This window comes from Pelodiscus sinensis, chromosome 9 (genome assembly GCF_049634645.1).
Source record: "Pelodiscus sinensis isolate JC-2024 chromosome 9, ASM4963464v1, whole genome shotgun sequence".
NCBI classification, from domain to species: Eukaryota; Metazoa; Chordata; order Testudines; family Trionychidae; genus Pelodiscus; species Pelodiscus sinensis.
Window position 1 is genome coordinate 15076614 of NC_134719.1, and position 72089 is coordinate 15148702.

General features: G+C 43.2%; 1 protein-coding gene across 5 annotated transcripts; it reads right to left on the minus strand.

Moving 5' to 3' along the window:
* Positions 1–8130: 8130 nt before the first annotated feature.
* On the minus strand, positions 8131–57799 carry C9H1orf87 (chromosome 9 C1orf87 homolog). Of its 5 annotated transcripts, XR_003091085.2 has the most exons (13): positions 56231–56993; positions 54114–54271; positions 51895–52114; positions 45231–45359; positions 44361–44624; positions 39482–39603; positions 36595–36733; positions 34916–35013; positions 32609–32679; positions 25902–25945; positions 21587–21785; positions 18350–19736; positions 8131–9745 (listed from the first exon to the last, which is right to left on the minus strand). XR_003091085.2 is itself a non-coding variant. In XM_006132335.4 (12 exons), the coding sequence occupies exons 2-12, from the start codon at positions 54227–54229 to the stop codon at positions 19576–19578; spliced, it is 1563 nt and encodes a 520-aa protein (XP_006132397.2). In that variant the 5' UTR covers positions 54230–54271; positions 57668–57799; the 3' UTR covers positions 18040–19575. The 5 variants fall into 5 exon arrangements, 4 of the variants coding, with proteins under 4 accessions (XP_006132397.2, XP_006132398.2, XP_014433693.2 ...); XM_006132335.4 differs by lacking the exons at positions 8131–9745; positions 56231–56993 and adding an exon at positions 57668–57799 and having other exon boundaries at positions 18040–19736; XM_006132336.4 differs by lacking the exon at positions 8131–9745 and having other exon boundaries at positions 18040–19736; positions 44361–44621; positions 56231–56999.
* Between the last annotated feature and the right edge of the window lie 14290 nt (positions 57800–72089).

Sequence of the window (72089 nt, forward strand, 5' to 3'; positions counted from 1 at the left end):
TTCTGTGACGTTCCATTTTGTAGTTTGTACTTAAGTTTCTTCTAGCACTGTCCTATGTGGTGAGTTGGCCCAGTCCTTCCTCCATCTGTGCAAGAAGTATAGAATGGGGTCCTTAATCCAGAAGTCATAGCTATAACTCTGTTGGCAAAGGTGCTCACCTACCTTGTTACATTGTCTTAAAAGAGAATGTGATAAGTCACCAATTTCCATTGTTATGCTGGAAGCCACATTTCTCTCCTCTGTTGTTGGACAGATGATATGACTGATCAGCATGGAACAGAATACCAACCACAGCAGCACTAGAGTCCATGCGGCACATATTCTGTAGTATGGGTGGGTGAGCCATGTCCCACGAGAAATGTTATTTTCTGCATCATGAGTACATTTGCTTGCACTTATCTGTGCCCTGGCAGTCAGAGATGTTACATCTCTTGTTTTGTTTGTCCAAATGTGTCGCTCCCTCTGGGGGTTATTTAGCTTGTCATAATTTTACCTGCTATAGATGTTGAGGGAGTGTTACATTGTGGTATGATGAGAACGGTGTTTCTGATACCAACACAAGGGCCTCTCTGGTCTAGAGTCACAGATGTTGCTGGACCAGAGAAGTTCAAACTATATTATCTCCATTTTACAGCTGTGGAACTGAGATGCAGAGGGATTACGTGATTCACCATAGGCACACAGAACACCTGTAGCAGAGCAGGGAATTAACTCCAGCTCTCCCACCAGTACCCTAAACACTAGGCCTACCTTTCTTTATGTAATGATCTATCATATGCAACTTTTTCACTATGCTATCCGGGCTTGCAGGTATGCCTGTAGAGGGACCACAAAAAATAAGAGTATTGAATGGACAAACACAGCTGCTTATACACTAAAGCATCTTGAACAGCCAACAGACAGTAATTGCCCCATATGCTTTCTACCTTCTTCCCTGGCTAGATGTCTAACTGTTTGCAGAAGGTTTTAAAACATTCTGTTAAAAATTTAATTGCCATTTGTTTTTTTGAGCTCTAATATCCAAATATCTTTTCCAGGGAACGAAATTCAATAAGGTAATAACAGAATGTAGTTCAACTGTTACCGTATTTTAAGAACATTATTTAAGTGACAGAATTTCTTAATGATTAGAAACATATGTAAGGAAATAACTTGATATTGAAAATAAGTAGATACTGTTTTTGTTCCAAACTATTTTTACTGAATCAAATAGCAACGTATTAACCATTGCAATTCCCCCTTCAAGCCTTTGCAAATCAGTGACGTTGCATACAGTAAGAGTCATATTTCCACACGTCCATGGGGCTAGCTTTTTAGATGATGTAAATGGCCATAGTTCTAGTGAACCGAACAGAATCACACTCTGATTTACACCTGGTGAGCACCCCACTCTTATTTTCTTTGTGCACCTTCAGCAGCAACCAGCTAGAAAACAATATTTATGGGATTTCAGACTTATTGTTATGATCTCCAGCATAGGCCCACATTCTGAAATGTGTTTTATACCTTTTAGAGCCAGTACTCTACTGCAGCCAGTTAGATACTGATTGCATTGAACCTCTGGGGCCTTGAAAGGAGCACCTGCAACTGCTGCTAATGCCCTTTTGAGATTTGGTACAGGGAGCATCAGCCAGTGCCCCTAAAAGTCAATGGGAGGCTTTTCATTCACATTGATGGGTATTTGATGAAGCTCTTTATGAGCTTTGCCTCCCTGGGCAAACTCAGGAAACACAGATTTTAATCCTGACTTTGGGAAAATGTTCAAACGCACCTACATGACTTCGGAAGCTCTTAAATCACTTAGGTACTTTTTGGAAATTTTATTGCTTGTAACTGGGTGGATGATACTTTCACACTCCTTCCCCATTTGAGTTTTCCCTCTCTCACCAATCTAATACACCCTATGACTTTTATCTTTTTGGGACTCGAGAGTTTTTCCAACATTAACTAGCCTTGTGAGCAAGGTACATGTTATTACAGATGAGTAAACTGAGGCACTCTGAGAAGTCAGGTGTTTTGCCTGGGCTTACACAGGTAGTCTGTGGCTGAGCAGTGTAGATGCCAGCAGGTCTGACTCTTGTATTAGCAAACAATCTCTCCCTATAGAAACAGCTGACTGTGAAGTGATTTTTGTATAAATTTATAAGCCAGATACTTAATGATAGACAGAAACAAGACTTGTACTGAATACCATTGTTTGCAAAGTTATAAGGCTTGATTCAAAGCTGGGCATGCAGGGGCTGCAAATGGAACCTTAGACTTTGGCCAAGGCTCCAGTGTTCTAGGAAAAAGTCCCTGAAACCCATTAAAGACACTCATTGGCTTTGGATTAGGCCCCACAGCACCTGACTCAAAAGCCTTGGGTGATATATTGAATCAAAATATCTCCTGGCACCAGTCCCTCTTTTTTCTCTGAGGGCGTCTACAGTGGGGAGTTATTTCAGAATAACTCCCCTTATTTCAAAACAACAAGGTGAGCGTCCACACTACCAAGCCTGTTATTTCAAAATAAAGGGCTTGTTATTTCGAAATAACAACTCCTCCTAGGGAAGAGGAATAAACTTATTTTGAAATAGTTATTCCGGGAGTTATTATTTCAAAATAGCTCATTTTGAAATAACTTGGTCGTGTGGACATAGTCTAAGAGACCAGGGTCCCCTTGTTGTTTGCCCCCAGACATATATGGCCACACCCATGTCACTCCAACCCCTCCCCACATAGATTTTCTGCTGCCTTGTGCCAGTGGCAGTGGCAGGACATTTCTTAGTAATAGTAGGTGTTGATATGGCAATCTTTGTACTAAAATCTCTTATAGTTGCTCAGTGGTAAACACTGTCCATTGTAAATGTGCACCTTCTCAGTATTCACAGAGAAGAGTACAGTCACACATTTCTTTCAATGCCACGAGGACTTAACTGGAGATAAAATGTCATTTATGTACATATCACAAGCAGTTTTCTAGGCACAGATGTCTCTCTGGTGCCAATATGCTGTTTATGTACTTCTCTGTCACAAGCACATGTCTATGTACATATGCCCTGCTGGCACAGGCACAGTGCATTTAGAAACTCTTATTAGACTGCTAATACATAATATACATACAAAGGAACAAACAGAAGGTGGAATATGTCCATAACTGCATCTTTCTTAACTACCTTTTAATTATAGGAGAGGGAGAAAAAGATGAGTTGATACACAGGCATCTGTGCCAGCCTGGATGGAAGTGTCAAATGCAATCATTTTACAACTGGATTTTCACAGGTTTGAGGGTGTTTGGGGGTTTTTTTGTTTTTTTTTATGACACCAAGATTATTACAAATCGTGGTGCTGATGATGTATTGGAGTGTGATTGTCACCAAGGAATTCTGAAAAGCCAGAGCAGATGTTTGGCATATTTACAGCATGAATTTTGAATATTCAAAATGTAAATTAGAATATTCAGCTGATCAGTGTGGAGCTACCTTTTCCTTGGCTGGACTCAGGGAAAAAAAACAGTTGGAAAATTCATATGTAATAGGAATAGTATTCCCTGTCTAGGCAGTTGTCTCTATATTCAGAGGTCAAAATGATGTCCCTCTAGGCAGAGCTACACTACAGTGGAAATGGAGATACACTGCCCTTGGCACTGGAGGGGGCAGAGTTAGCATCAACTCCACTGGGGTCCTGAGCAATGGTTTATTTTCTCACTCTTTCCTACCCTTTTCTATTTTCTGTCCAATCATTCCCTAAGTTTGGCTGGCATTCGGTCTGACTCATCTCCATTATGCCCTTGCTGTAATGTGCACAGCAGGTGGAAATCAGGGTGAACAACCATGTCCTGGTATAAGTAAGAACAAGTGGGAGGAGAGCAGATCCTATCAGCCAGATGCAATACTAGACCAGGAAGCAAACTGGGATTCATCAGCTAAGGCAACCCGTGTGAGACGAGGATGCCATGCACCAGGTCTGATGTGACGTGCTGAGGAAGGAAGCAAGCATCAGGCAGGCATTTCTTGGTCCTTTTTCTCCCTGTGTGTTATGGCTAAATGAATTACTAAGCCAAAATCCAATGTTTGACCAGCTCCTTCTGCCAAAAAAGATGGTTAGTGATGGAAGGAATAACTGCACACCCTAAGCAAGAGGCTTTATGCAACTGCCAAAGAAAGGAAGAGGAAACCTTTCCAAAATGTTTGGCAATGCCAGTCAAGATTGTCAAAAGTGACTTACCTCTGTGGGTGTCCGAGTCTTTGGGTGCCCATCTTGAGACTCTTAAAGCAGCTTGAAACTCAGAAAGTGCTGAGAAGTTGCCCCCTTCAAAATCAGGTGTTTCAAGCAAGGAACCAAAAAACTGAGACATCCGCAATCCCTAGTCATCTATGAAAATCTTGATCAGAAGCTTTAATTTTTAGCCAAGACTTTAAAAACAGCCAAAGATGGGGCTCTTATATCCATAGCTAGGCCCCCAAAAATGTGGTCTTTTCATAAGTGATGCAAGCCCCAGAGTTCTTACAGCAGTCAATGTGTGAAGTTGGAGTCATGGCTATTTGACAAAATGGCTTCACAAAAGCCCATGCATCATAGATTGTGAAATCCTAGATTGGGCAGGTGCTGATCTTCTTTACACTGAGATAGTACCTGATTATCTTTGGTTAATGGGGCTAAGTCTAGATTTACATAAATGTAAATGCCAACAACCAATACTATCTAACGGTTTTCTCATGTTTATCTTCACCTTGTTTTGTTCTTAGAAAGCTGCCTTTTTGGGTCAAGGACCATCTTTTTGTTCTCTGCCTGAATATTGCCTAGCTCAATGGGATCTTGAGGAACCGGAAAGGGGCTTGTAGGAGCTACCACACTACACATAATAATGTCACTGAGGCTAACTGGCAAATGATGCTATTGGGATGCTTGCTTTAGGGCTTGTATTTTGTTCCCAGATCATCTAGTTAGCACATAAAGTTAGGGTTTTGTCCAACAACTTGCTGACATATCTGAAATGTCCAAATGTGGGAGATATAGCTCTGATATTCAAATGCGAGACCCTAATGATTTTACTTATTAGAACAATTTACTCTACCAGGATGAAAAAGAGAAGGGTTGCATGCAAATAGAATGACAAACACTGTGTCCAATATCATGGTCTTATTGCAAACCTTCCCAGTAGGTTTCACATTTTTTTTAGGTTTTAGTATCATTGCAGCTTGGGGAGCTCTTCTTGGGCAAGTCTGAACATATGGTCTTCATGAATATGGGGGAAAAGCCACCTTCCCCTCTCCTAAAGCTCAATTGAACATCCTTGGGTGATTTGCATGGGAATCTCTGAAAAAAGGCTTTGAAGAAAAGAAACAGCTTCATTTTTGCCTCTTGCTATCCAGGATGAATGTGTTTTACATTGAAAACAGACACACTAGGAAGCACTTGGCTGATTGAAAGAAAAGTATTGTTACAAATTGTTTCTAACAGTTGATTTGATGGGGAGGGGAGAGCATGGCAAGGCCTTGTCTGGTGTGTACTAGCTACTGATGATTGCTTTGTAATGGATATTAAAGAATATATAATCATTCAAATGGTTCATTAGAAAAGATTTTTCTTGAATCAGCCACATGGAAATTCATCAGTGAGGATATTAATATTGCACTGAAGCATTTTTTCACTGTCGATGGAAGCTAACTTCTAAAACTAACAAATGGATGAACAAATAAAATATCATGTACAATGTAACATGGGAGAATGTGTTGAATTATTGCCTAGAGGGAGTGGATGTTCCCATTTATCAGGCTAATTAAAAAAATATTATATGTTTATGGGGACTAACTGGCTCATGGAATTAGCAGTGGGATAAGATGCCTTTTAATTCTAGCTCATTGGGCCAAACCTTATGCAGGTTGGTAGTGACTGATACTCATTACCAGACAATGCAATTATTATTTTAAGGCCCTAATCCTTGCAATGAGATCCACATGGGCAGAGCCTTCTGCCTGTGTGGAATCCCAGTGATCCAACTGCAGAAGTTAATGGTTAAATGTGTGGTTAGTTTGAGTCCAATTGTCAATGGACAGGTGGTTGCATTTAAAAAAAAAAAGACTATTGACACTTTTGGTGCAGGTTCCAGAGAAGCCACCCACTGACTGAGTCAAATTCAGGTTATCACAGAAATACAAGGAGTTGCTTCCATTGACACCAATTTGGAATTTGACTTTCCAGCCTTTTCACCGCCAGATGCATGCTGGCAGTATAGTGTGGAAAAACGTGCTGTAGGGCAGCTAGCCTTTGGGTGTGCCATCTTTGGAGAAATAAAAGGTGTTGCTCTCCAGTGTAATCAACCTGCATACATTCACTCTCATAAATAAACTGTGCCTTAAAAGCACATTTGACTTCAGCAAGATTAACTACAATAAGAATTGCAGGAGACCTCCTGGGCCCACAGAAGTCAATGGAAGTTTGGCCTTTGACTTCAAAGAGGCTAGAATTGTATTGGCTGTAAAATGCACTGCAGAATTTTTGATCTCAGTGTAATCTCAGCCATTACAGTCAAACAACACTGTCTATATTACAATAAAATGAGGTAATAGAGCAGCAAATACCCTATGGCTACGTCTACACTGGCATGATCTTGCGCAAGAACTCTTTTGCGGAAGAGTTCTTGTGCAAAAACTCTTCCAGAAGAGAGCATCTACATTGGCATGTGCATTTGCACAAGAGATGTGCTTTTGCGCAAGAGCATCCATGCTAGTGTAGATGCTCTCTTGAGCAAGAAAGCTCTGTTGGCCATTTTAACCATAGGGCTTTCTTGCACAAGAAATTCATGTTGCCCGTCTACATTGGCCTCTTGCGCAAGAATGGTTGCGCAAGAGGGCTTATTCCTGAGCGGGAGCATCAGACTTCTTGTGCAAGAAGCACTGATTTCATATATTAGAACGTCAGTGTACTTGCGCAAGAACTCGTGGCCAGTGTAGGCATGTAGCAAGTTTTTGCGCAAGATCATCCGCTTTTGCACAAGATCGTGCCAATGTAGACACAGCTTATCAGTCTATAATAGCAGCATGTACAAGGGCAAAAGTCTAAGACACAGGGGCTCAGTAACTCCAATATCCTGCTGACTTTCACTTAAAAACAATAGCTCAAAGAAAGAGCTCTTGATCCTGCAGCCTCTTATTTCTTAGTGGATTCCACTGCATGAGACCTTAGAAATGGCATTGGGAAAAAGAAGAAAGAGGCAAGAGTAAAGAGATCTCTCTATGATATATGTAATTTGATCTGGCAAGCTCAGGGACAGAACAGTTCAAATTTGCTTACTATCTATCTGAATTATCATTTTTTTAAGGCACTGTGGTATATAAGCACCTTAAGGTAGCACTGACTGCAAACTATAGAGAATGCTCCTCCCACCTCTCTTATTCCTGCCATGCACATTTACCCCCCAGGCCTGTAAAGGCATCCACATAAGTGGATGCTCAAGCCTGTGCAGAACACCTTCCCCCTCCCCCCTCCCACACCAGAAGTCAATGCCCACATAGTGCAGGATCAGAGCTTCACAGGGGGGTCCTTTTTCTTGCCTCATCTTCTTTTCTTCTTCCCTATTTTTTAGCACTTCTAATCACTCCTGGAAAGATGCATTTGCTAGGGGAAGGCCTTGTTAAAGAGATGGATTGTGCTTTTATACATACCAGACTGAACTTGATCTGATCTCATCTGGGAAAGTAGCTCTGAGCTGTGGTCTTGCAACTGAAAATGCTCCTCTTCTGGCACCACAGAGCATTAGTGTGTGCTATTTTAGTTGAAAAGTGGTGCACAGCTGCTTTGGCACTTTGTGAATGGATGTTTTTAACCTTGCACTGAATAACAGGAAACGTTATCTACTAATAGCTGTTTCTCTAGTTACATCTAGAAAAAAAGGCACTTGACATCCTTAAAATAAAACTCCTTTCCTCTCCTTAGCTAACTGAAGGCTTCATTCACAACCCAGGGAGAAGGAAAGGCTAACAATAAAAGTGCACTTAGAATTCTTATTTGAAACTATCGCAACAACAGAATTCCTTAGACCGTGCCCCTGTTGGCAGTCTTTAGAAGGCAATGATTGCAGGCAGTCACATACAGGAATACAAAAAATGACATGTGAGTAGGTGGCAAATCATTCTCTCAAGTCCATGGTTTGCAAGCCTTTATTTGCTCTCTCCATTACAGAAAAAGGGAAATTTAAAAATCATAGATCAATGCAGTACTTAAGTATTTTCCAAACTCACAATACTTCTCCAGAAAACAAAAAACAGAACTATGTAGCACTTTAAAGACTAACAAGACGGTTTATTAGGTGATGAGCTTTCGTGGGCCAGACCCACTTCCTCAGATCAAATAGTGGAAGAAAATTGGCATGACCATATATACCAAAGGATACAATCAAAAAAATGAACACGTATGAAAAGGACAAATCAAATTTCAGAACAGAGGGGAGATGATGGGGGGAGGAAAATATTTGTGAGCTAATGATATTAGAGGTGATAATTGGGGAAGCTATCTTTGTAATGGGTAAGATAATTAGTGTCCTTGTTAAGACCTAGGTATAAAGTGTAAAATGTAAGCATGAATGACAGTTCAGAGGATTCTCTTTCAAGTCTGGTGCTAAAATGTCTTTGAAGCAGGATGCAGGTAGTTAAGTCCTTGAGACAATGCCCTTTCTGGTTGAAATGGCAAGAAACTATTTTTTCTTTGTGATCCCATCTAATATCTGTTTTGTGTGCATTGATTCTTTGGCGAAGTGTCTGAGACGTTTGTCCAATGTACATAGCAGACGGACACTTTCGGCACACGATAGCATAAATTATATTTCTGGATGAGCAGGAATATGTGTTCTTGATCTTGTAACTCAATTGGTTAGGTCCAATAATGGTATCAGCACAGTGAATATGTGGACAAAGCTGGCAATGGGGTTTGTTGCAAGGGAAAGTTCCAGGGTTGATATTAATGTGGTATGTCCTGTGGTTGTTGGTAAGAATCATCTTGAGGTTAGGTGGTTGTCTATAGGAGACTATGGGTCTGTCTCCCAGAGCCTCTTGGAGTTTAGTGTCCTGATCCAGTATAAGTTGTAGTTTATTGATAATGTGTTGGACGGGTTTAAGTTGGGGGCTGTAGGTGATGACAAGTGGTGTTCTACTGTTGGTTTTCTTGGGTCTGTCTTGAAGTAGATGGTTTCTGGGTATTTGTCTGGTTCTTTCAATTTGTTTTTTTTTATTTCTCCGGGTGGATAGTTGAGGTTTATAAATGCTTGGTAGAGATCCTGAAGTTTCTGGTCTCTGTCAGTGGGATTAGAGCAGATGTGGTTGTATTGAAGGGCTTGGCTATAGACAATGGATTGTCTGGTGCGTTTTGGATGGGAGCTGGAGGCATGCAAGTAACTGTATGAGTCGGTGGATTTTCTGTAGAGAGTGGTGTCTAATTTGCCACTGGTGATTTGTACTGTGGTGTCCAGGAAATGGATCTCTCGTGTAGAATGGTCCAGGCTGAGATTGATGGTGGGGTGTAGGTTGTTGAAATCTCGGTGAAATGTCTCCAGTGTTTCTTGACCATGGGTCCAGATCATAAAGATGTCATCGATGTAGCGTAAGTAGAGAAGGAGTAAGAGGGGACGGGATCTGAGGAAATGTTGTTCAGACAGTATTTCCACAAATCATAGAGCCATTTGGGCCTGGCAAGATGCAAAGAGACTCAATGCTTTGTTTTCTTTCTGTAGTAAAAATGACGTAGTCCTCAGAAGAGCTCTTCCTTGTATCTGCAGGCCAATTATACAGGGATGAATCAAATCCAAATTCTGACCTGCTCTGTAAAAAGTTAGTCTAAAGGATTTTTCCTAGTTGATCAGATATGGGCTAGAGCTTTAACTAAAAAGCACATACAAGCTATGCTTTCCTCAGTAAGGGTATGTCTACACTACAGCGCTAATTCGAACTAACTTAGTTCGAATTAGTTAATTTGAACTAAGCTAATTCGAATTAGCGCAGCTAGACTTAAAAACTAGTTCGAATTAGCGAGTAAGTTCGAACTAGGCTTAGTCCTCGTAAAATGAGGTTTACCTAGTTCGAACTAAGCGCTCTGCTAGTTCGAATTAAGTTCGAACTAGCGGAGCGCTAGTGTAGCGCCTATGAAAGTTAATTCGAACTAACGTCCGTTAGTTCGAATTAACTTTGTAGTGTAGACATACCCTAACTGCTGGAGTGAAGTCTTGAAAGGTGGCTCAGTGCAGTTTTCTTCAGGGAAGGAGTCATTGCCTTGACGGTAATTTATTTTAAAATGTAAAATGATCTATTCCAGCTTGCCCTGAACTACTACACTCACTGAGTAGACTGGCAAGATCATTGTGTAACTACATGTAGGCAATTAAAAACACACTGGGTTATGAGGAGGTCACATCACAGGCACAAAATTACCCAGAACTGGCCAAGAGGGGTTCCTCTGGTGGATGCAGAACACTGGTGTAGCTGGGAGGAGAAGGAACAAGGCTATCATATATCTACATCCTCCTCTGATTCCCAATGGCGCTATTGGGCACTTAGGGTGCGTCTACACTGTGCCATTATTTCGAGATAATGAGTGTTATTTTGAAATAACAATGCGAGCATCTACACAGCCATGCCATTATTTTGAAATAACGGATGGATGATTCTGAAATCTGTGAACCTCATTCTACGAAGAATAACACCTATCCTGAAATAGCTATTTCGAAATAAGGTGTGTGTATTTTGAAATTGCCCCTCACGAGGGCCATTCTAAGTTATTCCTCCCTAGTGCCTCCTGGGGCTCTAAGTTGAGATAGCGCATCTACATTAGGGAAGCCTGCCTCGGATTAATTTTAAGGCTTCCCAGCAGTGTAGATGTGGTATTTCAAAATACGCTGTTTCAGAATAACTATTCCAGAATAGCTTATTTCGAAATAAGCGTGGAGTGTAGACGTACCTTTAGAGCAGGCATTTCAAACTGGCATTTGGAGGGCCGCATACAGCCTGATCAAAATGTTTTGCAGCCTGCCAGAACATTTTTATAAAGAATGAAGTGCAGCCCACTGGCCTCTCGGAGCACATGGCCAGGGGCTCTGCAGCAGGCGCTGTCAGCCAGCCAGGCTGCTCTGCGCACACGCTCACGGCTGGCTGGGTGCTCTGCGCTGGGTGCACCAGCAGGCGCTCACAGCTGGCTGCTGTGCTCACGCCGCCCCAGTGCCTCACGCAGCAAGGACAACTTCGGAACCCAGGTGTTAGGTTGGAGGGGCTGGGAGAGCCTGAGTCTAGCGCAGGGGAGAGGCATTAGGTTGGGGGGCCTGGTTCTGGGGGAGAGGAGGAGGATTGGGTTAGAATGGGAGTATGGGAGTACCTGGCTCTCGGGGAGAGGAAAGGATTATTTTGTTAATGTTTTTTTTTTATGTATTTATTCCCAAATAAAATCACAGATTGTATATTAATTTTATATCAATAAATATGTCAATTTTTTGCAATTGCATGAATAATTATCTTTATGCCAAATCTCAAACTTATCAAGTTTCTGACAGTTTCACAAAAGCCTGTTCTATTTTATTAACCATGGTCTATACTTATTTTTATTTCAACAAAACAAGTTATGTACCATGTACAAAATGTAAAAGTACCTTCAATTTATATTTAAATTAAACATTATGTAAAATTAATTTTAATTTTTTTAATATGAGCAAATAACACTTTTACACATCAAATTATTGTAATATTATAAAATATACCTAAAACATAATCTAAAATAATAAATAACTACGACTTTCCAACAAAGTACATTTTCTTTGGTGGCCCTGGGATTGCCAGGTGTCCAGGAGTATTGGTGCCTTCTGCGTGGCACCTAAAATGCTTTTTTTTTTTTTTGCTTGACAACAAATTTTTTCTTTTTTGGTCAAGCCATCTGGGAACCCTAGGTGGCCCTGAAAGCTATCAGTTTTCATTTGTGCGGCCCTCAGTAGGCTTCGAGTTTGACATGCCTGCTTTAGAGCCTGGGGATCGCAGGGCAAGAACAACCTTCAGGCTCTGCCAAACTAGCACATTGCACTGCTGGCCCAAAAGTGGTGGAATGGTGACACACCATCCAATACTCCCCATGACATGCTCCTCAGTCAGAACCAGGAGGTGGCCAGACCCACTGTAAAATAAGAAATAGTTGGTTAGTTGGCCTAATCTTCATGCTTTCTCATGGTCTGTGTAACAAAAGGTATTGAAAGATGCTCTTTTAAATTAAGTTAGTTCAGTTGAACTAGGGTAACATGATTGAAACCTCTGACCATTGTCGACACAGGAGTACACATGTGGACACACCCTAACATCGCTAGAGGTACATTAGCTGTGTGTGGTGTATCCAAGACTTCCAGCAGCTACCTAGCCATACAGGGAGGACACCTTATGGTGTTCCTTTCTGTGCTCCCCAATAGGCAGGCAGAATGTCACCAGTGCTCCTCGGGGCACTAACCAGCATTGCCCCTAACTCCAAGCAGTAGCCAGATCTCACCCCCTGATGGGAAGAGTTATTTAACTGTGACAGAAGACATGAGGGGAAGGGGAAAATTAAGCCAGCATTCCAGGCCCATTCCTGGCCTAGACAAAACTCTCATTCACTTTAATTAATCAGGCGCTATATGTGCATTTAAGAGGTAGATAAACATCTTGGGTCAGAACAGAAACAGAAAACATGTCCCAATGGGATTTTTTTAAACGAGCTGCTTTGTTCCATACAATAGTCCATGGGAGGGGAGGAAGGGGGAGATTCCTTTTCAGTCACCCCTTATCGACAAGCTGAACCAGACCCTGAGACTGCAGGAACAGATGGGGAAATAGGACAAACAGATGGAAAAACGGTTTCAGGGGGGAATAAAAAGAGGGAAAAGGTCTCTTTTTAAACTGGAGCTGCTTTGAATGACTGTTTCAAAATTAGGGAGTTGAAGCATCATAAAATTTATAAGAGGCATCTTAGACTGCTAGAATGGCAAATTTTTTTAGGCAGGTTAATAAAGTGTTTTTCAAATAGCCTATTTGCATTATTCATGCATATTCACGTATTTATTCACACAGTGCCTTTGCAGTGCTTGCAGTCTATGTCTTATTTACTTCCTGGAGAGCTCTCAGCCTTTTTATATTTTCATTATATATAAAACAATAAGAAAAAATGAACCTCCATCAAACTAGATCCTCAGCTCCACAGCCCAGACCTCTATTATTTGAACTAGTCAAATAGTAGCTGTAGTAGACTCTATTTGGACAAGATTTGGGAGGGAAAGGGGATGAGACACATACTTTGTCAGTAGGTTTCACAGCTATTTGCTGACAGCAGAGGAATGTAGAAGTTGAGGACTCTTTAGTTTAGTTCCAGGTTCTACAAGGGTGTGTTTTTTACTGGTTATAGATGCTCCCGCCCCTGTGATCCCAGTCTGTGCCCCGCACTGTCTTTTGCCTTCCCCCTCTTGCCCCAAATCCAACTCCCTTTCCTGGCTCCTGATACACTCACTCTTATCCAGCCTCTGACACCGCCCTGCACCTGAGCAAGTTTCCACAGGTACAGCAAAAGGCACATCCAGGGCAATCCCTCAGCTACATTTCATATCTCTGCTCTAAATTAATCTGTGTATGTGTGTGCTACCAATATACACGTGTGTGTGCATGCGTATGTATTGGTAGCATCACCTATATATAAATATTCTTCCATTAATTTAGATATGCCAGTCTACATGTGTCTTCCTTTTCTTCGATATTTTCTAAGTAAAACACTGACAAAACAACCAGGCAAGGTTCTCAGATAAGCTAGTGTTAGATGGTGTTACCTTCTGTTGCTAAGAGGAGGGGGGAAGATGAAATAGATTTTACTTCTGGAGATATAATTCTACTAATTAGGATTAAGACCCAGTCATAATCTGACTTTAAGAGATAAAAAAACCAAATTGTACTCTTGGTTACCGTCTGTGTAATTCTATTAAGTTCAGTGTAATTACTCAGGAGTTATACTGGGCTAACTGAGAACCCATATGGAGCATCTGAAAGTCCAGCTCATCTGGTCATAGCCTCCAGATCCCCTCTTCTTGGGTGGATAATGAAAGGAATGAGTTGACATGAGGACATATGAGTTAAGTATGCAAAAGCTAGTTATGTGTCAGATGGATTTCAGAGTGACTGAGCAGTAGCTTAAAAACCATTGTGCGTGCTAGATACAGGTAAAAGAGTTACTAGTGTTAAAAGGTGAAGCCCATAGCCTGATTAAACTCCCTCCTTCCCCCGCCTCCCAACAAAACATTTTTTCTGTTGCTGTTTGGTGTGTCTGTCACTTATTTTGTGTCACTTCTTTACAGGTAATGCGGGGCTTTTAAGGACTGTGTCCCATATCTGGGTCTTAGCCGATTGGCCTGCATGGGCCTCCTTGACTTTAAATCATCCTTAGCGCATATGTTCCACATCAAAGGGTTTGAATGCCAAAGACTTGTCTGCTAATGACAGAAAGAATTTACTGCAGAGCTGCATTTTTATTCTTGGGCATCTATACTTTAGCAGCAAAGGTCGGGGCTAAGTCTAACTCTGATGGCCTGAGTAGTGCCAGGTTTTTAGCTCAGCGGTTTTTGTTCAAAAACCTCTCTAGTTTTGGGAAATCCAGATGAGGCTTATAAATGAAAACCCCCCAGAAATCTCTTCTTACACATGCACATTTGAAATAGGAGCTTAGAATGAAGGTGAAATCTTGCCATCACTTTTTGTATAGCCATGCACAACATGCACATTTCTGCCCATTTAACTTCTCCCTTCAGTTTCAACTGACTATAGGATTCTACACTCCCCATGTAGCAAGAAAAAATGTCCATAATGAATCAGACTAGTGGTCCATCTAGGCCAGGGCTACTGAACACACGGCCTGCGGGCTATATGAGGCCCGCAGCCTGTTTGTTTGTGGCACGCGATGTGGTTTGGGTTTTCATGGGGCTCAATATGCGGGTGAGAGCCAAAACAAAAAAGTAGTCAATATAATGCGTTTTAGTAGTTAAATTCTTGGACTGTCATTGCTCATTAAAAATGCTGTCATATTGATGGAAATCGGGTAAATATTGCATTTTATTAATATCAGTAGAACTGACTTAAATAGGTCCTGTGTGTTGTGTAGTCGTGTCTTAATTTTTGTATTTATGCCCATCAGTGTGAAAGAAGCTATTTGCATATATATATTTGCATGTATATGCAACTGCATTTAAGTTGTGGCCCTCGGCATGTGCTATGAGTATCATTGTGGCCCCCAGGGCTTCCAAAGTTGAGTATCCCTGATCGAGGCAGTATCTTGTCTCTGGACAGTGGCCAAGACCAGCTGCTTCAGAAGAAAACTGGAGAATGTGGTGACAGAATGACCTGCTCACAAAGGAAGTCTTTTCCTAACCCTCAAAGTTTGTCTTCTATCCTGAAGCACAGGAGTTGTTGACAATGGATACCAGAAAAACCAGTTTGATGGATTTCCAGTTATGGCGATTCCTACCAGTCAACAGCAATATCATTGTCAAACCTTGCTAGCGCAGACATAGCCTTAGTTTATAAGATGTTCTGTAGTGCTCCTAATCAGCTACTATCTTTTGCCCCAGTACTGGCTGCATTATAGTGGTAGGTAAAAGTAACTCCTGCCAAATGCTTTGGAGGGTAAGGACTGCCCTTAAAAAATACTGGAGACGGGAGAGAAAGAACATGTAACAAAATGAAAGGAACAGAAAATATTAACATTAAACATGGGCATCAAAAAGGACTTTTTGTCTGTCAAGATGTGTGTGGGTGTCTGCAATCAAATCCTTACTGAACAAAATTTGTGATTTCAATTTGAAAACCCACTTTTTGAAACATTGAGTATTTCTTACAATGTGATCTAAACACCATCAATGGAGCCACTGGTATAAAGAGAGGCCTCCTGCAGAGTTACATGTGCTGCAGTCAATGACTTCCGTGGGAGTTGGATTGGGCTCAGTGATGATAGGCAAAAAGTAATTCTTGTTTTGTGGCCACGTGACATACCCACAAGTCAAGAGTTGTGAGGCCAATGCCTGTGCAACGCATCAAAGAATAGGGGTAAATGTGCAAAAAAAAAAAGCAGGAAAAGGCGGCATGCAGCATGGGTCATAGACCAGGTAGGAAGGGAGAAGGGAAAGTGGGGTTAAGAATCTGACTGGGAAGAAGGAAGGAAAGGAGGTGGACCTGGGAAACGGCATGAAGACCGATGAGGAGAGGGCATTTCTGGAGTCAGTAGGTGGAGTCATGAAAGGGGGGGAGAGGAAGAATGTAGGTGGTCATCCAGAGAAGAGATGAAGCGGCCAGCCAGCTCCCCTCAACTCTGTCCCCGCCCCCACACCAGTTGCAGCTGGGGTAAGAACCACTGCAATGCAACTGGTGAATACAGCATAAAGCCCGCTGGATAGTAAAAGCTGCAGAGACGCTAGCCCCGATGTGTGAAAAGTGGAGGACGTAAATCTATGGGAGCTTTAGACTCATTATTCCTATGTTCTGTTGTCTTAATTGCCACATGGCAGCTGCCTGTTAGAAGAAATGATGCAACTGTGGCCTCTGAACTGGGAATTCACAGCAATTAAGGGTCCTAGAGGGATGGACTAATGAGGAAACATTAGAAGCAGTACAAGTATATGAAAGATACAAACACCATGCAAAGAAGGGAATTCTTTAGGCTGGCCCACATGCCTGACAGTCACAGGAGTGTGCGCTAAGCAAGGGAAATGTAGGTTGTATATCAAGGAAAGTTGTTGAATGAGGAGATCTATAAGCCACAGCAATAATTTCCCAACAATTGAGACCCATCATCCAACCCACTTGAAACAAGAACAAGACAAAGACTGGAAATCAAAGTGTACAGGCCAAAGGGAGGCTCACATGACAATGGGCTTTATCAGGGCGGTTCCAGTCTCACGTCTGGCTTACACTGGTGTTACCTTCAGTGGCGCTACTCTTGACTGACAGCATTAGGCCTGGGACCCAGATTTTGAAGGGATTATGGCATTGCGCCATTCAGCATTGCAAGGCCCACGTGATGTAAATGGTTAAACGCTTCAGTCACTTTTGGAAAATGGGACTCTGCCATTCAAGTCCCACATGCCTTGCAATGCAGAGCAGAACAGTGCATACATTACTTTAGAAGAACTGGGATGTAAGTCTTTTCCACCTCTTATTTCTACAGTTCAATTTGTGAACCACTCCCTTGTGGGAGCGCAGTATCCACATGGGTCAGTGGAGAGGCTAAGACCGAGTGATAGACATAGACATGGGAATCAAGGGTGGGGAGGTGCTGCAGAACTCTCAGCTCTTACCTGGGGCTCTGCTGCTGGCCCAGTGCCGAGTCCCAGCTGCTGAACTACTCCTGCCCCAGGTCCTGGCTGACACATGGTCTGGTTTCCCTCCAGGATCTTGGCTGCCATGTGGCTCAGTGCTTGGGGTCCCTACCATGGGTGGCAGGTGAAGGCCCAGCTCGAGAAGGCAAGACCAATCCCCGTCTCTTCTGCCCAAAGCCATACCTCTCCTTGAGACCATGCCCCTTCAACAATCTCCTCCAATCCTGCCTCTTCTGCCCAAAGCTGCAACTCTTTCCGAGACCACACTCCTTCAACAACCTCCCCCTCCCAAGCCAAGCCCTGCCCAACCCCAACCCTCAAGCCCATTCCTTCCTGGTCATCCAGATGGCCAGGGCTGCTGTACCATTGGCCTAGCCCTCCCCGGCTGCTGGGCAGTGTAGATTCAGTTGTATCTGTTGGGCAGCTGTAGGGCAGTTTTAGGAAGGCAATGCTTTCCATACCTACTTTACCTGCTTCCCCTGGTCCCTGCACCTGCCCCTAGCTGAGAGGGGGACAGACAGGAGCAAGGGGGCTGGCTTTTAGTACCCTCACTAGTAAAAGTGTTCCCATTCCACCGGCGAAAGCCCTACTCCAAGCCCACAATGAGTGCTCAGTACTCATACCTATCCCAAATCTGTACACTCTAAAGCCAAAAAAATGAAACCTTGTTTTCAAAGTACCTAGCAGAGAAACACAGGTAGACAACCACTCAAGCATAAGGTTTAAAGGACTATTTCTTAGATAAGAACGTCACATAGCTGCATAACAGAACAGGTACATTTTCATACAAGTTAGAGGTATTCACTCTGGGACAAGAACATCTGTGTTTTATAAAGAGGCAGCAGGGAAAGCATAGTTATAATCATAATTTCTGGGTCTAAAACAATTTTAAAATGCCAAATATAGAACTCTCCAATACATTGTGCAACCACGTAATTTAAGTATCAGTAACATCATTTCTTTCAGTCAACACAAGTCTTTAGGCTGAGAATTCCAACTGGAATTTAATGAGAGTTGGGCACCTACCTCCCCTAAACTGCTTTGAAAACCCCAATCTTGAATCTTAAATGTTCACGACCTAACAATGACACACATGAAACTTTATGCAGATAAAGAATATGACTACTAGAGCTTGCCCAAGAAAACATCACACAATTCACCAACATGTTATAAATTAAGCAAAACAGGCACCTCTGTCACCTATTATTATAGCTACATTGCACAGTTGATATGTATGAAGCTCTGAAGATTCCCCCCTCCAAAAAATTTAGTCTATGAGCATGATGCTGCAGCCACTCACTACCACATATAATACACATTCCCAGAAGTACAGTATCCCAGTGGCTACTCATGGAATATGCAATGACCTGATCCCATAAAACATCCCTACCTGGGGTGGACACTTATACATATGCTTAACTTTTAGCATGTGTTTAAGTCCAATTGAGGCTCATGCTAAGGGTTTCAGAATTTGTCTCTATAGACAAGAACAGGAACGAGCATCAGGGAGAGGGGTTGGGTGACAGACAATGGCACTAAGATGAAGTTAAGGAAAATTAAATCATTAAGGCACTTGGGTGAGTCTTCCTTGCTTATTCCTGCAATGTTAGTATATGAAGACTATAGTTTATAGCCCTGATTGAATGACCTACAGTGGATGTGCATAAAAAGTTACACTGGTTTGAAAGAATCAACTGGTTCTAGACAGAGGCTTTGTTTTTAATATGGGGAATTCCTTTAGAACTAGTAGAATCTTTCAAACAGGTGGATGTTCTTAAATGTGACCTCCCTACTCCCATTTCCTTGATTTAAAATTTCATTGAAATCATTTAACAATCAATTTATTACCATAGTCAACAGCGATGGGACCCAGATTTGAACACCTGTGTGGTGTTCAAAATCTTTATAATGGGTGGAAGCTAGAATTCCAATCCAGATATTTTCAGACTTTGGAGTTACAAATCCAGAAATACATCTATCTCTGAATTCTGAAGCCTGAACTCATCACTGAGAATCAGAGACAAAGCCCTGACTCTATATGGCCATTTAGTTTTATTTCAAACCCTGCAACTCTATTAAAATGTCACTGATATGTAAGATGAAGCTGTTTCTATTTTTGCTTCCTCCTTTTTAGAGTATGGAGAAGTTTATTAATTTGCTGTAGTAATTATGACATCACCAACATTCAGTTCTCAAGAAATTTGTCATTGGGTGAAAAACAGAACTCATGAGAAAGGTTTAGTAAGTACTTGTTACAACTCTTTTAAATACTGCAGTACTGGCTGCAATGGCATGTTTTCACCAGAACGGAAATTTCGGAAGGCTTGATCAATTTTCAGAGGACTCAGAGCTAGATCGTAGATGAGGTTGTAGTTGTGGATGAGGCGCTTTGCTTTATCCTTTTCCAGCATGCCTACATTTGAAAAAAAAAGACTTTAAATGGTTATTTTATGTACAGATTGTCAACTCATTTCCGTTAGTAAAAATCAAACCCTTTAATGACTCTGGTTCCTTATTAGAATATGGTTCCCAAATACCATAAAGATCCTATATTCCCCATTTATAAGAAGATCAGAGAGGCATGAAAGAAGCCCTCATAGTAAATTGTTACATTTAGTAAATTCACATGTACTAAAAGCATATTCTTCATTTTGCCAAAAATCTGAAGCCCAGCAAACCAAAGAGGACATTGATAAAATCTGCAGAGTTCAGATACTCTGGTGATGGGAGCCAGGTGAAATCTGTTCCATCAGACTGAACAGGTACATTGCTTAAGTGTCAGTATGTTTGATTCAAGCTCATCTTTGAGCACTGTGGAGTGTGATTCGTATGAAGCTGGGGTAGCTACAGAAAAGTGTCATAGCAGACCCAGATCATATATTTAGCAAAAGACTACGTGAGACAGAGAGACCTACTGAGTCACAGTACATAGGCTATATCTAAACTACATCCTTCTTCGAAAGAGGGATGTAAATTAGGCAGATTGAAAGTGCAAATGAAGTGGGGATTTAAATATCCAGCACTTCATTTGCATAATCGTATAACAACATTCTTTCAAAAAAAGGGTATTTCGAAAGTGAAACTGCTGTCTAGACACGGTTCTTTCAAAAAAAAAAGTACAGGATCAAGAACCGTGTCTAAACAGCAGTTTCACTTTCAAAATACCCTTTTTTCAAAAGAATGCTGTTATGCGTTTATGCAAATGAAGCATGGGATATTTAAATCCCTGCTTCATTTGTGCTTTCGATCTGCCTAATTTACATCCTCTTTCGAAAGAGGGATGTAGTTTAGACATGCCCATAGTTCCTGGATGGGAAATTACTGGACAGTCAGAGCCAGAGAATAGCCAACAAACCATTGAAGACTAACCCCCAAAAGGAAATAATTGTGTCCTCTCCTTTCCCTGCCCTACCTAACTGTGCTGGTGAAATTCTTTCTTGACTGGGTGTGTGTTTGTGTGACCAAAGGCAAATGGGAGGTATGTTGTTATGTACAGTCTCTGTTATGGTACACTTGTTGCCTGGCAAATATCTATTCATTCATGCTGAAGACACTGGCTAAATATCAGGGATTTAACAGCTTGGAGACTGGCCAGTTCTTAGACGTTAAGGCTGAGCCAGGAGAGGAGGCTGTTAGGAGGCGGCCAGCTATTTGGGCACAGGGCAGTGGGGATGGGATAGGTTTTTTTTACTGGAACAAAACCCCTCTAGCCTTTCAGCAACAACTCTTATCCCCAGACGGCTGTTGTGCCCACTTCACCATAGTGTCACTTCTTCAGCCCTTCCTGAAGCTGCAAGCTAGCTGGGAAGAAAGAGGATCTATCAGGATGTCAGGGAGGAACTGCAATGGAGATGACAACAAGTAGCTTGTGAAGCCAGAGAAGCCACATACATCCAAGAGCAAAGTATGGCCCACCTGACTAAGACCCTTTCTTCAGGCTTCAGTAGTAACTGATATTTTTCTTTAAGATGTATTTATTCACAGGCATCCCTATGGCACTCATTGGTAGACTATCCCCTGACCAACGGGAGGAGTATTAGCTCTACTGTACATACCAGGAAAATAAGTCCCAGAGATTTTAAGTGATGAGAGCCCTCTGTCATGCAATAATTTCATAGTGACGCTGGGAATAGATCCCAGAATAACACCCATCTGACCTCAGGTGCATTAGAAAGTGAATTACTTTCAAATAATAGGTCTGATCCCTTACTCATATGAGTGGCCCATTGAGTAAGGTCTACGTGCTGGCTTTTAAAACAGTACCTGTGTTTTTTACATCACACAAATAAAGAGCTCTCTCTAGTTTTCTGAACCGGTCTATCCAAGCTTCCTGTTCTTCAGAGTCACTGGAGTCAGTCTGATTGAGGAGAGCCTGGATTGCTGGTCTTTCTTTTCCTTCCATGGCAGGATAGTTTTGAGCCAAAGTGTTGGAAGCAAGAATTTCATGATCTTTGGTATTTTCCTGCAAAGGGAATGACTGAATGAAAAACTAACCACTAATCGTTTTCTACAGAGGGAAGACAGATTTGATTCCAGAGAGAGGAGAATGGCGGTACAATAGATCCCCCTGGGCTGGTGTGACTCCACCACAAGGCATTGCCCCACACAGCACACCCTTCCTTCTCAGTCTGACCATCCTTACTTGGAAGGAAAAATGTAACAAGATCCATTGTTGCCCAGAATTCACTTAATGGGCTTTCTGATAACCAACCTCCTCACTTCACTGGGACAATTGCCAGACTAGGTTTCCATTGCATTGTATTTCAATGCCTAGCTACAGTGAATAATTGGCACAACAGGTTTTATTTTCAAGCCTACTCCCCGTAGTTTAGAGCTGTGACTTGAAGACAGCCAGCATACATGTTCCAACTCTGATCCTTCCCCTCATTACCAGCCTCTTCCCTGCACTGAACAAATGAGTTACATTCACCTTTTTCTTGGACTAACCTCACCTCCCACTTTAACAGCTCAGACACTGACGATTTTTAAAGTTATCTGTGAAGTTCCTCTCTTTTTCTTCAGCAAGCATTCCTCTGAATGGTGGAGTCTCATGCTAAATGGCTAATTAGCATTCTGTTTCCACTAGAATGCTATGCCAGGACGATCCACACCCACTGTAATCTCTCGCATGGTGCCAAGTGAAAGAATGAGGCCTACCCAGTGACCGCTAGCACTGTATGTTGTGTAAAGTGGTAGTTTCCTCCACACTAGAATGCTTTTCACTCAATGGCAATTGCAAAGAAAATTAAATCCCTGCTGTTCAATCACAAGTCGCTACTAAAAAAATCAAATTAAAACATACAGTTAAAACTATTAGCGATAGCATCGTGCTGGGTAAATGGCAACAATAGAATACTTTTGTATTTAGGGCAGCTATGAACGCCATAGTTGTGGGCTTGATCTACCACTAGAAAGAGCCACAAATCAGTCACTGGTGAAGCTGTATTTCTGAGGAGTCCCACATATAGATTAGGGCAAACATCGGACTCACTGAGCTAGACTTCTGCCCAGTCAGTAGCCCTTGTTTATGTTTACAGAGTAGGCACTGGTGCACTGCACTGATTGCTGACCACCAAAGGCCAAGGCAAGGCAAGTTCTAGGTCTGGATGCCCTTAAGACACTCCCACCAACTGGTGGAGGCTTCAGCAGAAACACAGCCTAGCAAATGTCTGCCCTCAAAGAATAATGGGTCAAATGTTCAAATCTGGGAGTCTAAAGTTAGGCTCTTAAATCCACAGTGAGGTTGTTAAATATGGATTATGGGGCCCAGATTCTTTAAATTATAGAGGTGCCTAAATCAAGGGCACCGTTTCAGAAGAGCGGGTGGGGCAGCAGCTATGTGTACCAGGATGCGGCTTACTTTTCTTCTCATTCCCCTGACAATAAGGGAGCAAGGGGGAAGTACTTGGGCTCCGTGAATTACTCCTCTGCCCCCTCCCTTCACCAGGTATGCATAGACCCCCAAATACTTTCTCCTTGCTCCCTTATCAGTGGAATGGGAAGAAAAGCAAGTCATGTTTCACTATGCATGGCTGCTGTCCCCTCCTCCCCCCGGCTCTCCCAAAACAGCGCCCTTGGCCTAAATCACACTGAAATGGTGTTGATGATCAAATATCAAAAGAAGTCACAAAGAAATTAAAAACAAAGCAACAAACTTTTTTCCCCCAGCCTGGGATGAAACCCAATGACCCTGGTTGGAGCTCTACCTTCCCACAGGCATTCTCCCCACTGTCAATTGATGGTCACTAAGGGATGGATGGGAGAAAATGAGCTGTAGTTAATCCCTTGCATACCAAGGAGTAAGTATTTTTTTCATAGATTCCAAGGCCACAAGGGACCATTGTGATAGTCTAGCATGACCTCTGGACAACACAGGCCATAGGACTGCCCCAAAATGATTCCATAAGCATTTTTCTTAGAAAACAAATCTCATGCTGATTTAACAATCATCAGCGATAGAGAATCCACCACGATGCTCCGTAAGTTGTTCCGATGGTTAATTACTCTGCCTCTTAAAAATGTAAGCTTTATTTCCTCTTTGAATTTGTCTAGCTTTGGATACCAGCCATTGAACCGTGTAGCATCATTGCACTTTTCCACAACTTATTGCCAACAGTAATCAGAGGACAGATCTCAACCCACAACTGACAGACTTTTGTAATTACTTCTTTTTAGATGGGCTGCCAACTCTGATATTATTTTCTGAAGTGCTTTGCATCATGAGGCAAGTACAGAGGCCAAGTCACTTTTAATAATTATAGATACTAACAAAAATAGCTAGCTCTTACGTAACACATTTTCATCAGCAGATCTCAATTGTGCTAAACTCCTTAACTGTAAACAAATATTTTCTTTTCTGATGGAACCTTAAGGCAAAATATTGGAAAAAATTAATAAAGGTTGCACCTCCATAAACCATGGCTCTCAGGTCTTGCAACCAGACCATGGATGTTCCAGGGTCGGAGAACATTGGCACACTGCAGTGGAAGGGTAATGGGATGGGCATCTGCTCCCCTGGTCCAGCAAAATCCCTCATCCAGGACCAGTCAGGTCCTGAGGATGCCAGACCAGAGAGGTCCAACCTGTAGTTTCTTCTAAATGGCTACTGGAAACAAAGGCTCTTCTCAGTCCATTATATTTACATTTCTAATTCTGTCATCTGTGAGTGAAGGTCACTATTCTCTAACATACAATGGGCTTGAGATGCTGACACTAACCTTTTGACCGGCCTTCCTGTAATAAGAGCCAGCAGAGCCCAACAGCAGCATGACAAAATTCCAGTGGGATAGTTAATGATTTCAAATGACGGTGTGACAGGCCCCAGAAAGTAAGTGTAATATCAGCATTAAAGGAGAAGAAAAGGGGGAGACTGGATACTTCCTTTCTCCTTCCCCAGTTCACTAACTTGTGCACCTTTAAGCATGGAAGTCATTCCATTGAAGCCAATGGGGACTACTCTTATGCTAAAGTTACACATGCACTTTGCTGGACTGAGTTGTTGGGCATCAAGGCAAAGGGAAAACCATTAACGACATCAGTTGCTGACTGCATATTAATATTAGGTTTATTAATTAAGAAATAAACAAGTTATGGACTTGCCTTCTCTATTGTGGAAACAGTTATTAAAAAGATCATCTGTAACATACTGTACAAGGGCGTCCCTGCCGGCCCCGTTTCGGGGTCCTCTGACCATGCCCCGCGTGGGCTTGGTTCCCACTCAGTGGTTAGTCTTCCCGCTTCCAAGGGGGTGGATTCGGGCGGCCGGTCGTGCCTTATGTCGCCGCACGGCCGGCCCCTAGCTCAAACGTTTCTCCCCCCTAGGGAGGGGGAGGGAAAGGGGGGCCCGGGCCCGCCCTCACTCACGGGCCCCAGCCCAGGGCCCTAAGGACACGGAGATATTTAGCTCCGGTCCGGCTGACGGGGCTCCATGCCGAAACGCGTCAGCCCGCCAGCTCCAATGAGCTCTGCCCTGGGCCGCTTCCTTTCCCTCCTCAGCTGCCCTTCCGCCCCCTCCTCGGGGCGGTCACCTTGGGCTCGTCCGTCAGGCTGGCGGTCGGACGTCCGTACGCCCGCACCTTGCGCTGGGCTGGCTCCCCAACCTAGAGGACTGTCGTGGCCGGGCTCAAAGGGGGGTGGTTTCTCCCGACCTCCGCCTCTTGGGCAACAAGCCTGCTCGCGGCTGCCGCCCGACTCCTCTCTCTCCCCTCCCCCCGTGAACGGAAGGGAGTCCATTTTAAATTCCCCGCCGGGCGTGCGCCTCCACCTACGTCACCGGGCGGGTGTTTCCCCTACCGCCCGTCCGGTTTCCCCATTGGCCGGCTCTCCTGTCCCTCAAGGCGGGGAAATGCCGCCCCCACTATCTCTGCGCCGTCTGCCACGGCGCTACCGCTTCGGGGGGGGGCGGTCAGCTTTCCCTGCCCCGGCGCGGCTCGCGTGCACGCCACGCAGCCTCGGCAGGGCCCCCTCCTTACCGCCAGGAATGCCTGCTCGGCGGCACCCCAGGGACGGGCGGGGGACGCCTCGTCACACATACCAACCAAAGACTTCTTATCAGCTATATCCGTTCTATGGATCATACCAGACGGGCAGCCACAGCATTGCCGATTTCCTCTTGGAATTCCCCTAAAATGGAAACATTTGTAAGAATTTCTTGCATCTAGGTGCTCCATAAACACAATCACAAAGACAAGTTCTGGAAACGTCAAACCTGATGCAATACTCATTGAAGTCAATGGAAATACCCTCACTAGGGCACTGGATCAGGGCCTGAATGTTTAATACTGAGGCAGGCCTTTGCTCCCCCTTTCTCCACTAGGAATGAGATATGTGTCACCAAAGCTTAGTGCAATGTACACATTCAAGTACACTTGTGTTCAAATTACAAACCAGTTATTGATTATCTCGATACTCAATCTACACCTCCCTACAGAGGGAACAAAGGTGCTACTTCACTTCTCTCCTGGACCAAATGGTCACCACCATTGAGAGCTAGTGTTGTTCTGCTGTGGAAGTGAAGTGGTGGTGTAAGCGCCTTCATAAATTTAATGTATATCTCAGGGTACTGGGGGGACTCCCTGCATGGCAAAGGTCTTTGCCCCATTCCTGTTGCTGGAGAATCCTTCAGTCTCCACTGAGCAGCCCTGATATTCCTTCGCACCCTCAGTGTACAATGAAAAATCTCTCAAAATCCCACCCTCTAATCACAAGTGGGTTGCATCGGAATCCAACCCAGCTGCACCCAAGCACAGAAGAAAGGCAACTTCTCAGTTGCATGGTACCTTTCATGCACAACAACCACAAAATGCTTTGCAGGCAATGTAAAGTAGATGTAAAGTACGTAGGTATTGCTCAAGATGAGTGAATTTCAGCAAGGAAGTAGTCAGATACTTTGTTCTGTTTTAGCCTATGTCTTTGTGCCCTCCTCTCCCTTTCTGCCCAAAGCAAATCAGTAAGTGCAGCCAGTCAAAAATTTTCACACAAAAATATTCCTATCTGAAAATGCTGTTTAATCAACATTTTGGGTGAAAACACAGCAATTTGGACAATATTGTTTTATTTTTTTCAATCAAGAAAATTAAAACAAAACATGTCACTGTGTTTAAGATTTGATCATTTTTTCATATTAAGATTTCTGATATGAAATATTTTGTCATTTTTTGTTCAGTGAAGGTTTTTGACATTTCAACTTTATGTAGATTCAAAATGGAACCTCACTTAGAAATGTCAACATTTCCTGTCGGAGAAACGTTCCATTTCCTAGCCAGAATGATGGATGGCAGAACCATCTGAAGGTAATTTTATGATTTGGCAGAAAGGGAGAGGAGGGCACAAAGACATAGGCCAAAACAGAACAAAGTATCGCCAGGATGCTGCAGGAAGAGTATATTGACAAAGCACCCACAAAGGTTGCCATTAATGAAACAGCAACATTTGCCAAAAATTATTATACAGTGATAGCTAAGACGCTGCCACCATTTCCTGTTCTAAATACAGGGAATTAGTGGAAGTGTGTCAGTTACCATTGTGTCCTAGCTGTTGGCAAACAATGACCTTTTAATGAAAACACCTGTACATAATTTTCTACAGCCCTGCATCTGTTTCCATGGAAATGGGACCAGGCATAGCAGCTGAGTCTGAAGATTCTGATTATTCAAATTTCAGCTGTGGCTACCAGCTGGGGCTCTGTGAGTACCATTTTCCAAACAGCACCTGCTACACATTCAGATCCTACTGGCACCTAAAGTCTGCAGAGCCAAGTTCTGCTACCAGTTACACATATTTAAATCCATACTGACTCCATCTAGCTCCATGGAATCATTCTGGATTTACACTAGTGTAACTGAGTGAAGGGTCGGAAAGATGGCATTTTAATATTCATTAAAAAAAAAGATCTGAAAGGATTTCCCCCCTGCATTTACCAAATACAAACTCTTCTCTGTGGGGTGAACTGGTTGAGTCCCTCACCTTGTTATGCAGGTTCCCCAAGGGCACAGAATACAAAGGCACTGAATACCAGAGCACTGGGCAGTCTTATAATATAACCCTCATCTATCTCAGTATTTCACACCACGTAGGTTAGAGGGAACACTGCTGAAGTTGCATATGAGTTCTATGCCGTAATTCATTTCCTTTGTTATAGCTTTATGGGGACTTTTTAAAATCCAAGATTATAGACAGTCATACAGTGCAGTGAAGAGTGGTGTTAAAAATCCTCTACCTCCCCCCCACTTTTAACTGACCCTTTTGGGGTATGCTTTCCACTTCCCTGGGGTCAAATTCTGTAATGACCATGAAACAGGACTATGTAGCACTTTAAAGACTAACAAGATGGTTTATTAGGTGATGAGCTTTCATGGGCCAGACCCACTTCCTCAGATCAAATAGTGGAAGAAAATTGGCATGACCATATATACTCCAAAGGATACAATCAAAAAAATGAACACATATGAAAAGGACAAATCAAATTTCAGAACAGAAGAGGGATGAGGGGGGGAGGTAAATGTTTGTGAGCTAATGATATTAGAGGTGATAATTGGGGAAACTATCTGAAATTTGATTTGTCCTTTTCATGTGTGTTCATTTTTTTTAAATTGTATCCTTTGGTATATATAGTTGTGCCGATTTTCTTCCACTATTTGATCTGAGGAAGTGGGTCTGGCCCATGAAAGCTCATCACCTAATAAACCATCTTGTTAGTCTTTAAAGTGCTACATAGTCCTGTTTCATGGTCATTACAGAATTTGACCCAGGGGAAGTGGAAAGCATACCCCAAAAGGCTCAGTTAAGGGGGGGGGGGAGGTAGAGGATTTTTAACACCACTCTTCACTGCACTGTATGACTGTCTATAATCTTGGATTTTAAAAAGTCCCCATAAAGCTATAACAAAGGAAATGAATTACGGCATAGAACTCATATGCAACTTCAGCAGTGTTCCCTCTAACCTACGTGGTAGCATGGCCCTGCAGCTGCTTAATCGGCCCTGCACAGCCAGGAGCTCAGGGCTCCACACACGGAGCTGCCTGGTGGGGAGAAGGGCACTTCTCCCTCTGTAACAGCAGCAGCTCCCTGCTGAGGACAGAGCAGAGAGTCTCTCCCAGCTGGTAAGGAGGGGACATATCCCTAACAGCTGGGAAAGACTGGCTGCTCTGTGCTCTGCAGCAAGCTGCTGATGTTGCTTGAGGGAGAAGTGCTTATCCTCCAGCCAGGCAGCTCCATGCATGAGTCCTGAGCCCCTGGCTGGGCAGGGCTGATAAAACAGCTCAAGGGCTGTGCACCCACAAAGCTTAGAGGGAACACTGCACTCCAGTGATAAACACACTTCTGAGGACAGAATTTGGCTCAGCCTCGTGAATCTAGCTATGTTTGAATGTCCCCCTCATTATTATGGCACCTGGCTTTCTATCAGTTTGTTCCTAGTGGTTCTTTTCCCAGTTTCTAATCTTTGCCATCATCTTTTATTTTATTGCTTTATGTGTGCTATTCACTGCCACCATTTCCTGTACTAAACACAGGGAATTAACAGAGGCATGCCAGTTACCATTGTGCCACAGCTGTTGGCAAACAATAAACTTTTAATGAAAACACCTGTACAAAATTTCCTACAGCCCTGAATCTGCTTCCATGTGCAAGGGTTTGTGTGGCCAGTTGTTCTTCAGTTTTAGTTCATAGGTGTTCACTTTCCAGAGATGACCAGCTAGAAAAGGCTGCACATACCATACTTCATAAAATGATTATGTGGCAGGCATCCTCTCTTCTCTCCGTCCACCACACTAACACACACCAGTAAGCTTTCCCCTATGCAAGGGATCCCAGCCTAACTGGCACAAGCCCTCCCTGTGTTTTCACAATTACCTTATTACAGCTTAAAATTCAAACCCTGTACATGATTCTCTGACTAAGTACTGTAAATCAGTTCTCTTCCAATACCTGTTTAATAGTCATCTATTTGGAGATTACACTAATTTATGCACCGCAAGATAGATTGCAGTATAAAATGTCAGTAGTTGGAAAGATGAATTGTCACAATGAATGAAGGGTGTTTGTAGTTCAACAGACAGCTGGTTCATCTCCAAACAGATGGTCATAGGTTCATGTCCAAACTTAGAACCCTGAATATGCTCCGATGTTATGATTACGATGGGTTGAACACAGGCTTTGGCCATCCTATGAATATTAAACACCCCTTCCATACCCTTTCTAAAGATTATTAGATTAGTGTTGAGTACATGTCAATAGCTCATAATCCAGCCTACATTTCAGCTTCAGAAAACCTGAAGCAATGCTAAAAAACCAGCTGTTTCTAGATAAGCAAACATTCATTATTAAAGTTGGGCCCTAGTCAAAATGGTGGATCCTACCTAACACATTAGGGTCCTTGAGGACATTCAAAATTTAAACATAAAGCTGGATCTAAATTTTGCAAATGGCCATTAGCTGAATTTTTTGTTTCACATCTCAGTTTGGAAATAGCTTTTTCAAACAGGGCAAACTATGAAGAGATATTTACATCTCCTAGAAAATTTTGAAAAAAGGGCATTCCCCTTTTTTTAAAATTTCTGTTTTCATTCCCTGATTTGTCTCTTTAAAAGAATCTGAAATTTCAAAGGAAAACATCCTAAAACAATCTCTTTTTTGCCTATTTTGGATCAAAACCATCAATTTTCATATCATTACCACACAAAACTGCGGTCTTGAAATACAGCACAAGTTCACCTGATATATTGCTTCTCCAAAGATTTGTGACTACAGCAAGTCAAAAATTCAGTAACTCCAAAGAGGACTGAGGAGTTTGCAGGCAATCTACTTGTTTCTCAACCAAGTTAGAATGGAGAAGTAGAAGAAAATATTAAGACAAATGAAAGAGAAAAAGCAAGCTACAGCAATTATTAGGGCCAAGTGACATTTGGAAACTATCATGATTATCTATGCATATAAATGTTTGGATGATTATCTATGTGCATAAAACATGTGTCTATCAGGAATGGACAGTCCCGCTACTGACAGCCAAAAATGTGCTAATTAGCAATCTGAAATAAGCTCTGGGCAAGGAAAGGAAGGTCAAAATTTAGAAGTGAGTGTATGCCTATAGAAGAATCGAAAGGAGAATCTAAGCTGGTGTGATTTACATTTGCTTCTAGCTCCCTCACGTTGCAAGTTACTCTGACTTGTATTCACATACTCTCTCCAAAGGAAGCACATTACCCAGGTGAAACTTACACCTATTTGCACATCCTCTTAGGCCACAGCTCCACTTGCTGTACCGGAGATAGATCTTCTGGCGTTGAATTTAGTAGGTCTAGTAAGGACCCGCTAAATTGAATGCTGAGGGTGCCACTGGTCAGTGCCAATACTCCTTCAAGAAGTAAGGGAAACCAACAGGACCATTTGCTCCCATTCACTTCACACTGTGAAAACAGCACCAAGTTTGGCTTAAGGTATGTAGATTCCAGCTACATTATTTGTATAGCTGGAGTTGCATACCTTAAGCTGACCTTCCGGGTCTAGTATAGACCTGGCCTTAGAATTTGACCATGGGATTTTAGCAAGTTCAAACTAATTGAGAGACTACTAGAAGGGAAAGGTTGTAGGAGATAAAGCAACTAACAGGAGAATGTAAATAGCAAGAAAAGTAAAGGGTAAGGCTACTGTAACTTAGGAGATCTACACTACTCTCTGCTATCTCTTGGTATGTAAACAATACAAAATTAGACTTCCATATACTCATCACCTTATATGGCTCATTTAGGACAAATTCTGGGTTTAGATGCCTATGCGTTACTACCATGAATTTCAATGAGACCTTTATGAATGCATCCAAGGCTAGAATTTGGCTGATTGCATACAGGTGTCCCTTGGAATAGAAATCTTCTACAATTCTAACATCTGTGCTTTGTTAGCATTTTGTAGGCTGTTCAATGAGCAACAGACACAAGCAGAATACACACAGGTGGAGCAAGGCTGATTACATTGTCTGATAAACAGGAGTATTCAAACTTAAGCGCCACTCATCAATAAACAAAGGGAAAAGATGATTGAAAATGAATCCCTGGTGGTACCCAAACATCCTGGGCAAGTGAAACAAAAGAAACAAGTTGAACATTTCAAAATATGGACTACTTCACTGTAGCAGCCGTGGAGAGGCATTTCTCAGAGGCCGCAAGGGGTATGGAGACAGAGGGCTGGGGCTGTTCTCTGCCTGGGGCTGCCTGCAGACTGAACCTGTCATCCCCATCCCCATCCCAGAGCAATGATTACATGAAGAAAAACAAACTTTTTTTAGTTAAGGACCTGGGCAATGCTGAGTAAATCTCCAATTATTCTTTAAAAATAAAATTCTGCAACAACTGGAAAAGAAGCTCCCTGCATCCAACAGGTGCATGCTACCTGCTAGTAACAATTTTTGAATATCAAACTAGTGAAATTCCTGTATGTATCCAGGAGAGGGGATGCATGATGCACAACTTTCCTTACGAGAATATACATTGTACTGCTCTTTAAAATTAAGAGAAATAATTAATGAACTTGCATTGTTGGTGGTGAGTTGTGGGATTTTGTTGTTGTTGCTCTAGACCTGTGAGACCTTTACATTTTTTAAAAACAAGGCCAGTGCTCAGCATGGCATTTTGACAGGGTGGCATTATCAGCAGCGGGACATGTGTTGGGAAAAAGTTCACTATGTAGTGATGAAGATATTTTAAGAATCGTTGGTTTTGAAAAAAAGTAGTATTTTCCTGGTGCTTGTTGCATCTCACAGGTGTGATTAAGAGTGACAGCCACTTCACTTACCCACAGGAACAGACAAATTAGGAGTCACAGTGGAATGAGCTTTCTTGAGCAACTCCACAAACTTCTTCCATCTGCATAAGCAAACATTTTAAAATTAAATATAAATTATTTAAAAACAAATTCAGTCCCCCAAACAATTTGACTTCTTAGAGCTATGTAATGGAGGCCAAAGACTTCATTACAAATAAGCACTAAACATCTGAAAAGGTTTTTGAAATCAAGAAACAAATGGCATAATAAATATGCAGCAAGGCATACCATGATTGCAAGCAGGAATGTGAATTTCTGCAAGCAAGTGCAGCAAACCACATGACACACTATATACACATTTGGAAAACATTTTTCAAAGGGCAGACATCATTTGCCCAGTGCATTTCGCAGCTTTGAGATTTTTAAAAATAATATCTATCTACAACTAAAGCGAAGGATGGACACAAACTTTGCTTTGTGGGCCACATGCTTAGCCTGGATAGCTGAAATCAACTGAGCTATGTGGATTTCCACCAGTTTAGCTAACCTGCAGTGGCTTTTTAGTGGTGCTAGAAAACCTTTATGTAGAATTGGTCCCTGTAATTTTCAGAAATTAAACTGATTCCCTCACTTCTCCAGGAATGAATGAATTACTAAATAATTAAACAAGAGACAGAAAAATCTGCATACAAATACCAGAAGTTCTTCCTTCTTCCAGTGCCCATTTTTCTTTTTGACAAATTACAGGGAAGACACAACTTGTTCCGCTTTGTTCGACAGGGCTAATCTCATGTGACTGCAATCACTCATGGTGTTTTATTGATTTTAAGCACATTTAATCAGAAAGTGGTCAGAGCTGGATTCTTCCTGCTAATTATTTGAGAAACAGCCTTTTGAGTGGCTTCACAATTGGACTGCAGATTAGAGTGGACCATATATACTAAAACAATGATTCATGCATTCAGCTTTCTAGATTTATTTGTTTATATTGGATTTTTTAATCCCTAAAGAGACTTAATTCAGTCTCTGGCCAAGTATTTAAAGCCCTTAACAAAATGGCTTTAATTTAACAGACAAGGCCTTAGCCAAAGCTGGTATGTGCATGGAAGAGTTTATCCTTTGCAAATGTAATTCCTCATTGCTGGTCAGCCAAGCGAAAGTGCCCTTCATCACACTGTGCGTGGATGGATGGCATGCACAGCTGGGAAAATGAGTCCTGAGAAGTCTCTGTGTTGCTGAGAGTCAAGAGATTCCTGCTAAATCAAGACCTGAGAAGCCACACAAAGACTTTGCTACAGTTAGGTTAAGGTCTTTGCTGCAGGCTAAGAGCAAACTAGCCTTGTATGGGCTTCATTGTAATGTGCTCCAAAGTTCTGCTGATGTGAAAGGGGCTGTGGACTGGTTTTTTAACTTCCAGCTGTGCTGAGGAACTCTGTCTTGTAGCTGTGACCACAGTCAGCCCCGGTTTGATCTTATAACTGGCAGGGATCTTCACTAATAGGGGACCTCAAGTTGCCAGAGAGGAGATACGGAAAAATCAATCAGTGATCTCCTACTTCAGGGTCTCTCTAGGAGCGATGATTGGGCCAATCTGTGAATTGCAAGTCTCCATAATACATCTAAAAATAGGAGGATGGGAGAGACCCATGCACAGAGCAGCTGCTTTGAAACCTGTGCATGAGGCTGCCCCGTACAACCAAACAGCTATTGTAGAAGGAAATATCAGGTCTGGATTAGAGATGTAAGAATTTAACTCGTTAACTGATAAGCATCAGCTTATTGGCTCCTGTTAACAGTTAAAATCCCAAGGGTTCCCAACGTTGCTGGAAGCCCAGAGAGTTGGCAGCCTGTTAGACTGGTGCTGCCAGGAGCCTTCAGCACTGGTAGTTTGAGAGACTGGCACCACCAGACCGCACGAGACCGGTGGCGCTGGGAGCCTGCAAGGTCAGCAGCTCCGAGGCTGGTGCTGCCTGGCACCTGCAGGGCCAGCAATTTGGGAAGCCAGTGCCAACGGGAACCTCTGAGGCTGGCAGCCTGTGAAGCTGGCGATACTGGGAGCTCGTAATGACAGCAGCCCAGACTGGCAGCACTTGGACCCTGTGGGGCCAGCAGCTCGCAAGGGTGGCAGCCTGCAAGGCCAGTGTCACTGGAACTGTGGAACCAGCAGCCTGCAATGCTGGTGGTGCTGGTAACCCATGAGGCCAGCAGCCCATGTGGCCAGATGTCCACAGGGCCGTCACCGCTGGGAGTGTTTAACCGTGTAACCAATGGAATTTTAATTGGTTACACAGTTACTACTTTTTAACATCCCTCACCAGGATGGTATTAAAAACTTACTTTATTTTGCCTTGTTTGCACAAATCATGACTGTTGAGAAAAGCTTCCAGCAATGAAGGAGTTGGGGTTAGTCTGTGCTTCCAGCAAATGGTCTCAATCTGGAATACAAAATAAGATTTCCCATTGAAATTTGAGCTCTCTTTAACCCCAGCAAAGCCATGGAAAGGAGCAGATTTTATTATGAATCCAGTGTGCATCACAGCCATCAGCTCCAATATAAAAGATACATGGCAATGTGCTTTGAAATGAACTATAAAACAGCATACACACATACGTAGTTGTGACCGGGACTGAGTCATTTCTTCTTGTGGGCATGACTCTGCAGTACATGCTAAACTCCATTTGCAAATACTGCACATAGAGTCAAGTGACTGTGCAAAGAGATTACCTGAAGATCTTATTAAGAATTAGGTCTGGTTGAAGTTTTTCCTTCAAAACCATTCTTTTGGTAGGAAAGCATTCTATATCCTTGAAAATTTACACTGTGTCATTGTAAAGCTGAAAACTCCAAATTTTGGCAGATTTCTGCCAAACATGTTCAGTTTATGATTTTTTTTTTATAAAAGTTGAAATTCTTTGCAGAAAAAAAAATCTGATTTTTCAACCCAGCTCCACTAATAATTCTTAAATGTAACTCCTACATCTATTTTTAACAGAACAGATGAACTCAAATTCTGTGTAAGATAGACCGTGTTAATATTGTTTAGTTTGGGGGTATTAAACACAGAATTCTGTGTTTCAAACTAAACAATATTAACAAAATCTATTTAATACATCCCTGCCTCCCTTTTTTAGGCCCATGACACATGGCCCACTGCTCACTACTGTCTCCTAGATGGTATGAAGCCTCAAGCATTCACTCTGCCGAGAAACTCATTTCAGATTCATCACTGGTTTTCCAAGGGGACAACCTGTAGACATGAGGCATGTCATTTATTATTGAAGATGATGTAAGTGTTTTCTAAAGCCTTTCTATTATTTTAATTCCCATGGGTGTGATCTAGGAATGTTCTAACTTTACAAAAGCTACCATGTGTACCAAATGCAGGAGTTAGTCTCTGCACCCCATGCACGTTCAAGTTTTTATCTTAAAGCCATAGGATCACTACTATTGGGACTCTACTAGCCTAAAGAAATATAAGTCCCCATCCCCACCCCAAATCCTCCAGTTTAACAAGTGCTCTCAATTCCCACTCACTTTGGTGGTTTTTTAAGGTCTTTGCACTTCTTAAAATCTGCACCTCTAGATTATCTACACTGCATGCTGTGGGGCTAAAAAACTGCAGTGCAGACATTCAGGCTTGGTTCCAAGATCCTGTAAGGCAGGAGAGTCCCAGAACCCAAGCCCCAGTACAGTCCACAATACTGTTTTATAGCCCTGCAGCCCGAGCTTGTGAGCACAAGGTGTCACAGACCAGCCACGGATATATTAACTGCAGTGTAGACATACCCTCTTAAGCCAGTCCTGTAGGATTCACAATCTTTTCCTGTTTTTAAGAATGAAAATACAGCTTTGAAATATGTTCTGCAATAGACTGGATTGAGAAAGAGATTCTGGATTGATATTGGATTCATAACTAGACTGAGAAAAATGGCCCATCTCTGGTTGTGTGTTACACAGCCATTAAATACGAGTAATCTACCTGTGATACATGAACCCTATTCTGGGGTCAATTTACCTCATTTAGAGAAAGGAGGCCAGAGAAGGACTTATCTTCTTTTTGAAAACTCAAACTCAATTTCTCTATGTCCAGTTCTCCTTTATATTCCTTCAATATTTGCTTCAAGATCTGTAATGGGTCTTCAGGAGCCTGGGAGCTGGAAAATTAAAATTTACAGATTAGCACAGAAATAATACATAATACCTTATCATTCACCTTGCCCCACAAAGGACCACAAAGCGCTCTATGAGCAAGGCAATATAGAACCTCTGAGATGTTCTGCAACAGCTGTTTAACTAATCTCAGCAACACTGCAAAACAGACTTGGGGAGGAAGCAAAACAATATAGCAAATACAGCTAAAATGACATAGTAAATTACCTAAATTGGGATTGTGGCCACATTATCAGGCTTAACTTCCTGATTCCAGTGAAAAACTCCTTAAGAATTTGTTAATGGTATTAAACACCTGGGATTTTTTGTTTCACCTAAAAGATGGTACCTCCAAATGCCTCCTACCTCTGTACTGAGGCCTGACTCAACACTGACTCAGAAAGAAGGAGAGCCATCTACTGAATCATCACTAATGCTCCCTTAGGTTTCGTTGAAGCTCTTCCATTCAGTAATCAGCCAGGCCCAACTCTGTATCAAAGCACTGGTGGGCTGGTGTGACTGCAGGCTGTACGTCTTAAATACCGGTCTCAGGCTTTTTCTGGTAAAGCACAGCTTAATATAAAATGACTTACTTGCATATGGCTCCTCAATTTGTGACATTGTTGGTATTGCATAATGCTGCTGTGTCACATCGTGACAGTAGAAGGGATGTGTGGCTGTGTCTCTCTGGCAGCAGGGTGGCCTAGTGGTTAGGTCCCAGATTTAGCTGGCAGAAAAGGGGTGCAGATCCGTGCTGCTGATGCCCCAGGCCTAGGAATTCCAGCCTACTATCTGCATACAGTCCTAAAGTTTGGGATATGGCCTCTAGAGTCCAAATTTCCCCTCTTCAGTGAGGGTTTTGAGTAGGTTCCCCCCTTTTGCCCCAGAAGGGGTGTTGGAGGCTTACTTGGTCCTGTGGCTAGCCAAGTGAATGGGCTTTGGCTCAGGTCCTGAAGACTGCAGAACTACAGTCCTGTCTCCTTGCTGGTCAGACCCAAACTGAGCCAGGCTCCTTCTTTTAGCCTCTCTCCAGGCCTGGCATTGGCTACAGGTAAAGCAGGGCGGGGCTAGCTTGGCCAACAGGCTTTGTTTAACTCCAGTGATGCCAGGCCCTCCTCTCTTCACTCCCTCACAGGATGGCTCAGAGGACTGATAATATAGCAATATAGTAGACCAGAGTAAACACAAGAGGGCTACTCAACTTTGGACGCTCCGGGGGCCACAGTGATACTCACAGCACATGCCGAGGGCTGCAACTTAACTGTGGTTGCATATACATATATATGTATATGCAAATAGCTTATTTCACACTAACAGGCATGAACACAAAGATTAAGGCAAGACTACACAACATGCAGGCCCCGCTTATATCAGTTCTGCTGATATTAATAAAATACAATATTAACCCAATATCCACCCATGACACCACTTTTAATGAACAGTGGCAGTCTAGGAATTTAACTACTAAAATGCAGATCAATAGAAGACCATTATATTGACTACTTTTTTGTTTTGGCTCCTATCCGCGGGCCGCTTGTCGAGAGCGCGTAAACCGAAACCACACCACGGGCTGCAAACAAACGGGATGCGGGACCCATGTAGCCCACGGGTTGAGTAACCCTGGAGTAGAGCTTTGCCAATAACCGATTTGTTGATTATCGGGCAGTTTCAACAAAAAGTTAAAATATTATTTCAGGTCCACCCACAGCAAAAACTTTCTAACTGTTTCAGCAAAATGAAAAGTAAAAAAACATGTTTTGGATTGAATGAAACATTTAGTTTGTCCCAAACCACAATTCATTGTTTTGATTATAAGGGTTTTTTAAAATGTCTAAAAAATTAAATAAAATTTCAAACCAAAAAGCTATTTTAAATTTTAAAAAATATCAAAATAATTCATTTAAAAAAAGTGAAGACAAAAAGTGATTTTCATTTTTTATCATTTCAATTTTTTTCATTTGAAAAAATTGCTCATTGGACACACATTCACAAATTGTTTTGATCAACCTGAATTAGCCTTTTTTTTTTGGTCTGAAAAAGAGTTTTGTTATAAACATCTCCCAGCTCTACACAAGATTTCACCTCAAGGCCACAGGTTCTAAAATCTAGCCTTGGCTAATGGTGATTGAAATTTGTTGCCATCTCTTGGCACCATAGATTATAAGAAATAAGATAGTGGTCTCAAATCCAACGTTTAGTGTGCTGATACTCACTTCATATAAGGTCATCATCAACATCCTTATTGTCAATTTCAGCAGTGAGATCATTTGCTAAGGCAGTGGGTCTGCCTCATCCACGTGATGGAGGCGTATGTACTGTACCTATTCTATGTATAGAGTACTTGAGTCTCCAGTGAATTCAGAATAGCATCACACACATGCACACACACAATTAAAACGGTCTCTAATTGAAATTGTTCTCCTCGCCAAGGGTAAGTAAAGAGGAGTCTGTATAATCTCAAATGATGCTTCCAGCAGCATGTAGCATAGGTAATCAGTGACCCGAAACATGTAGTGGTTTGAATGAATGCAAGAGAAAAATCTGTGCTCTCTATTCTATGTAAAATGCTTTTTAAATTTCATAATTTAGGAACCAGTTTTGCTTTCAGACAACTCAGTGAAAAGAGCAGGCTGGAGACCATTCTGAAAATACAGCACCTGCAAAACTTGTTCCAAATGGAAACCAGAAAAAAACAACACAAGAGGCTTTCCCAGATACTATTTTCATTCGTTTAAATCCATTAAAAATAAAACCTTTTTCTTAGATCCTTGAAAGTTAGACTCTTTGCTTGAAGACCTAGATCACGTGTCTTGATATTCTGCATTTCAGCTGCTGTAGCTAGGCTTAGAAACTGAATCAGCTTTTCAGAATTTACCTTTAATAAAAAAGATAGGTATAAACACAAACAAAGGGCATGGGACAATGTCAGTCTGTTATAATCTCTTGTATATTTCACTGTCCCAGTAAATTTAAAGTGAAAGTAAAGTGCTTTGGGTGAAGGAATCACATTAAATTTTACTTACATTAAAGGTAGCACACCAATTAAAAATATTGGAGTTGTGCCTTTTTATCTATGTATATATGATGTATGGTGAACCATTCATACCACTGAAGTCCATGGGAGTCATTTCATTAACTTCACTGGACTTTGGATCAGACCTGTATAGGTCAGTGGAGGGCAAGAGGGAGACAGGTCCATAGGATTAGTGGATGAGCTGCAGAACATTAATGGGACCAGAAAGATTGGAGCAAAAGGTTTTGTGTATGTCTCTGTGTGTAGGGAAGAACTAGAATGAAGAGCTGGGTGTGTCATTGGAGGATTGATTTATAGGGCTATACCAGAAATACTCACCATTACAGAAATGACTCCATGGGACAAGAACTCCCCTGTTCCTCATTCAGCCTACCCCGTCATGATTATGAGGGTTAGCCAGCACCCTGGTGACTAAGGGGTTAACTCCACCTAGCCAGGTGGAGTGGCCAATAGGAATGTAGGTAGGAATTTCAAACTGGGACAAAGGAATTTGGATTTTTCCCTCCTTTGTCTCTCTGGGTATATCTACACTACAAAGTTAATTCGAACTAACAGCCGTTAGTTCGAATTAACTTTAATAGGCGCTACACATACAAACTGCTAGTTCGAACTTAATACGAACTAGCGGAGCGCTTAATTAGAACTAGGTAAACCTCATTCTATGAGGATTAACGCCAGTTCAAATTAAGTAGTTCGAATTAAGGGCTGTGTAGCCACTTAATTCGAACTAGTGGGAGGCTAGCCCTCCCCAGCTTTCCCTGGTGGCCACTCTGGGCCAAGCCAGGGAAACTCTTCTGCCCCCCTCCCGGCCCCGGAGTCCTTAAAGGGCCACGGTCTGGCTATGGTGCCCGTGCCAGGTGCAAGCCTGCCAGCACCCAGCCAGCAGACCCTGCACCTGGCATGACATGAGCCAGCCACCCGCTGCCACCCAGCCCTCTGCTTCTTCCCAGGACCAGGCTGACGGCTCCCAGGAGCTTACTCGGGGCTGCAAGAGGTGGGTGCCCGCCTGGTCTAGTGCGGAGATCGTGGACTTCATCCTGGTTTGGAGGGGAGGCCTCCAACGTCCATAATCACCGCACTAGGCACAGGAAAGCAGCTGTCTAGGCAGGATAGCTGCCAGCCTGGCCACTAAAGGCCACATGCGAACCCAGGAGCAGGTTTGCATGAAAATCAAGGTGGTCCAGTGAGACCCCCGACCCTGAGCCCTGAGCTTAGAACATAAGAATGGCCGTACTGGGTCAGACCAAAGGTCCATCCAGCCCAGTAGCCTGCCTGCCGACAGCGGCCAACACCAGCTACCCCGGAGGGGATGGACCGAAGACAATGACCAAGCCATTTGTCTCGTGCCATCCATCTCCAGCCTTCCACAAACAGAGGCCAGGGACACCATTCTTACCCCCCGGCTAATAGCACTCCATGGACCCAACCTCCATGATTTTATCTAACTTCTCTTTAATCTCTGTTATAGTTCTACCCTTCACAGCCTCCTGCAGGAACGAGTTCCACAGATTGACTATTTGCTTTGTGAAGAAGAACTTTCTGTTATTAGTTTGAAGCCTGCTACCCATTCATTTCATTTGGTGTCCTCTAATCCTTATATTATGGGAACTAATGAAGAACTTTTCTTTATGCACCCTCTCCACACCACTCATGCTTTTATAGACCTCTATAATATCCCCCCTCAGTCTCCTCTTTTCTAAGCTGAAAAGTCCCAGTCTCTTTAGCCTCTCTTCATATGGGACGTGTTCCAAACCCCTAATCATTTTAGTTGCCCTTTTCGGAACCCTTTCCAAGGCCAAAACATCTTTTCTGGGGTGAGGAGATCACATCTGTACACAGTACTGAAGATATGGCGTACCATAGTTTGATACTTCCCCTCCTCCTTCTTCCCCTGGTTTCCCCCTTCCAGCTCCCTCCTCCCAGGTTTCCCCCTCCCCTCTCCCACCCTCTCTCTTCTCCTCTCCCACCTCCTTTTCCCAGTCTCCCCAGAGGCTAATTCTCCCTCCCTGCCCCCAGTTTTGTTTAATAAAGAGAGTTTCTATTTTTGAACACACGTGTCCTTTATTTTGTACATCAGGAAGAGGGGTTAGGGGGGTAAATGGAAGGAGGTGAGGGAGGAATGGGGTACGAGCCCCCGATGGGGAGGACTGGGGTGGCTCTGCGGGCTCCTCGGGGTGGAAGCTCTCCTGCAGCCCCCCGATTGACCCCCCCAGATTGAAGTCTGCGGCAAGTGCAGCTGGGCTGATAGCCGAGTGCTGTGATGTGCCGAGTGTGGGTACTCAGGGCACTCCAAGTCAGGACTGCTTTGCTGTCCCTCATCGAGGTAGACAAGCAAGCGGGGAACCCTGAGAACGGTCTGTCTGGGGTGAGGGTCGGGTCTCTTTAAGCACAGCCCTCGGCTAGCCTGAGACGGCAGCTCCACGTTCTAAGTCCTAACCTGATGCCCTGGCGGCACTGGTTCCGGCCATCCTTAACCTCGGTTCAGGGTCCACTCAATGTGGACATGCTAGTTTGAATTAGCAAAACACTAATTCGAACTAGTTTTTAGGTCTAGATGCACTAGTTCGAATTAACTAATTCGAATTAAGTTAGTTTGAATTAGTGCTGTAGTGTAGACATACCCTCTGAGAGTTCCTCTGCAGCTACAGAGAGGGGCAGACAGAAATGCCTCTCTCCTCAAGAAACAATGCTTCACTTTCTGTAAGTAGGGTAAAGTTTAGATAAATCCATTAGGTTTTTCTTGTTTTATGGTTCTAGGCCCATGGAGTTTCTCCATGAGTATATTATTTGTTAATCTTCCATCTAGTTATTATGCTTGCAACAGGAATATTGTTGTAATAACAGAAGTTCTTTCTCTTTTCTTTTTATTATCCTTGGATTGGTTAATTGTGTGCCCTGATTTCCTTATTAATATTTGGGTGGTGGCAGTGGAAGTTTTATTCCCAAAATCTAGGATTTTAAGATTTTGGGGGAAGTTTTATACCAAAGCCTGGTAAATAAGGTTTTGGGGTACACTTGCTGGCCCCCACTTCTGCATTTATCATGCCAAAGTGGGGAAGGAGCCATGATAACCCCTAAGAAGACACAATACTCATTGCACCATACACTGGATGAGCATTCACACAGCCTGTCTTCCTGCCAATTGTTATGTAGGAAGTGCTATTATTAAAACTGCAGAGCAAATCCTGTTGGAGCAAATGTGAAAGGGGGCAAAATAGATTGTAAATGCTACCACTGGTGTGACAGAGTGGGCTATGCTAATGTGATCATAGATGTTGGAACTATGATGCTGCTGCACCTCTCGAATTAAAGTAGTAATAATCAGCGTTCCCGGTAAGCTGTGCACTTGTGTGGCCACTAAAGAGAGACTCCAGTGCTACCCAGATGATTAGCAGAACACCCACAGCTAGGTTTTGGTTTCTATTAGTGGTGCACATTCACATGTGTCTTGGTGCACATAAAACATTATTCTGCACATGGATGGAAAAAATCCATACATGGGGACCATTGGTAATAACAACCCAAATACATGGTTTCTACCTTCAGTACCCAAATTATAAAAATTATGCCAGTACCACTGAAAGTGGCATCATAATACTTAGCAAATAGGGTGCAAGGCAGAGGAATCTCAGGCTCATTCCCTGAAAAAATACAGGGCTACGTCTACACTGGCCCCTTCTTCGGAAGGGGCATGCTAATTTTGAAAGTGGGAATAGGGAAATCCGCTGGGGATTTAAATATCCCCTGCGGGATTTAAATAAACATGTCCGCCGCTTTTTTCCCGGCTTGGGGAAAAGCCGGAAAAAAGCGTCTAGACTGGCCCGATCCTCCAGAATAAAGCCCTATTCCGGAGGATCTCTTTGAAGTAGGAATAAGAGATCCTCCGGAATAGGGCTTTATTCTGGAGGATCTGGCCAGTCTAGACGCTTTTTTCCGGCTTTTCCCCAAGCCGGAAAAAAAGCGGCGGACATGTTTATTTAAATCCCGCGGGGGATATTTAAATCCCCCACGGATTTCCCTATTCCTACTTTCAAAATTAGCATGCCCCTTCCGAAGAAGGGGCCAGTGTATACCTAGCCCAGGTGTTTACTACCTGAACTGAAGACGAATCTCAATTAGCCGATTGTTGGAGCTAATGGGTGCAATTTACAAAAGACCAGGGTTGGTCTAACTTGGCTTCCTTTCCACACAAGGGTAAAACTTCCAAATTAGGATGATGCTGAATGATTCCAAAAATCCCATTTGATTATGTCTGTAGGCCAATCACTATGGGCAGGGGCACATAAGCAAAATGGCTAGCCTAGGCCAAGTTCCTTTCCACTGTCAGTTACTGTCATCAAATATGGTAGCCATACCAGAGCATGTTAGAAGACAGTGAATGCCTAAAATGTGGAGATCATTCCAACCACATTTGCTTTAATGCTGACTAATCCCCAAGTAGAAAATAAAGCCTAACATATAAGCACTTCTTAGCTAAGAAAGTTGCTACCTATTAACCTCTCTGTAGTTTTTTTAACTTATCCAACTTATGCAAGTCAAGTAAATAGAACAAAGACTAATTGATTTTTTCCACAGTTAAGACATTCTGATGAACATACCCATTTAGAGTCACTTGACTTAGAAAACCTCTTAAAGAGGAGCTTGACAGTTGGTAATTGTAGAGGGACTTCATGCTTCAGAAGGAGGGCGCTCAGCTGTGACTGAGAAAGAAATGCTGAGAAGGGGTCCACAGTCTTGAGCTCTCTCTGCAGCTCTTCTAACTCGGCTAACCTGAAAGGACCCTGCCTGAGTTCCTTTCTGACAAGAGTCAGGAGAGAATCTTCCTCCTCAGGTGACTCGGTTGGCCCTTGGCATATAGTCTGCTGGAAATCATTTAGAAAAGAAACATCTGGTTATATAGCATACAGTGACTCCACTGAAGAATCGTAGAGCAGAGGGTTGAATGGAGATTTCTTTACAACATCATTACAATGGCTGCGCTGAGTAAAACAGCCAGGTCAGTCCTCAGCACTCTGGCTGCATGCTACAAAAGCTGCGCCACCGGGATAAAGCTGCCCTACATAGGCAGCTGAGGCTTCCATTTGCCACAGAGGAATCCTTGGGTTGCACAAAGCAAGCAAAGTTGCAGTTTCTCTTTTCAGCATAAGGAGGCATGGTAGAGTAAGACGTGGGTGGATGAGCGCCTGTGGTGGTTTGCCAGATCCTCAGCTGTTGCGGATGTAATTTAGGGTAGCCCTGAAGCTGCTCTCAGTTTCACCACAGGCAGTTTTGGCTGGCTCAGAATCAGAGAGATAAAAAGGTGACTGAGAACCACCCTTCCCCTGGCTCCGTTCCTTCTCTTTCCCCTCACCTGGTGAACTTGGTCTAGTTGAGGACTAAGCCCATCATTAGAAAGCCAACAGTGAACCAAACAGTCACTGAAAATATTTAATAGATGACCCGTTATGGCAATATTTAACTACATTTACCTGGTGATGTCCTAGATGTTGTCCTAAAGACCAAGTTCTAAGCGATGGCTTTTGGCGGGCATGAATGTAGGACAAGGACTGATCTCCCGACGGGACAGACACACAGTGAATATTTGGTGGCTTTAAACCCTCGAAGAATAAACACAGAATTAGTTATAAGGCAATCAAAGAAAAATAAGTGGCCTTGTTTTAAACGAAACACACACAGAGTACAAATATTGACATACAAAATATATGGTTCATTCCTTTTTAGAAAGCAAATGTTTAAACTCCAATAATGATATACCCTGAAGGCATATTTAACTGGAACAGCTATTAAATTAGACCTCATTTTATTAGTATAATTAGCTCCTCCAGCTGTAAAACTGTCCCCTTTCGCTCAAGATGAAGGAAACTCTCCATCCGCTGCTGGTATGATAGCTCATAGATGTACTGTTCTAATTCTACCTTGTAGAAGGCACGGTGCTCACACACTAGCCAGTTTGTTACAATAATAGAATGCATTCAACTTCCTAAACCTGCCACTAAAAAGTCTCATAGTTTAGTATTTCACACTTATTAGAAATGCCTTCCTGCATTAGGGTATGTCTACACTACCCTCCTAATTCGAACTAGGAGGGTAATGTAGGCATACCACACTTGCAAATGAAGCCTGGGATTTGAATTTCCCGGGCTTCATTTGCATAAGCCAGGCGCCGCCATTTTTAAATCCCGGCTAGTTCAAACCCCGTGTCGTGCGGCTACACGCGGCACGGAGTAGCTAGTTCCGATTAGGCTTCCTAATCCAAACTAACCGATTAGGCTTCCTAATCCGAACTAGCTGTACTCCTCGTGGAATGAGGAGTACAGCTAGTTTGGAGTAGGAAGCCTAATCGGAACTAGCTACTCCGTGCCGCGTGTAGCCGCGCGGCACGGGGTTTGAACTAGCCGGGATTTAAAAATGGCGGCGCCCGGCTTATGCAAATGAAGCCCGGGAAATTCAAATCCCGAGCTTCATTTGCAAGTGCGGTATGCCTACATTACTCCGCTGGTTCGAACTAGCGGGGTAGTGCAGACATACCCTTAGAGATTAAAGTTGACATTGCACATTATTTCCAGCTAGAAATTAATTAAAGCCCAACATTTCTAAAAGCAAGCTGCAATAAATTAATCAGTTCCATAGGCATGAGCAGCACATTTCATTAGGGTGTGCACCCAAAGAATTTTTTAAAAATGTATTGTTTGACTCCCATTAGCCACGCCTCTGGGGCAATATGGACATATGACCAGAAATAAAAGGTGTCATGTGACCCCCCCCCCAAAAAAAAGACTTTTCCCACCATCCTCTTACCAATAGGGATTAGTTTGGCACTCACCAACAACCCCCGCCCATGCAACTATCCTGCAATTCCTTTAATCCAATGTGTGTGACATTAACTCGGGGGGTGGAGAGGCTGGGGGAAGTGTCTCCTCTAAGTGTTTCCTCCCATGAACACAATAAATTTTGTGTTGTGCACCAGTACTGAGTTTGTGGCTTGTTTGGATGTGCCACTGTGGCACCCAAGTTATTAATAAGTATGGGTATGTCTACACTACAAAGTTAATTCGAACTAACGGACGTTAGTTCGAATTAACTTTGATAGGCGCTACACTAGCGCTCCGCTAGTTCAAACTTAATTTGAACTAGGTAAACCTAGCGGAGCGCTTAGTTCGAACTAGGTAAACCTCATTGTACAAGGACTAAGCCTAGGGACAGCGGCCAACCCTAGGGACCCTGGAGGGGATGGACCGAAGACAGTGACCAAGCCATTTGTCTCGAGCCATCCCTCTCCAGCATTCCACAAACTTTGGGCAGGGACACCACTCCTACCCCCTGGCTAATACCACTCCATGGACCGAACCTCCATCACTTTATCTCACTTCTCTTTAAACTCTGTTCTAGTTCTAGCCTTCACAGCCTCCTGCAGCAATGAGTTCCACAGGTTGACTCTTTGCTTTGGGAAGAACAACTTTCTGTTACTAGTTTGAAGCCTGCTACCCATTCCTTTCCTTTGGTGTCCTCTAGTCCTTCTATTATGGGAACTAATGAAGAACTTTTCTTGATGCACCCTCTCCACCCCACTCATGCTTTTATAGACCTCTAGCCTATCCCCCCTCAGTCTCCTCTTTTCTAAACTGAAAAGTCCCAGTCTCTTTAGCCTCTCTTCATATGGGACCTGTTCCAAACCTCTGATCATTTTAGTTGCCCTCCCCTCTCCCATCCTCTCTCTTCCCCTCTCCCACCTCCTTTTCCCAGTCTCCCCGAGTTTTGTTCAATAAAGATAGATTCTATTTTTGACCACACGTTTTCTTTATTTTGTACATCAGGAAGGGGGGCTAGGGAAGGGTAACTGGAAGGAGGTGAGGGAGGAATGGGGTACGAGCCCCCGATGGGGAGGACTGGGCTGGCTCTGCGGGCTTCTGGGGGTGGAAGCTCTCCTGCAGCCCCCCAATTGCCTCCTCTCCCTAGATGGCAACCTGCGGCAAGTGCAGCCGGGCTGATGGCCGAGTGCTGTGATGTGCCCAGTGTGGGCACTCAGGGCACTCCAAGACAGGACTGCTTTGCAAGCGGGGCATCCCTGAGAACTGTCTGTCTGGGGTGGGGGTCGGGTCCCTTTAAGCACAGCCCTCGGCTAGCCTGAGACAGCATCTCCACGCTCTAAGTCCTCATCTGATGCCCTGCCGGCACTGCTTCCGGCCATCCTTAACCCCGGTTCAGGGTCCACTTAATGTGGACATGCTAGTTCGAATTAGCAAAATGCTAATTCGAACTAGTTTTTTAGTCTGGATCCGTTAGTTCAAATTAGCTTAGTTCGAATTAACTAATTCGAACTAAGTTAGTTCGAATTAGCACTGTAGTGTAGACATACCCTATCTTATAAACCTCTACCCTTTCCCTCTGCTACCATATCTCCTCCCCTTGTTCCATCAGCTCCCCTGGTGCCTGCTGCCCCCGGCCCCAACCCCTCACCCACCTCTGCTGTCTGGACTCCTGCCCTTCTCACTGCTCTCAGCCTTCCTGAGACCTGCCCCCCTCCACCAGCCCTTCTCTCCCCCCTTGTAACCACTCATCCAGTAGCCCCACTCTGATCATGTGAGCTACTCCTCCTCATCCCCTCTCCTAACACCTCCCACTACACACCTGCCCTGCCTCTCTCCACTGGTGCTGGTCCCTCCCCTGCAGGTGTCTGCCCTTCTGCTTCACCCCAGAATCCCCTGGCACCTGCACCTTCCCTTATCCCTGCACCCTCCTGGTGCCTCCCCCTTCCCTCACTGCCCCTGCCCCCTTTGCCCTTTTTTTCCCTGATGCTCATCCCCTCACTATCCTCTGCCCCCATTCCCATGTGCCCTTACACATGCCTTGCTCCATCCCTGCCTTCCTCATGCCCACCCCTTCTTTCAAGCCTTCTCCCAGCACCTCCCCTTCTCCCATATAGCCCCCCAAAGCCCTTCCCCTCTCCTCTCCTAGCACCATCCTGTCCCCCCTCTCACTGACACTTCCCCTCCTGCCCTTTTCCTCATTGTCTCCACTTGGCCCCCTGGCATTTGTCTCTCTCCTCCACTCTGTCCCTTGGTTCCTTCTCCTTTCTTCTCCTGACCTGCCCCCCTCCCCTCAGCATAAGCTCCTTCCTCTCTGACCCTTTCCCCCTATTCTTCCCTCCTCCTCCAGCCAGCTGGTCTGTAACAGAGTTCTAGGGTCGCCCTGACTGTCACCCTTCTGGTGCTCCCCCTACTCTGTCTCTTACAGGGTGTGTCTAGACTACAGGGTTTTGTCGACAAAAGTGGACTTTTGACGACAAAACTATACCTGCATCCACACTACCGCTGAGTTCTGTCGACATAACGTCAACAGAACTCAGCAGTTTTGTCAACGCTGGTAAACCTCATTTTACGAGGCATAACGCCTTCTGTCGACAGAGTTTCTGTCGACAGAAGGTGTTATTGCATGTAAACTGTCCTTTGCGTCTACACTACCATGTCGACAAAGCAGCTTGCTTTGTCGACAGAACTCAATGTAGTCTAGGCGCTCTTTGTCGACAGAAGTTTTGTCGACAGTATCTGTCGACAAAACTTCTGTCGACAGAAGCCTGTAGTCTAGACGTACCCTCAGGTTTCTCAGCCCCCTTTTGGGCTACAAACCCCACCCCACAGTCTCTGGTTCCCAAAGTTCCGGCAGTCTCCCCATCACTTGGTACCTGTACCAGGTCCAACTCATAGGGTTGTCAGGTGTCCGGTTTTCTACTGGACAGTCTAGTTTTTGGGCACTCTGTCTGGTAAAAAAAATCCAGAAGATACCGGACACATGCAACGTCTGGTATTTTCTGGTTTTCCGGCTGGGCACCAGACTGAAGCCTGGTGGTGGCGGGGGAAATTACTGGAAGGTGGGGCAAAATCGGCACTGGGAGCCTCTAGTGGGGGGAGCTGGACAAGAGGAAGGGGGGGCGGGAAGCAGAGCTGGCGGGGGGTCAGGGGCCGCAGAGCTGGCCGGGAGGAAGGAGGTGCAGGAAGCAGAGCTGGGGTGCGGGGTAGAGGAACATGGGGTTAGCAGGAAGAAAGAGGGGGGTCTGGGAGGAAGGGAGGATGGGAAGCAGCTCTGGGGGGCGGGGGCCAGCTGTGCTGCCCCCCTCCCTGGACCAGTCGCGCTGCCCCCGACCCTACCTTCCCCTCCCCTCCCCAGGCCAGCCTCATTGCCCCGACCCAGCTTCGCTGCCCCCGACCCCCGGGCCGGGCCAGGCCGGGCCAGCTGCGTTACCCCAGACGCAGGGCCCCCCCAGCCCGGAGCCCAACCGCGCTGCCCCAACCCAACACACACACCTCAGCTGTGCTGCTCCTGAGCTGAGCCAACCCCCGGCATAGCTGTGCTGCTCCCATCTCCTGCCCAGGGGCGGGCATACCCCCCACCTTCCTGCCTAGGGTTTAAACTTACCTCGCTTGTTGGGGAGGCGGGGTGATGATTCTGCTCCCTGCCACCGGTTTCCGCGAGGTCCTAAGACCTGCCGGTTTTAGCCACGCATGCGTGGCAAACCCTGTGCAGCGTCCATTCCCCAGCACACCAGGGCGGCCCTTTGAAACATTAGGGTGTGCCCTGGCACACCCGGCACATCCCATGCGCACGCCTATGATCAGTTCATTTCACAAATATCTGAACTGGTAACAAATCTTTCCTTTATTCCTCTGCTGAAGTGTAACCCTACCCTGATGTGGAAAGAAACAAAGGCCAGGTGCTGCCTTTTGCAATAGGTTTAAAACAAACAAATGATTAGCTACTTTCAGCACTGATCGTCCCCAAATATTACTCTTCCTTCTAACTACCACACATATGGCCATCCTCCATTAGCACTGCATTCCTACTCTCCAAAAATACATTAGGTCCCAAATAAGGGCATAATGTCCCAAATATCAGTCTTCTACAACAAGGGCTAAAGTGGTTTATTTATGAAACTCCTAGGGATGGCGGGCAAGCTGTACAAAGACTGCAGAAGCGACGAGGAGTCCTGTGGCACCTTATAGACTAACTGAAGTGTAGGAGCATAAGCTTTCGTGGGCAAAGACCCACTTCGTCAGATGCAAGGTTCAGATTCAGACTAACACGGCTACCCCTCTGATAAAGACTGCAGAGTTGTACATGGAACAATGTAGAGCATTGTTAGGTATTTGGCAAACAACACAGCAAATCAAAGGAGAGCAAAGAGTGGGGAGAATGGGAAATTTAGTAAAGGAATCCAGTGAGTGATTTCTTTTGAGCAAGAAGGCAGCACTCAAAAAAGGACCAGTTCCCCTCAGGATAATGTGATTATGAACCATGCCCTGTCTGGGGCATAGTCTACATTTTTATAGCCATACCTCATTAAGAACAACCTCTAGAATGACTCAGTTTGAGTTGGAGGTGCATAGCATCCCAAGCTGTGCACCTACAAAAGGAGGTACCCAAAATTACTAAACACTTCTAAATATTTAGGGTCCAGCTACAACTGGGCAGAAAATGGATTTTTTGGCTCACTGGCTAGCCTCAATTTTAAAAAAAATCATTTCTGGTCAAACAAAATATGTTTGATGCCCCAAAAATGTTTCAAATCAACAATACATTTAAAAAATAAAATTGAAGAAAACTTCAAAAAGAAAAGAAAATAATTTAGAACTGAAAAACAGAAGCAGCTTGATTTTTTGAGGGGCAGAGATAGGGTTTCCAACACAAAAAATATGGCAAAACCAACATTGGCAAAAACATTAGTTTCACTAAATCTTTTTTTTTTTTTTTTTGTCTGAAAAAAGTTTTGGACACGAAATTTTGCCCAACTCTTGTTCAAACTTCAATGAACCAATGTATCTATCAGTGGAACAGGTACAACTCTGCTTATTTATTTAATGGAACATAGTGCAGCTTAATAAACAACAATACCTTTTTTAAGTCCTCCTGTTACAAAGGACCTGAGTGTAAAATTCTTATTCGACTTAGCTTCTACGCAACTATTTGACTAAGTGCTCACAAACATAAGGATTGCATTACTAGGTTCTTAGTGCACATAATATTTATATTATTGCAAAGAGATCTGGTTATTTCAATATTAAATATTACCCATGGATCTTCCCTGAAACTGATTGTACCATTCAAAATGCTGCAGCTACAGACAGTATAGCAACTCACTTTGCCATCCAAAAATCTGCTATTGCTTGTTTGCGCTTGTTTAGGCTCGTGTTCATCTTGTTTGTCTGTGTTCCGTCTTTCATAAGCTCGGTCATAATTGATTTGTTGATAAAGAGGGTTATTGAGACCTGGAGAATTTCCATGTGTCTGTCTTGTATTACAAGCGGGCAATTTCTGGAGTGCAGACTGAGTTTCCACTTTCATGCCCTCCTTTGCCTTGCTGAGAAAAACAGGAGCAGAGATATAGCCTTATGCAAATATATATTCCATTTGCATTTAGATTAGACAGTCATGTACAATATTCCATTCTTAGAAAGTTTGCTGCTTGGATTGAAGCCCACAGATATTATCAGTGGAATCTAAATTCATATCTTTTAAGGCCAGATGAGACCACTAGATCATCTAGGATGTCCTCCTGTGTAGTAGGCTTGAGAATTTCATCAAGTTACTCCTGTATCACTTGTAGAGGAAAAGACATTAGGAAACTTCAATTGTTGTGGCTTTAGGATTCAACATTAGGCGTGATGACCCAAATGAGCATTTACAACAGCATGGGACAAGTACATCTCCAGTTCTAGTGAATAGTCTCTGAAACACTGACCTAACAGAAGTGGTATTATTCTGTTCTAGGAAAGTTTTTTATTTCACACAGAAGGCACCTAGAGCAATGTTCCTTCTAATTTCTTCCATCCGTGTGTAGAATAAACTCTGTTATGTGAACCAAGGCAGGTGCAGATGTGTACCACCAGTAGAAACACATGCTGCCGGTTGTGAGCACTCTGGGTGCTCTGCTAAGCATCTGGCTGGCATTATAATCTCTCTTGGGTGGCTGCCCAAGCGCTCAGCTCCCAGGGATCACTGACCAAAAGGTTACCTAAATACACTCGGTGATGGGTATTCTAGAATATAAAAGGGATCTTTGGTTAAGGGTCCACTGAGTTTATAATTTACAGTTTCCCTCACTTTTTCACAGATGTTAGACTGGAATGTCAACACCTGGATGGATACTATTAGTAATTATCGAGCTAGGTTTCCTGTGTAAGTCAGGTAATTTCTTATGATACCCTACTGTAACGTCTTAGAAGATGCAACTCCTCTTCACTATTGACTGGGTGAGATCAACAAATGTATTTTAACTAAAGCTGAATTGGCAGTCAGACCACTGAAATTCTGCATTTTCTTTGTGAAGACCAGACCTTACAGCAAAGTAAGAAAGGCAACTCATGTGTTGACTCATGGAAAATTCTTACCATTGACAATCTATTATTAATACCCTTCTTTTTTACATACCATAAACAAATTAACTAAACACCACCATCAAATTACTACGTGATATACTATAACCTAGATGAGAAGAACCAGTAGAAAGTCATTAATTTTTATAAATGTCAAGGTACTCACATTTTCCAATCTAGTTCAGAAAGAGAAATCTAGGATTTGGTATTTAAAAAGAGTCCGTGAAACAAGGAGTAACAGTAGTTCGGACTAGGAAGCCTAGTCCGAACTACCTAGTCCGTGCTGCGTGTAGCCGCGCGGCACGGAGTCCGCACTAGCGGACATTTAAAAATGGCGGCGCCCGGCAACATGCAAATGAAGCCCGGGAAATTCAAATCCCGGGCTTTATTTGCAACTCCGGTTGCCTACATTACCACCCTAGTTCGAACTAGGGTGATAGTGTAGACATACCCTTAGAGCTTCTGAAAATGTTGCCCTGGGTTGCCACATCTCTTGGGCATTTTTGCGACTCCTACAGGCCAGGTTTTCAGAGCACATTAGGTTGCTAAATTAAGTGGCTAGCTCCTTAACAATACCCCAGCTTTTGGCAGCTCCTGGTGGTTTCAGTGGAAGCTGATGGATGCTGAATTCTTCTGAAAACCTCATTTTTAATGGAGCTCTTTCGATAATCTGAACCACAGTTTGGCATGCAAGGCACCTGATTTTTAAATATCCAGAATACCCAGTAGCTCCCTTGGAATGTAATGACATCTGCATAAGGCTGCTTACTTAGGCTCATAAACTCACGTGTAAGTATCTAACGTATCACACCCCCTGTTAAATAACTTGGCCCTAAGTACTTATAGGTTAGAATTTGGGGTCTTGATTTTATTTTTATTGTGGTCTTAAACCTACCCAGAATTTCAAAGTCCCTCATCGATGGTTCCTGAAAAAACAAATCATTATATTCATACACGGTAGAGGTCTTCAAGCCCCATACTTACATTATTGGTTTTTCTACTGTGTACCGGACGTACTTGCTCCCAATTATTTTAACAATGGTCTCAGTGTGGGCAGCAGCCCCAGAAGGTACATTCCTGACTGAAGACATGCTTGGCATGGAGTACAACTAGCAGTCTATCTATTGTCCATTCCCACTTTCCTGTAACATAAAACAAAATTCAGAAGGGTTGTTGTGTAAGTATGTATCAGCTGGGAGAGGCATACTCCTTTGGCCCCAGAAGGAAGCTGACACAGCACGCAACAACATCATAGGACCTAACCACATCAGCCACACCATTAGGAGCACATCCACCTGCACATCTACTAACATGCTATAGGCCATCATGTTGTCAGCAATGCCACTTTCCCATAAGTAATGGTCACATTGGACAATCTCTGCACCAAAGGTTAAATGGACACAAACCAGACATCAAGAAAGGTAACATACAAAAACCAGCAGGAAAATACTTTAACCTCCCTGGACACTCAGTTACTGATTTAAAAGTAACCATCCCTGTATAAAAAAACCCCTTCAAAACCAGACTAAAAAAAGAGAAAAAGCAGAGCTAGGATTCATTTGTAAATTTAACATGATCAAATTAGGACTGAGTAAGGACTTTGGTTCTCTCACTACAAAGGCAATTTCCCCTCTCTTTTGGTATTCACACCTCCCCTTCAATTACTGGGAGCAAGTGACATCAACCCTAATTGAATGGGTCTCCTTAAAATTGGTCCTACACTCGATAAGTGACACCCTTCTTTTGATATGCTAGTACACATACACATATCCTACCTTGGTGATTTCCACTCCAGGGCTATGTCTACACTCACGGCTTCTTGCGCGAGTAATATGCAAATGAGGCTAAGTGTGGAATATCGCAGAGCCTCATTTGCATACCTAATGAGCCACCATTTTTTTTCAGAAGAGGCTCTTGCGCAAGAAGGAGCATCTACACTGCCCCTTCTTGCACAAGAAAAACCCTCTTGCGCGATGCCGTTACACCTATGGCTGCGTCTAGACTGGCAAGATTTTCCGCAAAAGAAAAACTTGCCAGCTGTCTACACTGGCCGCTTGAATTTCCGCAAGAACACTGACTTCCTACTGTCTGAAATCAGTGCTTCTTGCGGAAATGCTATGCTGCTCCCATTAGGGCAAAAGCCCTCTTGCGCAAATGCTTTTGTGCAAGAGGGCCAGTGTAGACAACACGGTATTGTTTTGCGCAAAAAAGCCCCGATCGCGAAAATGGCTATCGGGGCTTTCTTGCGCAAAACCGTGTCTAGATTGGCACAGATGCTTTTCTGCACAAAGTGCTTTTGTTGAAAAGCGTCCGTGCCAATCTAGACGATCTTTTCCACAAATGCTTTTAACGGAAAACTTTTCCGTTAAAAGCATTTGCGGAAAATCATGCCAGTCTAGACTTAGCCCTATTACTTTTCAGGAAGAACCGCATTGCTCAAGAGGGTTTTTCCTGTGCAAGAAGGGGCAGTGTAGGCGCTCCTTCTTGCGCAAGAGCCTCTTCTGAAAAAAATGGTGTCTCCTTAGGTATGCAAATGCGGCTTGGTGATATTCCTCGTTTAGTCTCATTTGCATAGCCTCATTTGCATATTACTCACACAAGAAGCCACCAGTGTAGACATAGCCCAGGTGTTTGACCAAGTGTTTTTTCCCCAGGAAGGCTTATGCCCACATAAATGTGTTCGTCTTTAAGCTGCCAAACAAAATAAACAAAATGTCACCCCAAACTATATGACTGGCAAGAGGGCTGGGGTAGAATCTCATTCCTGCCTTGATTGCCAAGTCGCACACCTCCCTCCCCCCCCCCCCCCCCCCCCCAATCTCTGGACTAGGGAAACCAACCAGACCCACCCAGGCTCGGATAAAGGCGCCTGTGGGCAGCCCTGGGAGGAAGGCGGGGAGCAAGGCAGGGGGCCCCTGGGCTAGGGAGAGGAAGGAGCGGGTTGCCCTGCAGCGCAGGGTCTCGGGGGACATTGGGGGCAGCCGGGATCCAAGCAGATGCTTGCGACCGGGCGCGGGGAGGTGGCTCGGCCCCAGAGAAACACCTCAGCCGCTGCGAGGCTTCGCCCGCACAAGCCCCCGCCCGGAGCGTCCAGCCCCTACCTGCCTGCCTCCCCTAGAGCCTGCAGAGCCGGGGCGCAGGCCAGGGGAGCCCCGCTGCCGCCGCAAGCGCAGGCTGGTGCGACGAGCCCGCTGGCAGGAGGCGGAGGCTGTTGCTAGGGACGCGGGGCGCGGCTGGGCTGGGGCTCCTCGGTAGCAAGCCGCGCCCTCCCGGGCCAGCGCCGGCTGTGGACTCACGGCAGGGGGCTGCAGCCGGGCAGGGCTCGCCTGGCTTAGGGCACGTGCCCCGGTGGGGTGGGCGCCCTACAGAACAAAACCCCCGCACAGGGCCCCCAGAAATGAGCTTCTTGCCCCGTTTGAACCGGGGCTGCAGTCCCTAAATTCAAATGGACATGAGGGGGGAGGCACAAGAAGGCAGGCTCGGGCCCTCGCCCTTAGTCCCTGCCCCGGAGCAGCGTCATTCCGGGTGGCCAGAGTTCACGGCGCCCTCTCGCTGTTAGCACGTTTTGCGAAAAGGAAACGAGGCGAGCAGCAGTCCAGAGTGAATTAAAAAGCAGCCGGTTTGGAGCCTCCCCGTTCTTGTTGCACTTGAACAGGCATGAAAAAGAAACCCAGCTCCAATGGAGAGGCGGCAAAAGTCAAAACCCGACACATTTCTCTGCAGGAAACCTGTTCTGCCCGAAAGTTTAATTACAGATCGACTTGCAAAGGGGGATATTTCACACGGAGGTAACCTCTGCGCTGAGTGTGAACCAACAGGCATGTTAAAACCCCAGTGCAAAGAGCGCAGCACGTTCCAGTTTTGGACAAGCATATACATGTCAAATGCACAGAGCGCCAAAGTAGCGTACGTGTGCAATGGTTTCCTGAAAAGTGCATTGTTTTCTTACACCGCTATAAAAGTAAAAGCAAGTTGATTTCCCAAAGATAAACAGCTAATACCGTTGACATAGTAATAAGCTGATAGACAAAACAGTTGAGTGGTGTTGGGACTTGGGGTGTTAGGGATGCAGCAACTGGCTTGAAGCAATAACAAACAACAAATGCATGGTTTCCCATCAGCAGCACCTTACTATAAAAATGTCCCAACACTCCTGTAACAGCTCATTGTTAAAAGCCAGTTCTTTGTTTTACTACCAGAAATTTCAATACAGCTCAAAATTATCAAAGTAGTAAAACAAAACAATGTTGTGAACACTTAACATTTACTACTAATAAGTCATCAGGTAGGATTTCCCCATTGGTCTAATTAGATTCATATGGTTTATTTTTCACAATACATATACCTGGAAATGGGCCACAACTGGAACCATTTATGCAGTGCATCAACTTCTAGACTTGGTAGTTCTGATAAAATAGGACAAGTTTTGATTTTGCAAAATAAAACAGTAAGTGATGAGGTTTTTGAAAACTATATCCATTCCCAGTTTTGCACATTTCTAATGTAGTACATGATGACATGAGCAACCAATTAATCACCTGAAGAAAGGTTCAGTCACATAGTTCAGTCCTTTTCTGAACAGCAAATCCAGTGTTTTACAGAGAAGACAGATTCATGAGTGTCTCTGTCGTTCAGGGACTGATTCAGTGGTTCTCAATCTGGTACCCAATCAGCACACAGCTGTAGGCCATGTGACAGTCTCAGGGTCACACAGGTGGGCTGCATATGTAGTCCACAATGGTAAATAGGTTGAAAACCACAGGTGGTTGAATCAGGAAAATGTTACTCTTATTACACTTCCTGTCTGCTACTCCATAGAAAAGCTATGATAACATTGTAGAAAAGACATGGGGAGGGGGGTGGAGAGCATGGAGAAGGAAAGAAAAATCATATAGGCAGCTTTTACTACAAAAATGAGGCAAAGTTCCTGCTAGGAAAAAAACAAATGGGTCATAGTCCACCAAATGGGTCTGGATCATCTGAGCCAGACCTGCTGGAAAAAATTCCAGATCTGTTTTATGGTGTAAATATTATACATATATTAAGAGTTCCCCAGAATGCTTACAAAACAGCTTGGTAACATGCTTTTCCTTTTACACAAAGGCAGCCATTTTTACAGTCAAGGTCCAATCAATGCAATATTAATTGATAATCGCTTTGCCTCTCATGTCTAGTACACATTACATTTTAATGGGCAGCAAGCATACAATAAAGTGTTTGTAACCGTGAAATTGGAAACTTCGATTCTAGTTCTGGCCACTTGATGGCACTACAATAGAAATTTCAACCAAAAAAGAAAATCAGATTAAAATTCGAAGAAGGCATAGGCAATGTGAAATATTGTAATGTAGCATTTGATACATTTTCTGGTCTGAACTTGATAAATATAATAGTTACATGAAAATGTATAATTTAAATGAATTTATTTTCTGGATTCATGGTATGTATATGTGGTAATACTGCACAGAAAATATTTTGCATTATAAAGGTTGAAAATATATGACTTTTTATTATTTTTCTACGATCAGAGTCACATAAATCTTTCTTAATTAAAAGCACTGTATGTAAATAATACAATCTACAGTTAGTTCATCAATCCTTCTTCAAAAGAATAATTCTATAAGGAGCTAATGTACTCTCAAATTGTGCAACCATTTAGTTTTTTTCTACACAAAGCTCATTTTAAATGAAGATTTTCTTTCATTCCAAAAGCACAGCAGTTACTCAAAAAAGGTTGCCAACCATTTATATTCCTGGAAAACTAAAATGAATTCTATAACAAAATGGCTGCGTCTAGACTGGCATGATTTTGTGGAAATACTTTTAATGGAAAAGTTTTTCCGTTAAAAGTATTTCCGCAAAAGAGCGTCTAGATTGGCATGGATGCTTTTGCGCAAAAAGTGCTTTTCCACAAAAGCATCCATGCCCAGTATAGACGTGGTTTTGCGCAAGAAAGCTCCAATGGCCATTTTAGCCATTGGGCTTTCTTGCGCAAAATATTAAGGTGCCTGTCTATACTGGCCCTCTTGCGCAAGTATTCTTGTGCAAGAGGGCTTATCCCTGAGCGGGAGTATCAAAGTATTTGCGCAAGAAGCACTGAATTCTTACATTAGAACGTCAGTGCTCTTGCGCAAATTCAAGCGGCCAGTATAGACAGCTGACAAGTTTTTGTGCAAAAGCAACTGCTTTTGCACAAAATCTTGCCAGTCTAGACGCATCCTACCACAGTAGTATCCAGACAATTTACATGAAAGTCTGGAAATTCTGAGGTGTCTAATACACTGTATTTAGTTATTACTTTTTTTAAACCATGAAATCTCAGGCTTCTCAGATTTACCTTGGCACATGGGCAGGAGTGTAAAGTTGATGGCAATGCTGACCTGCATATCATTGCTTCTGAAAGTCCAGTTTACTACCTTGATGCTGTTCATGATAGCTTTTCATTATATATAAATATATATTTGCTAGAATATTTGGTGGGAATGTTTTAAAATAAGTACTGAACTTTTCAGTTGATAAAAGAAAATAATCTTACATTTATAATCTTAAAGGATTTTAAATTGTAGTGAGTGTGTGTGTGAGAGAGAGTGATATACATCATAGGTGAGATGGTAAGCATGGTCCATTATTAAGACTAAGTCTGTCATTGACACCATGGAAGTCATGAATTCCATGACTTTCTGGGACCTGCATGGCTTGTGTAGAAGTCACACACCTCTGCTATTCAGCAGCAGTGACAGTGGAGGATTTCCAGCCACATGCTACCACCTAGCCTCCCCTCAGCACCTGCAAGATTTTCTGGGTCACACACCTTTGCCCACTCCTCCTGAGAACCCACAGCCCCTCTGGATTACTTCCTGCTTCCAGAGCACCCAACATTTAGTGGGGAGTATATAGTGCAAGTCATGAACAGCTGATAGGCCATGAATTTTTATTTACTGTCTGTGACCTGTCCATGACTTTTACTAAAAATACCCATGACTAAAACTTAGCCTTACCTATTGTTAAGGTTGCTTGATACTTCCCATTACAAGACCCCATTTTCAGTTGCTTATAACTTTGCTAAATTTTAAACATTTGGCTGAAATTTTCCATGCCATGCATCTGCCTCTGATTCATTTTTTTTAAAATACTTTGGAAAATTTCACCACAAAAAGTTCCATCCTTTCCACGAATATGTTGCTTTGGCCATGTTAAAAATTATTGAGATCTATATTTTCAACTGCTGTAGCAACCCCACTCTTTCAAATTTGGTGTTGGGTGGTGGAGTGGGGGGGAAAGGAGGAGGGAAGGGAGGGGAAGGAAATGTTGTGCCTTTTGCCATCCTAATGAAAATCTGCTTAGATTTGTCCAAGTGATCACAGGTCACACATGCTCAAGAGTGACTTTCATTTTAGCAGCTAAAATCTCTGAAGATTCCATGCTTACTGAGCATGCTCCAGCCAATTATAGTTCCTATTGCTGATGAGCTGGCTTATACGCTACCCAACTGAGCATGCTCTAGCCAAGAGTTATATGGGCTAAACCAGACTTTCCCTGTAATTGCTTCTCCCAGCTGGCTTTGCGCTGGACACTGGCAGTGTCAGCAGGGAGCCTGTTTCCTCTGTGTTCTCCGTGCTAATGCTCAGGCAACATGGAGAGGGAAACCACTGGATTCCAATGAAGAGGGGGAAACAGCAACCCTGGGCAGAGGGAAAGGAGGAGATTGGGCCAAGAAGTCTAGTGAAACACAACAAAGGGGAGGAGAGCAACTATTATGACTGGGAACTGGGTGGAGAAGACATAGGCTGGTTAAGCGAGGAGACTAGAAATGGAACCTGTGGGGATAGAGACTGGGCTGGGTGCTGAGATATCATAGTGGTGAGCTCAGAATGAGACCTGGTTAGAATAGAATAGAATAGAATAGAATAGAATAGAATAGAATAGAATAGAATAGAATAGAGCAAGGAGAAGGAGACTGAGAGCTTTTGGGGAGGGGAGATAGGGGCAGAGACCTGGGAGCTAGGGCTGCAAACAGGGGTAGGTGGGTTGGGTGACAAAAGTGGCAGCTGCCCCAGGGCCTGGCAATTTAAAAGGGCCCAGAGATCCTGGTTGCTGCTGCTGTGGCAGCAACTTGGGCCAGAGGCCTTTTAAATTGTCACATGGGCAGCGTGGGCTGGGCAGCACTGAAAGGCTGGCTGAGGGAGGCTAGCCTCAGCCCCACCCTTTCCACCCAAGGACTTGTCCCTTCAGGGGCCCAGAACCACCTCCCTCCCACTTTGCCTAGGAGCCTGGCAATTCTGTCGACCGCCCTACTGGGAGCTTTGGAGAAAAGGAGCCTGGGACTGACTGGGCAAAGAGACTGAGGACTGGGTGTGTGGAGAGACTGAGACTAGGAAATGGTAAGGGAAATGGAGAGAGGATTGGAAGCTAATTGGTTGGGAAAAGGAACAATGAGACAGAAAGAGGAACTGGGGGAGTGGAGAGGCTGGTCTAGGACCCAAAGGGAGTAATAGGCACAGATCTAGCAAGGTATGTGTGGGGAAAACTGGGAATGGCCAGGAACTGAGAATGGGATGTCATAATAGAGGGCACACTGAGCCAAGGAAACAGGGAAGTGGTTGGAGGAAAGACTCAGGTTGAATGAGAAGCTAGGTGGGGGGCAGGGGAAAGAGACAGATCACAAGAGGAGCTGAGAAGAGAGAATGGGGATTGGCTGAGCAGAGACTGGACTAGTTACAAGGAGAAGGAGAGACTGGGAGTAATGGGGGAAACTGTGACTAAGACTACACTGTGCTTGCACCATCCCCACAGATCAGCTTTTCCCCATGACCAGACTGTACGAGTCCTGTTGAAAAATTATTGTATAATCTCACATAGCTAAAGTGTAAATCATAAGGCATTTGCACAAAGGGCCTAACTGGGGTTTTGCAGCCCAGCTTTACAAGCACAATTTTGAACTACAGTTGTACATTCTCAATTAAATCCAGTATTGAAATCAGTCTGATTGTTGGTATAAAACAGGTAGAGGTGATTACAATGTTCAAATAACCCCATCCAATTTAGTGAGCCAGCGAAGAGCTTCAGACATGGGTTGATGTAAGCATGAGATGCCACCAGCAAATGGTCAAAGCAGGTGCAGATTTACAGTGCCAGGCCAAAAGTTCAAGCTGTGGGTAGAAATGTACCCTGCAAAATAAGAATTGGGCCTCAAGAAATTTTGCCAAATATACCCTTAAGTATTAGTCATAAGGCAAATTTCCTGCAGACGTACTACATGAGACAGTTTTCTGCTTTGTTTGTGAACCGGCTAACATCAGAACTTAACAGCTGTTCAAGTGATTTGCACAGTTTTTTTATATCTGCCAAATGAACTTGATTCTTAATGCAAACAGGGCAAATTGAAAGGCCTGGCTCATTAAGTTTTCATATCTGTGTAAGCTGTTTCCGGAAGCAATTGACATGAACTATTACTTTGTGGCACCCCCTTGCACCACTTACAATGGATTCTCTTCCCAGTAGTATAAGATTTAAAACAAACACAATACAGTGAAATATATAAAAGGGCAGGGCTGTCTTGCAGCATTCTGAGATCCTCCCTCCTTTCCTTCCAAGAAGGAAATCAATCCAAGGGGTTGCCCATTTTTAAAATTTTCATTACTCTTTAACTATTCACATGAACATAAATTGCATTTGAAAATGTATCAATGCTATAAATGTTAGGCTGTAATTTCAAGTACATGAAAATGTTTTCTCAAAAATTAAAAGGAAAGGTCTGAGGGTATCAAGGTTCTTGTTATGTATAGGAAGAAAAAAATACAAAGTTTTGGAATATCCACAAACAGGAAGGAGAAGAATAATGGATAGAGTCTTAGAGATCGGCTGGAAGGGTATATAGCAAGTAAATGATGAGTAATATTTTTATTTTCTTCTTGTCATAACACAATTTTTAGTGTTGCTGGAAGCTATTAAACAGCTACCATATTTCATCCCGGAAAGGGTTTCACTTGAGCTGTAGATAAATTGATTTGTATTTGTAAATATCACATATGTGTGTATATGCTACATTAAAAGAACATTTTTAAGTTGCAAAGTGAAGCATTCAAGGTAAGAAATGCTAGAATGAAGCTTGCTTATACAAGCTAAGCTCTCCTTTGAAAATCTGGTCTATTTGATGCTGCTTATAAAAAGAATATGGACAGTTTGTAGAAATCCATCTTTTCCCCCTCAAGCTTATTCATAACTTGCAAGATATTTTTTTTATTCCTTGTAAAGAGAGTTGGCTATGTCCAATTTAAGCCAAAATTAATTATCCAAGCAGTAAATTCATTTAAGAATTCAACTTCAAGAAACACGGTAGCATTTGTCCTTGGCTGTGGTACAATGATTAATCATCTTTATTGAAAAATAGGATTGGGTGAGTTGATTTGCATAAAAGAAGAATAGACACAAACCTTTTCCTTAGACTAAAATGAATCTGAACTGATCATTTCAATAGAATTGGGGATGAATTTTGGGGCTGTCCACATTTGATTAATGGGCTAAGTTAAACCCTCAATCTAAACACCATGGACAAGTTTGACTCCAGATCTTTATGTTGTTGGTGGGATTCTTAGGCTATGTCTACACTGCACAGTTATTTCGGAATAAGCTATTCCGGAATAGCTATACCAAAATAGCTTATTTTGAAATAGCACCTCTACACTGCAGGGAAACCTCAAAATTAGTCTGAGGCAGGCTTCCCTAATGTAGATATGCTATCTCATTTAGAGCCCCAGGAGGAATAACTTAGAATGGCCCTGGTGAGGGGCTACTTCGAAATAACAGAAGTGGAGCATCTGCAGACGCCTTATTTCAAAATAGCTATTTTGGAATAGATGTTATTCCCTGTAGAATGAGGTTTACAGATTTTGGAATAAGCTGTCCGTTATTTTGAAATTATTTTGAAATAATGGAATGGTTGTATAGATGCTAGCATTGTTATTTCAAAATAACACTAATTATGTCAAAATAACGGTGCATATAGACGCACCCTTAGAATCTATCACTGCAGCTACAATATCACCCTTAGTCACAAAAAGATTCTTGATAAAGGACAACATTCTTCTCAGTAAATCGCAGCTCACAAAGGCCTATCACAGCGGTAGCAGTGGGTCAAGATTTTCAGCAGGACACTACAACATGTCATATCTGTATGGATGGTCATTAATATGGCACTTTTCCAATTGTCCCTCCATGTACTGTAGTAGCTCACTGGGCTTTGGTCTACACTAGGACATTATTTCCAAATAACCTCCCCCTCCAGGTCAAATTTATAAGAAGATTATCCACACTACCAAGCTCATTATTTCAAAATGGGCTGTGGAATTCGAAATCTGTACTCCTGCTTTTCATCAGGAGTAGCACTAATTCCAAAATAGTTATTTCAAAATAATGGCAGTGTGGACGTGCTGGTGCTGCTATTTTGAAATAATTACTTCCCAGATTAATTTGAACTAATTACTCCCCAGTGCTTCCTGGGGCTCTAAATACAAGGTAACACATCCCACATTAATGGAGCCTGCCTTGGACTAGTTTCAATGCTTCCCCATAGAGAGGGCACGCTAGTTCGAATTTGTTAAATCAGGAGTTCTTAAGCCAAATTTAGTAATTTTGAAATAATTCCCTAGTCTGGACATGACCAGGCAGTTGAGTGAATTCTTTGTTCCATACTTATGGGATCATGCATTCTACAGAGCGATTGTTCCTGTATGGATCCAGAGTTATTCAGCTTAGTTATTAACTGTGGATGATAAACAGAATTGCAATGGACCCTTTGAACATACTTTTTGGGGGTTAGGCAGTGCCTTAAGTGTCCCTATAGCAGACCCTCCCAGAGGTGATTAGATTAAACCATCTGCAAAATGGCCTGGCCTGCACAGGTCAGTCCAGTTTTCAAGCGATTTAACAACAAAGCACCCCAAGCTGTTCTGAAAAACCCCAAACCCACAGATACACAGATAAGTAGCTGCTGGCAGATGAAAATCTATTGATCAGTGCAGAAGTATCCCCAACTGTATCTACGTGTACTTCTTTCACACACATCCTGTCATGTACAGTAACAACCATAAAAAACCCCATGGACCAAGTATTACCAGCACTTCGCCACTGGCCAATCACGAGGGACCAATTAGATTTCTGGAGCCAATTAACAGCAGCTGTGATTTGTAGGCATCCCTTCCAGGCATACAATTATATCGAAAACTTTTACTCCAGTTCAAGTGTCTCCATATAGTGCAGGCAGAATGGCCTCCACAGCCATTTGTAACCTTTTGAAGGACTGTTAGAATGATGGACAATCAACTTTTTACATCATTCACTAACTTAGCAACCCATTAGCAAGTTTCATTGTACTCCCTGTCTAGTAGAAATGGCAAGAGATGAAACCATGTGCTTTCACCGGAGGGCTTAAGTGTTAGGTCAGAGCAGGGCATCAGAACAGGGTGGATGTGTTTGTTGGATACTGCCAAACAGTTTGTCTTAAAATAGAATGTTTAATTGGAGTTGCAAGCTGAAAGCACACGTGTCTATTCATTAACAACTAAAGACTTCTTGTCACTTGGATTGAAGGCAATAGGAATATAACTGTCTACTATCCATGAACATTAATGGGAATTGGGCATCCAAATCCCTGAGGCAGCTTTAAAAATCTCAGTCTTGGTTTCTCCATGCCTCAGTTTCTCTTTCTTTGTAAAAAGGGGCAGTGGCACAAACTTACCTTTGTGGAATGGGGTGAGATCCTTGGATGACAGGGGCACTACAAGTGCCAAGTGTTACCCATTGCTCTCAGAGTAAAAGGATATTGAAGAACAAAAATAAAACTAGAGGGCTAGACTTTATTGCTATAACTGGATGAAATGCCATGGAAGTCAATGGAGCTTCACGCATTTACATCAGTAAGGAATTTGGCCCAGGCATGGAAGATTTCTAAAGCTGACACCTACCAGAAGTTCAACAATCCTGACCAGGCAGATCAAGGCTGTTGCAGCACTGAAGGATACAGTAGATTAGTGCAGGATTTATTGGTATTGATCCTAGCAAGGACAGTAAAGCTGCAAGCATCAACTTTACCGGAGAACAGGTTTGTGGTAATGGATTAAAAGATAAACAGATTAGATGGCTGAGCTGATAGAGCAGTACACAAAAACAGGAGTAGGAGGTACAGAAGTACTCTAAAGGGCATTTAAAAGTGCACACCTTGAAAAGTTCTGGTTGAAACTAGGGAGAAAGAACACTTAAAAACCAGGTCTTTTCTATAGCTGTGCTGAGTACAGTATATATGCTCAAAATGAGGCCCTGTTCCTCTTCATTCCCTAGAAAATACTATGGCAACAGTGTTGTCTGAGACATTAAGGAATGTGATTAATTCAATCCAGGATTCCTGCATTCCAGTGTGCAATCAGACCAGATGATCCAATGAGATAGGTAGAGTGAAGTTCTCACACATCAGAGAGAGCAACAAGACAAGATGGCCTGCAGTGGATGAGAGTAAAAAGTTACCTTTCCCAAATGTGATGCACCAAGCAAATGATAAATTTTTCCTTATGCAAGAAGGGTTCCAAGAGGATGATGGGGGAAGCCACATGTCCTCCCCAGTGACAAATTCTTTTTCTTTATTGCATCCTGAATCTGCAAATTCTTTTGAAAGAAAGTAGAGGGAGAATATTTATTTTCTTACTGGTTCTTTAAGGAAGAGCTGGATGAGGACTAATATAGAAGTTTCATATTTTCTGTTATTAACTTGATCTTTGAAGTCAGAAAACTATTCTTGAAGATCCAGCCAAAATTTTGAAACTGCAGTAGCTGAGCCACAAAGAGGCAGCATTAGCAATTTTGACCCTGCGTGGGAAATCCAGGTTTAATTCCCAGCCTATCTCAGACTCTGTGAGATCTTGTAATCTCTCTCTGCATCAGCTCGCCATGTAAAACAGCATGAATATTTTGGCTTTTAAATAGATACCCCTTCCCTGAAGAATTTACAAAAGAGAGTAAGCTTACAGCAGATCTCAAACTGTAGCAACAAGTCTTCTGAGCAATTCACCTTCAAACTCATAGCTACATTGTATGTTCCTTTATGGAGAAAACCAAATTCTTTGCTTAAAGGAAATAAATATTGTATCTACACTCTATTTTTCTTCATAGGTCAAGACAAAACTATTTTTTTTAAATAAGACCAATGCAAAATTGGTTTAATTAGGTTAGGAGACAGTCAGTGTGAATACAGAATACTCTTGTGCCAGATCCTCTACAACCAAACACAGTCCGTTAGAAAACTTGGCATTCCTTCCAGACTGTGTGTCAAGGAGACTCAGAAACTTTATATCAACACAACATGGATTTTCCTTCTACCAAACTACTATGCAATCTGTAATTTTTAACCTCACAAGTTTGAGATTGTACCTTCACATTTGTGGGAAGCAGATGGCTTCGGCAAACTGCCAACCTGTTGTTATAAAAGCATCTTCCAAGAATTGTTTTCTACCCACAGTCGCTAACCATAATTAACCTTTCATATGATTTAATAAACAGAAAAAACATTTGCCATATCATATTAATAAAGAGAGCTCTTTAGGATGCAGGGTTTTTTCCCCCCCCTTCAGAACACAGAAGCTGTCACTGTAATTCTTTTGTGCTTATTTTGATAGCTTTTAAACTATTTAAAGGAATAGATTATTTATAAGAATTAAAAGTTGCACATAGGTGAAGTGATTACAGGTTAAACCTTTCTAGTTCTGCACCCTTGGAACCTGACCAGAACCAATCCAGAGAATTTGCTAAACCACAGGAGGTCAATATTGTGTAGCAGCATTACCAACACTTCCACCACTTACTGGGTTCTTAGACAACATTTGGGGGTAAATTAGAGCTAGATAACAGCATAGAACACTGAGGGCCAGGACTGGTTGCTGTAAATAAACTTTATGGCACCACAGGAAATTTGGCCACATCTGGCTAATTAAAATCATGCTGGATCACAGATGTTACCAGACCAAAGAATGCTGGATCATGGATGTTACCAGACTAGAGAGGTTCAACCTGTAATAGGCATTCAGAGAGTATCTTCTAGAGTGAAACAGAATGGCCCTTTACTATGGCACCCATTTTTAACAGTGAGACTAATTATCCAGTGGAACAACTCATCAAAGACTAATGGATTCTACATCCCTGGCAATTTTTACATCAAGATTGGATGTTATTCTAAAAGACATGCTCTAGTACCAATAGGCATTAAGGGTATGTCTACACTACCACCCTAGTTCGAACTAGGGTGGTTAATGTAGTCAACCGGAGTTGCAAATGAAGCCCGGGATTTGAATTTCACGGGCTTCATTTGCATGTTGCCGGGAGCCGCCATTTTTAAATGTCCGCTAGTTCGGACTCCGTGCCCGAGGCTACACGCGGCACGAACTAGGTAGTTCGGATTAGGCTTCCTATTCCGAACTACCATTACTCCTCGTGGAACTAGCGGACATTTAAAAATGGCGGCTCCCGGCAACATGCAAATGAAGCCCGTGAAATTCAAATCCCGGGCTTCATTTGCAACTCCAGTTGACTACATTAACCACCCTAGTTCGAACTAGGGTGGTAGTGTAGACATACCCTAAATGTGTAAAATCCTATGGCCTGTATTATGCAGGAGGTTGGACTAGATGATCACAGTGGTGCCTTCTTGTCTTATAGGTTCTGGCAGGGGTAAAGAGACCATGGTAGAGATTATAACTGCCATCCAAAGGGGACTGCATAATGACAGTCCTAAAACCATCAAGGGAGCGGTTTACATTTTACACCTTTCCCACTATTACAATTTTTATTCCTCTTATATATCTAAGTGATAGGCCTGCAGAGTCCTGACCTTTTCAATATTCTGAAATGTTACTGAGTGGCCATTTTTGGATGGAGTGTGCTTTATACACATATTGACATGTTGGGCCCCTTAGATAGAGCAAAGTGTAACGTATTATTATTGTTTTACTAATAAAAGAAAGAGAAAGGGATATCAGATAAGACCTTAGTTCATATTGTGGTGGGAAATTAAATAACAAGAGCAAATAAATGTAGGCCTAGGAGAATGAAGTACAATCCAAGATTTCTGTGGAGAGATATTTTGCTTTGGGTTATGACAGTTAAGAACTTAAAAACAGCCATCTAGCTCAGTATTCTGTCTTCTGACAGTGGCCAATGTCAGGTGCCACAGAGGGAATGAACAGAACAGGTAATCATCAAGGCTGTGTCTACACTGGCCCCTTCTTCGGAAGAGGCATGCTAATTTTTAACTTTGGAATAGGGAAATCCGCGGGGGATTTAAATATCCCCCGCGGGATTTAAATAAACATGTCCGCCGCTTTTTTTCCGGCTTGGGGAAAAGCCGGAAAAGAGCGTCCAGACTGGCGCGATCCTCTGGAATAAAGCCCTTTTCCGGAGGATCTCTTATTCCTACCTGAAGTAGGAATAAGAGATCCTCCGGAAAAGGGCTTTATTCCGGAGGATCGCGCCAGTCTGGACGCTCTTTTCCGGCTTTTCCCCAAGCCGGAAAAAAAGTGGCGGACATGTTTATTTAAATCCCCCGCGGATTTCCCTATTCCAAAGTTAGAAATTAGCATGCCTCTTCCGAAGAAGGGGCCAGTGTAGACGTAGGCCAAGTGATCCATCCCCTGTTACCCATCAATGGGCCTATCCTCCATGAATTTAAAGCTAGGAGTTTCTGAGGAACTGAACACAAAGAAAATGTTCACTTGGCTTAATCCAGAGGTAGAGAAACTTTTTTCGATTGGGAGCTGCACACAAGTGAGAAGCAAAATGAACAACAACTACAACAAAAAACCCCAACAACAACAACCACCCAAACAAAAAAACCCTCACTGACGTGTCCCCTGACTCCGAAGCAGAAAGACACTCCCCACATTCCCCTTGCACACCAGAGTCTAGTGCAGCCTAGGCTAGTAGATTCTGTGTGCTCCAGCACCGTGGGAGGAGGAGCAGAGAATCAGCACAGGCTCCCCAATGGGGAGAAACCCTGAGCCTCAAGGACCAAATCCAGGCAAGCTAGGGGGCCGCATCCTTAGGTTCCCCACCCCTGGTAGTCATACTGGGGATCAAGGAAAACTCTTCCTCCTAAGATTTATTAATTAGGATTTTTTTTAATTACTGATTCTAGTGAGCACTAAAATGAGCATCATCTGTTAGTAGGATTGTTCCTACTGAAAATTACAAATTCCCATTGTCATGTTGACTGCAGCCTTTCCTAAGATAGAGAAGTGGTCTATTCACCAGGCCATAGGATCATACAAAGAGGGCAAAATACTGTTCCACTGACTTCCAGATATACATTAACATAGCAAAGGGCTTAATGTGGCATGAAGTGTCTCTTTAAGCATTGTAGGTGAACAACTCTTGACTGAACATTGGTAGTTTGTTCTTATTCACTATCTGAGTGTTGCCAGAATTAATAAGGAACAACCGGCTGAGGGGAGATAGGGATTGTCTTTCAGTTCAGTGTTTGTACAAAGCCTAACACAATGGGGTCCCGATCCATGATTAGGGTTCCCAAGGACAGTGCTACCACCTGTAATAATTAATACCATGAGTTTAAAATGGATAGGCAGTGTTTTCTGCAAACCCAGGGAAATCCATGCAAGGCAAACAATACGTCTAAACTGGGTGCTCACTATAGATTTGCTTTTAGAAAGGACCAAACATTAAACAAATACTTTACAGGCTTTAGGACCCAGAGAAATCCTCTAATCTGTAGTTCTTTGTGCTATCCTGGCAGCAGCTGTGTGTCAAGAGGCTGTGTAAGACTGAGTTTAGAGAGTAGGCAGTTTTGTCGCAGTGACATTAAAAAACATTGTTATAACACAGTATGGGTCTGGGGAAGCTTCCCTCTAATGATAGCCAAGTGCTTTCTGAACATTATAGAATTTTGCCTCAAAGATCCCTATAGAAATAAATAAATAAATATTTTACTCCCCTATTTACTGATGAGAGAACTAAGAGATTCAAGCCCAAATTTTCATCAATAGTTAATGTCAGTGCCTGCCCATTTTGGATGGTCAGAGAGGCTGCAGCAGGGTGCAAAGGACTATTAGGGTGTGTCTAAACTACATGGCTCTGTCAATGGAGCCATGTAGTCTAGACGTACCCCTATGGTGTAGCATAGCAGGTACCCAAAAATCAATGGCTGTTTTTGAAAAGTTGGTCCTAAAGGACTTACTGAAGTTTATACAGAACACATGCCTCCCTACTCAATATTTTGCCTTAACCACAACATCACTGTTCCTTTCAAGCTATGCTTGCAGAGAAAGAAGTAGGATTTTTTTTAATGCTACTAGTTTTGTGGGGAAAATCTGAATTATTCTTAAGCCACTGATCTTTCCAGATATGTATATAGCCTCTATTACTGTGGTATCGGAGCAGCTCCCAGATATAAATGGAATTATTTGTACAACAGAGCTTATGAGTTAGCATTTCCCTATTACCCCCCATTTTAGAGATAAGTAATTAAGACAGGGATGCTAAGTGAATCACCCAAGATCACACAAAAAAATCTGTGCTAGAAAAGGGACTTGAACTCAGGTCTTCAAAACTCATTTTTTAACCACAAGCACATCCTTCTTCTCGTCTTCTAGCCCATCTACTATCACCCGTCTGCTAGAATTGGAAGTGTTGTCATTGCTAGCAATTTTATCATGATGCTCATGACATTTGGTGCTTTTCTTCAAGCTCCATTTCCTGGGAATCCTGTGATTACGGTAGAGTCTCAGCTTTTCAGGTTGCACAGAAAAGATTTGAAAATGTGACTCAAAGGCTCAAACCTAGAAGGTTATTAGAAAAACCCCCATTGACTAGGTTTCAAAATCTAATGCTTTTTTAAATAATTCCCATGGTTTTCAGGGGCCTGGCTCACGGTTTTTCTACACTTGCGGCTGGCACCCACTGTACAAA

Excerpts from the sequence above, each read along its gene's own strand:
- C9H1orf87 (XM_006132335.4), bottom strand. The coding sequence starts at position 54,229 with ATGCCAAGCATGTCTTCAGTCAGGAATGTACCTTCTGGGGCTGCTGCC. Across the intron at positions 35,014-36,594 it reads GCCTCCTTTCTCTAAATGAG|ATTGAGACCATTTGCTGGAA; the intron begins GTAAATTGACCC and ends TTTGTATTCCAG. Across the intron at positions 21,786-25,901 it reads ATGCTGTGGCTGCCCGTCTG|GAAAATACCAAAGATCATGA; the intron begins GTATGATCCATA and ends TTCCCTTTGCAG.